This window comes from Myxocyprinus asiaticus, chromosome 49, assembly GCF_019703515.2.
Source record: "Myxocyprinus asiaticus isolate MX2 ecotype Aquarium Trade chromosome 49, UBuf_Myxa_2, whole genome shotgun sequence".
Classification (NCBI taxonomy): Eukaryota; Metazoa; Chordata; class Actinopteri; order Cypriniformes; family Catostomidae; genus Myxocyprinus; species Myxocyprinus asiaticus.
In genome coordinates, this window is record NC_059392.1 from 16,126,573 (window position 1) to 16,198,661 (window position 72,089).

The 72,089-nt window shown below is 40.2% G+C and overlaps 1 protein-coding gene across 3 annotated transcripts; it reads left to right on the forward strand.

Annotated features, from left to right (window-relative positions):
- The first annotated feature begins 15,215 nt into the window (after positions 1-15,215).
- Positions 15,216-45,520, forward strand: LOC127438257 (vasorin-like). 3 transcript variants are annotated; one of them, XR_007896696.1, is made up of 2 exons: positions 15,216-15,352; positions 19,156-19,664. XR_007896696.1 is itself a non-coding variant. In XM_051693711.1 (2 exons), exon 2 carries the CDS (start codon positions 41,233-41,235, stop codon positions 43,285-43,287), a length of 2,055 nt encoding a protein of 684 aa, XP_051549671.1. In that variant the 5' UTR covers positions 15,226-15,352; positions 41,192-41,232; the 3' UTR covers positions 43,288-45,520. The 3 variants fall into 3 exon arrangements, 1 of the variants encoding a protein (XP_051549671.1); XM_051693711.1 differs by lacking the exon at positions 19,156-19,664 and adding an exon at positions 41,192-45,520 and having other exon boundaries at positions 15,226-15,352; XR_007896697.1 differs by lacking the exon at positions 19,156-19,664 and adding an exon at positions 24,827-26,308 and having other exon boundaries at positions 15,239-15,352.
- The last annotated feature ends 26,569 nt before the right edge of the window (positions 45,521-72,089 follow it).

Sequence of the window (72,089 nt, forward strand, 5' to 3'; positions counted from 1 at the left end):
CGTGTGGAAACTAGAAAGTAATTGCGCTAACATAAACAATGATGAATGCAATTTGGAGGTTACACTCTAAAATTATATTTTTACTCCACTGACAGGTTTAGTTTTAGGGTTAGGGTTTGGGTTAGGGTGTATGGTTAGTAAAATATGCATTTCTCCTCACTTTATTACATCATTTACATCTAACTTGCTAACTTGCTTTTGGCGCCACACTATGAACATTTCAGCTAATCAGCAATTTCTGCTTCAGTCACTGGGGGCAGTGGTTCAAATTTCAGTAAGCTCAGACCAATTTTACCATAAGAACTTTTGACCCACTGTCGTGGAATTCACAGTGACATACACTTAAGAAAATGGTATATTCCGGGTTTTTGCAAAAAGCGCCATTCTAAAACGTCATGTAAACAAGAACGGCAATTTCCTTAAGCCATTTAAGGGATTAAGAGAAAGCAGTTTAACACATCCAGGTTTCTCTCGGAGAGCACGGCTTATGGTCATGTAAACGCATAAACGGTGTTCTACCAGGTTTTTTAAGAGTGCACGTGCGTGAACAGACAAGAAAAAAAAAGTCATAGGATGGAGCCCAACAACAAGTCAGTAAAGTGGAAAGAATTCAACTGGGACTACAGTGGGAAAAGCCCATACACTATAAACTATACCCATTTATATACACAAATATAAAATATCAATGGTCCGTCACTTTCGCGTATATGCACTCGTACATCGAGGGAATCCCAAAGTTTTACCTAAGAGGTAAACCCCACTACTGCAGTGCAATTCTGCTGCAGGTCGCGATAGAAAGTTAGGGAAACAAACACAGCAACAGCTCTTGAATATATGGAAATAAAGCCTTCCTCGGGTACCATGTTTGGTATTTACACAAGCGTTGCGGGAAATGTAAGCACAGCGTAGTTCTAGCGGGAAGACTAGCAGCTGTACATCATCGCACCATTAGCTATGTAACTCCTAGCCAATCACATGTAAGCCATTGCTTTATAACAGGGGTACTCAACTGGCGGACTCCGGTCTGGATCCGGACCGAAGGACAATTAAATCCGGACCGAGCTCTGAAGCTTTGTGCTAGTAATCTGACACCTGGCTAAGTGATTATGTAAGCATACGTGTATTCGCCCGTGGAGCGGGAATAAATAGCGTTCAGCGCTAGAGAGAAATATTTCTCTCTAGATCGGGAATAAAGCACATTCAGCACTACTCAATTTATTCCCGCTCCACGCACGTTGCCTCTCTCCCCGCTATAGACATGAGGCGCCGCATAAGGCCTAATTTACTGTACGTACGAGTTGCAGGTGTGGTTATTTTAACAACAGTAGCAGAAACACCGCTACAGATTCTGGCATCTTTTGCTTAAACACACTGCAGAAAACAAAAATTAAGTAAAGTGAAACTATCTTCATCTGTCTGATATGTGATTCAGCCGGTTCAGCAAAGCAAGGTTTGTGTCAGGACAAGTTAACGTGCCGCCTTAAGACTATAACGTTTTTTCCATCTAAATTTAGCTTCATAAATCAACATGTTACAAGCCTTTCATAATAAACAGATTTTGTTCTAATTTTGTGAAAATTAAGCAGAGATGTCATCATGGCAAGGAAAGCCTATTTATCCTTAAATTAATCAAACAGATATTTAATGCTTCACTGTTATGTAAATTGTTTGTTTGTTGTTAGTAGATTCTCACTTTAAGGAAAATATAAAAATGGTCCATTCAGGCTTTTACATTTTTATATATTTTCTCTCAGGGGACACCCCTGAACCCACAGTATTTTATCTGTCAAAAGGCTCCTATGTCCCATACATAGGTATAGATTCTGAATGTAAAAATATTTAAACAAAACTGGAAATTCAGCTTCAAAACAAGCTGTTGATCTTATCTTTTAATATTCACATCCAAGTGCCCTCGACTGATGAAGTCTTGATGAAATATTTTAATCTTTTGGTAGAAAAGATCTCTCAGATCCCACTAGCTGTCTCTGGGCACCCAATACCCTCATCAGGATTATTTTTTTCTTTTTTTTACAAAGTACTATTGCTGTCAACATGGCAAGTTATAAAAACTATTTAAAAAAAGATACATAATTTCCTAGCCATATAACTACTGACACCATGTAAGCTACATCATGTAAGGACCTTTGCTGGGAAGGAAATGTAGAGACTGGACCTTTTGGAACTTTAATTGTGTACCTCTGCTTTATAAGTCTGCTCACAATCTATCACATTGCTGTTTCATTTTGCTAACACGTCAACTACCACCACCCCACCGCCACCAGTTGAGTCCCGTCCTGCATGGGGGTAGGCTCCTTGCCCCTGCCTCCTATCTCCGGGAGGATATGATTGTTCCGAGTACAACAACTTCGGACCGCCAGATGGGGCTTAAGCCAAAGGGAGACATTACATTCTTGTTTTATATTAATCAAATAAATGTAATCTAAAACTTTACTCAAATCCGCGAGTCTTCCTGATAGAAATTACGTTGCTGTGGCGAAAGATGCTTACTGACCGAGCTGCATGTATACGGGAGTAAAGAGAACGCCATTTATACAGTGCATGTAAACTGGAACGCCACTTTCTCGCAATAAGCTGCTTTCTGGTGTCCATGTAAATGTAGTCAGTGAGATCGGTCTGGATTGGTTGATGATTGTGGGTGAGGTTTGAATGTTACATTCTATATTTATTTTCTTCAGCAAAATAATTTTAAAGTGACGTAGCTCATAATATAAACAGAGTCTTTATTCACCCAGGGTGCTTTAGTAGTTCACTCAGGTGAAAAAGTTTGGGTTCCTCCACTGTATAAATTAGGCTTTATGAGTGCTGTAGCAAACACACTTAGTTTTCCTTTACAGCTTCTATGCTGCTATCAAAGTATGACTACTCTGAACTCACATGCTTCAATATAGTTTAAAAACAGATTAATTCCTCTGTTGACTGGGAATTTTGGAGGAATCTTCAAATGAATCTTTAAAGGATCAAAAAATGTGAAGTCTGTATTTGTTAAGTCTGTAGTGGAGACTATAGCTCTGTTCCAAAATATTGTGAACTTCCATGCTGCCTGTTGCATGGAACTTCATAAGCGAAAGATTTGGAATGCTCTACACAGGCAGCAGTACTGGGTGCCAGACAGGAGACTTGCCTCGGGATTTGGATTTAGCATGTTGCTAAGCTAACGGCACTTTATTTAAGCATAAAAATACATAGCAAACACAAATATTGGGTAAAATAATTAATTTTTAGTTACACTAAACATTTTATTGTGTTACTTTTCAGTACTGTATGAATTAAGTTTATTAATAATATACATTATCTTGCCACTTCCACCATCTTGGATTTAGTTTTAAAATGACCTCATCGGAAGGGCATTCTGGGATTTAATTTCCCGTTAAGGATACATGCAATGTTGCCTTAAAATTGAGCTAAAATGAGGATGCAGCATAATAAATTTGCCAACCATTTGGAACAGCTTTTGCATTGAAAATGTGCCTTAAAATGCTCCATTCATGGAAAGTATATGTGTCTTATGAGTTACTAATGTTATGTTGGAATTTAATCTTACTGGATGGCCTCTGTTCTTTACTTTCAGTACAGTCATATAATAGTCAGTCTGTCACACCTAACTAAACCCAAAATAACTGACTATATAGCATTTAGAGATCTTGATGTGTGTGTGTGTGTGTGTGTGTGTGTGTGTACTTGCATGTAAACGGGTTCATGACTCACATACATAAACTGTGGGGAAAATGTATTATCACCGTAAGCTTTGCCAAAGGCTAGCTGAAAAGTTCACTACACTTATTCATTCAGTTCCATGCAGCAGACCTACTTTGTTACAACACTCTAATACACAAAACAACACACACACACACACACACACACACACACGCACACACACTGAATAAAAGCTGAGCTGTGTATTTTGGGTGACATTGTCAAAGACGTTTCATAAATATCTCAGAGTGTAAACGGAGTGAGCAGCATTGTGCAAAACTGATGAATCATAGAACTGAAGCTAAAATCCCCCCTAAGAATCACAGCTTAATGTATGAAGTCATTTAATGCTAAAGCTCACAGACACAAAGCATACACACCAATTACCATGATTTAGTGTGCTGTTTTAGTAGTGAACACAAGGTAGGAGTGCACATCTCCACTTGGAGTAGTAAGCAAAAAAAAAAAAAAAAGTTTGATGTCTTCACCACTAGTTCAAAAACATAGCAGAACGTCTTGTGTACAGTGTCACTACGCTACTAATATAGCAACACGTTATATTAGGTGGTATATCTGAGGCAGTTTAAATCACATTTAGCTAAATACAGCAATGTGATGTTACATAAAAACGCATTTGACAAGTTTTTTTGGCAAGTCATTTGAGGGATGATGGACCATATTCAAGTTTCTCTGTGCGCACTTGGCATTTGAAGAGGTAAACAGTGTCTCAGTGCTACTTTGGGTGAATGTCGGAAGTGTATTTTGACACCACTGACAATTTCCCAAGACACCGGCTATAAATAACTGTTTTTACACTAATACAAACAAGCTGCCAATTGTCAAGCTAACTTTCAAGTTTACAGACTGCTACTCTAAAACCCAATGTGTGTGATATAATGTGTCTTTAGCCCCTGTAAGAGGGGGGCTTTTCACCACAAATACTATTTTTTCACTTATTGGACAGTTATTACATTTTCATTAAATACTTTTGATTTAATCACCTTTAACAAAACAAATAAGTGAATGATGAATATGTATTTTGTGCTAGTCTCATTAGCTACATAAATATGCAACATTTTAAAATAAATGAAAAGTTTGAACAAATTAACTCAAAATCAACCTTTAGACATTGCACATGATAAAATTTTGCAGTGCATAGTGACAAACAGGTGTTTGTAGTACAGTGTGGAGGTAGTTTTTGTTACAATGTAGTTTTTAACTTAATTTTTTTCCCCAGGGGGCCTTAGCCCCGTTGGACTCATCAGTTGATTGTACTGCCACATTTTTACACAAAATTGGATTCAAACTGCAAAATAACTCTTTTTTTGTTTTTGTTTCCTAGATAGTAATTGGGAACAACTCACTGAATTAAACATGCATTGTAATGTGACCATAATGTACTATACTGTATGAAATGTTTCTTGTTGTTTAAGATGACATTCCACATTCTCTTTCATTAAATAGTAAGTAGTATACAGTTTTTATTGTAGCTGTATTCCTTGTATGTTCCAAACATACTGCCAGGGGCATAGATTCCGGGGGGGCGGGGGGTGGGGGTGGGGATGAGGTAACCCCCCCAATAATCAAAACAAGCAATTACAATCCCCCCAATATTTATACCATTATAAATGGAAACATATAAATGCTTCACGCTGCATCCCCCACCCCCAGTGGTCAAGCCAAATCGACACCCTTGCATACTGCATACTTCAATATGGAAGCTCAATTCTGCCACATAGAAAAAGTGCTTTGATAATTCATAATTATGAGATACAAATTCATAATTTTTTTAAAAAGAAGTCATTATTTTGAAATAAAACATAAAATTATGGGATAAATTTATAAAAAAAAGTCTTTGTATGATATAAAAAGTAGGGCTGTCAATTTAACGCGTTAATTCAGTGCAATTAATTATATAAAAATAAAGCGTTAAAAAATGTATGCAATTAATCATATTCCCACCAAAGGAGCAATTCAAGCTTGAAGTACTACCTGTTTTATCCAGGGGGCAGTAAGTGAAAACTCCAACTGTAAAGGCAATGCGCAGCTTAACAGAGAACAAAGCACACACATTGATGTTTGTGTCTAGAAGGGATCCCTCTCTCGTCAACTTCTTGCACATTCACATTCTGTTAAGATGCTTTCGCCTGTGATTTTTTTGCTCGCATCTCAGTGTATTAATGATGGAAAGCTTTATAAACTTCAATAATATCAATAATAGAAGAATCAGAAGAATCAGAATGAGCTTTATTGTCAAGTGTTCTCACATACACAAGGAATATTTTTTGGTGATAGGATAAACAAGTGGACACAGAACATTACAGTGAGACACAGAGTACAAAACAAGGTAAGAGTATTAATAGACATACAAATAATTGAACATATAACATAATGGCGTATGTACATGTGCAAGTGGTAATGTATGTGCAAGGTAGGGGTATGCACAGTTATTGAATTAAATATGTAAATTTACATATGTACATGAGTCCTGAGGAAGTTTAATTGTTCATGAGGAAAATGGCCTGAGTGTAAAAATTGTTCTTATGCCTGGATGTCCTGGCACTCAGTGCTCTGTAGCGCCGGCCAGAGAGCAACAGTTCAAAGAGGGAGTGGGCAGGGCGTGTGGGGTCCTCACTCTGGAGATGTACAGGTCTTGGAGGGTGGGCAGGAGGGCACTAATAATCCTCTCAGCAGTCCTGACTGTCCGTTGTAGTTTCCTTTTGTCTGATTTGGTGGCTGAACCAAACCAGACAGTTACACAGGACAGACTCAATGATGGCCGATTAGAACTGTGTCAGCAGCTCCTGTGACAGGTTGATCTTTTTCAGCTGGCGATGGAAGTACAACCTCTGCTGAGCCTTCTTCAAAATGGAGTCTGTGTGGGTGTCCCACTTCAGGTCCTGAGAGATGGTAGAGCCCAGGAACCTGAATGACTCCACTGCTGCCACAGTGCTGATTTCTCCTGAAGTCCACTATCATCTCCACTGTTTTGAGTGTGTTCAGCTCAAGGTTGTTGTGACCACACTAGACAGCCAGCTGATCAACCTCAACGTCTGTATGCAGACTCTTCAACATTGCTGATGAGGCAGATGACCGTGGTGTCATCTGCAAAATTCAGGAGCTTAACAATGGGGTCTTTTGCAGTGCAGTCATTTGTGTACAGGAAGAAGAGCAGTGGAGAGAGAACACATCCCTGAGGAGCACCAGTGCTAATAGTGAGGGTCCCAGATTTGAGTTTCCTCAGTCTCACTAGCTGCTGCCTATCTGTAAGAAAGCTGGTGATCCATCAACAGATTGGGTGGACACGGAGAGCTGGGTCAGTTTGGTTGAGACAGCATCATCCACAGACCTGTTTGCTCAGTAAGCAAACTGAAGGAGGTCCAGCAGGGGTCAATTGATGTCCTTCAGGTATGCCAAAACCAGTCTCTCAAAGGACCACAGACGTAAGAGCGGCAGGTCTGTAGTCATTAAGTCCTGTGATTTTGGTTTTTTTTGGGGACCGGAATGATTGTGGAGCATTTGAAGCAGCAGAACTTCACAATGCTCCAGTGATCTATTGAAGATATGTGTTTAGATGGGGGCCAGTTGGTCAGCACAGATTTTAGACAGGCAGGTGAAACACCATCTGGGCCTGAAGCTTTCCTAGTCTTTTGTTTCCGAAAAACCTGGCACACATCCTCCTCACAGATCATAAGTGCAGATTGAGTAGCAGGAGGGGGAGGAGGGGGGTTCCAGGAGGTGCTAGTGTGTGTGTGAAATGAAGATCAGGGTGTGAGAGGGGTGTGAGACTGTGCTTTTCAAACCTGCAGTAAAACACATTCAGGTCGTCGGCCAGTTGTTGATTCCCTACAGTGTTGGGGGTCTTGTAGTTGGTAATGTCTTTCAGGCCTCTCCACACTAATGCAGGGTCATTAGCTGAAAACTTGATTTACAGCTTTTCAGAGTAGCTTCTTTTAGTCACTCTAATCTTCTTTGTCAGTGTTTTTGGCCTGATTATACAAGATTTTATCCCCACTTCTGTAAGCATCCGCTTTGGCCTGACAAAGCTGCCTGACTTTTGCTGTAAACCATGGTTTGTCATTGTTGTATTTTAAATAAGTCCTAGTAGGAATGCACATATCCTCACAGAAACTGATATATGATGTCACACTATATGTGAGCTCGTCCAGGTCTGTGGCTGCAGCCTCAAAAACACTCCAATCAGTGCAGTCAAAGCAGGCTTGTAGTTCCAGCGCTGCTTCATTGGTCCATCTCTTTACAGTCTTTACTACAGGCTTAGCTCGTTATATAACATTATTATTATTATTATTATTATTATTATTATTATTATTATCATAGAGTGACTATTTGCACTAGGTGTAAATACCTGCCACATAGTGTGGCTATTTGCACTGAAATAGTCTGGTGGAAACAAACAAATTAAAGACAAATGGCTCCTTCAGTGTCTATGCAGTGGCTTAGTGTGATACAATGGTGTGAATGTGCTTTTTCTATGTGGATGACCTGGGTTCTAATTGTCCTTTTGACCCAGTTTTCCCCATTCTGTTTCCTGTCTCCACTCTTAATATTTTTCTTTAATACTACTACTAATAATAAATAAAATTAATATAAAGGTTGATTTCCTCACAGTGATAGGTTGGTGTAGGGTGTCAGCGGGACTCTAAATAAACACTGCAGTGATGCCCTGTTAGTATTTAATTAGGGGTGCAAATAGTATCTATCTAACACTATTTTCACTTAGTGTAAAGATGTTGCTATTTACACTTAGTGCAAATAGCCTCTGCCTTATTATTATTATTATTATTAGGAAATCCTGTTGTCTTTTTGAAATCTCATATAGCATCCCATGTTTCAGTAATATTTTGACATAAGTTCATGTTAAGGCACATATTACTTTCATCTTAGATTCTATTATTGTGACTTAATTGACATTAATAGTTAATAGTTCATTAAAAAGTGTTTGTGTTGAAAAAAACTAGCTGCTGTTTAAAGATGTTTATCTCTTTTAGAACTGGAAAATGTAAAACAAATCTCATATTGTACAAGGGGCAAATTTGTTACCACTTGACCACCCAGTCAGACATTCAAAAACTGAGCTGATTGATGTACTTCTCCAATGACCAACAATATCTCATGATTTAAAGTAGCAGACGTAGAGCTAAAGTTATCAAATTTATTATGCGAAATATTTATTTTAGAGCTTGAATTGATCATCAAAACTGACTGTTCATCAAAACAGACAATTTAAAATAATCTTTTACGAGCACTCCTTGTTGCTGTGCGACTTCAAATTAACGCTATGTAAGAATCTCGTGAGATTGACGAGAGAGGGATCCCTTCTAGACATGACCCTCATTGAGAGCAAACAGCACAAGATAAGAATGCATTCTTGCACTCAAACACAGCTTGATGGAGCACAACTCCGAATGCAGGGATCTCAAGGCGTGTTTATCTAAATTTAAGTTTAACTTGACACAGCCACCTAAAAATGGTATGTTTATGATGCGACACAACCAAAGTATGATGCTCCAAAAGTGTCCGTCTGATGCAGGTGTACATTGATGAATCGTTATTAAAGCCCTTATAATATGTCTACCTCAGACTGACGAATTCAATTGCAAAATGGATTGCTGTGAACTGCAGGCCTATAATAGGCTTATGTTCAATACACTGAAAAAATCAACACGTTGGATTATTTAATCATTATATATTGAATTATTGTTCTCTGAGGGGCTTTCTCAGGAAATATTTACATATACGATTAATTGTGATACCATGTAATTAATTTGATTAAAATTTTTAATAGATTGACAGACCTAATAAAAAGTGATAAATATGAGACAAAAGTCATAATTATGAGATACTAAATCGAAATTATAAGATGCCAAGTCATAATTACGAGATAAAAAGTCATAATTATAAGATAAAAAGTCATAATTATGAGATACTAAGTAGAAATTATAAGATGCCATGTCATAATTACGAGATAAAAAGTCATAATTATAAGATAAAAAGTCATAATTATGAGATACTAAGTCGAAATTATGAGATGCCAAGTCATAATTATGAGATAAAAAGTCATAAATATGAGATAAAAAGTCATAATTATTAGAAAAAAAATATAAAAACAATTATGAGATACTAAGTCGAAATTATGAGATGCCAAGTCATAATTATGAGATAAGTCAAAATTCTTATATAAAAAAGTCAATATGAGATAAAAAGTCATAATTATGAGAAACTAAGTTGAAATTGTTCGATGCCAAGTCATAATTATGAGTTAAAAAGTCATAATTATGACTTTTGAGCACCGTTTTGAGCATGTTCAGGTTGTTTTGACTGCACCAGACAGCCAGCCATTCAACCTCCCTTCTGTATGCAGACTCATTGTCATCTCGGATGAGGCCGATGACAGTGGTGTCATCTGCAAACTTCAGGAGCTTGACAGAGGGGTGCTTGGCGATGCAGTCATTGGTGTAGAGGGAGAAGAGTAGTGGGGAGAGCACACATCCCTGGGGGCACCAGTGCTGATTGTAAAGGTGCTGGAAGTGAGTTTCCCCTGTCTCACAAGCTGCTGCCTGACCGTCAGAAAGCTGGTAATCCACTGACAGATAGACATGGGAACAGAGAGTTGGTGTAATTTATTCTGGAGTATAGCTGGGATGATGGTGTTGAAAGCCGAACTGAAGTCCACAAAAAGGATCCTTGCATATGTCCCTGGTCTGTCCAGATGTTGCAGGATATGATGCAATCCCATGCTGACTGCATCATCCACAGACCTGTTTGCTCGATAAGCAAATTGAAGGGGGTCTAGAAAGGGTCCAGTGATGTTCTGCAGGTGGGCCAACACCAGTCACTCAAATGATTTCATGACCACAGACGTCAGGGCGACAGGTCTGTAGTCATTAAGTCCTGTGATTTTTGGTTTCTTTGGGACAGGAATAATGATTGAGCATTTGAAGCAGCATGGGACTTCACACTGCTCCAGTGATCTATTGAAGATCTGTGTGAAGATGGGGGCCAGCTGGTTAGCACAGGATCGAAGACACGCTGGTGAGACGCCATCTGGGCCTGAAGCTTTCCTCAACTTTTGTTTCTGAAAGACGTAGCTCACATCATCTTCACAGATTTTAAGTGCAGGTTGAGTAGCAGGAGGGGGGAGGAGGGGGGTTGCAGGAGGTGTTGGTGTTTGTGTGAAGTGAAGGTCAGAGTGGGTGTGGGGTGTGAGATTGGGCCTTTCAAATCTGCATTCAGGTCGTCAGCCAGTTGTTGGTCCACCACAGGGTTGGCGGTAGGAGTCCTGTAATTTGTGAGTTGTTTCATGCCACTCCACACTGATGCAGGGTCGTTAGCTGAAAACTTGTTTTTCAGCTTCTCAGAGTATCTTCTTTTAGCCACTCTGAATTATGAGTTGCTAAGTCATAATTATGAGATGCTAAGTCATAATTATGAGATGCTAAGTCATAATTATGAGATACTAAGTCATAATTTGAGATAAAAAGTCAAACTTATTATATAAAAAGTAATAATTATGAGATAAAAAGTCAAAATTATAATATAGAATGTCATAATTATGAGATAAAAAGTCATAATTATGAGATACTAAGTCGAAATTATGAGATACTAAGTCATAATTATGAGATGCTATGTCATAATTATGATATAAAAAGTCATGATTATGAGATACTAAATTGAAATTATGAGATACTAAGTCATAATTATGATATAAAAAGACAAAATTATGATATAAAAAGTCATAATTATGAGATAAAAAGTCATAATTACGATATAAAAAGTTGTGATTATGAGATACTAAGTCGAAATTATGAGATGCTATGTCCTAATTATGAGATAAAAAGTCAAAATTATGAGATACTAAGTCATAATTATGAGATAAAAAGTCATAATTATGAGATACTAAGTCGAAATTATGAGATACTAAGTCATAATTATGAGATGCTATGTCATAATTATGATATAAAAAGTCATGATTATGAGATACTAAATTGAAATTATGAGATACTGTCATAATTATGATATAAAAAGACAAAATTATGATATAAAAAGTCATAATTATGAGATAAAAAGTCATAATTACGATATAAAAAGTTGTGATTATGAGATACAAAGTCGAAATTATGAGATGCTATGTCCTAATTATGAGATAAAAAGTCAAAATTATGAGATAATAAGTCATAATTATGAGATACTAAAATGAAATTATGAGATACTAAGTCAAAATTATGAGATACTAAAATGAAATTATGAGATACTAAATTGAAATTATCAGATACTAAGTCGAAATTATGAGATACTAAATCGAAATTATGAGATACTAAATAGAAATTATGATATAAAAAAGTCACAATTATGATATAAAAAAGTCATAATTATGAGATACTAAGTCATAATTATGAGATGCTATGTCATAATTATGATATAAAAAGTCATGATTATGAGATACTAAATTGAAATTATGAGATACTAAGTCATAATTTTAATCCTTTAAATCAACAGTTGTCAAAGATAATCATTAATTGTTAACATCGATGAAACATTAATTCAAATTAACACTAGCTTATTGATCATTCAAATTCAACAATCATCAAAGATAATTATCAATTATCAAAAATCAGTAGAATATTAATAAGGATTAACATTGACGGGGCACCACCCTGGAATCAGGGACTAATAACCAGATAGTAAAACAGTCTCAATATTAGATTGTTTTCTTAGGAAAATCGACATCCGAAGAATATTGATTTTCGGGAAAAAACAATGAATGAAGGCTTGAATCCGAGCACTGACATCCCGTCAGCATGACACAGGCGTATGCAAAACAAACCAAAACACTTCTCTTTGTAATATAAACAAAGTTTATTTATGCAGTAATATCAATTAATAATTAATACAATGCAGTCAGTAAACTTCCGACTTACAACTACAAACTAAACGGTGATATGATTAGATATGGAAATAAAAATAATCCTATAACACATAAGGTGTGTGTGTATGTGTTTGGTTAGTACGAGAGAGAGAGAGAGAATTAAGTGACGGCCCTAAAGCCAATTTCGCGATCGTGGGAGAGAAAGCAGCTGTTAGTTTATCACTCAGAGACGCGTGGATGGCTCGTAAAAGGCCCGCATTCTTTGACTCTTTAATGGATAACTCAGTTTGCCGGTTTCACCCGCGATGGCGAGAATGCACAACAGTCCAATTTGGTTGGACCACAATACAGCAAATCAAATTCGTGATAATTAATACCCTGAGTATTAATAATGAGTGGACATGGCGGTCCGTAAAATGTACAAGCAAAAAAAAAAAACCTTGAAACACAAGAATAACACACTATAATATTCTATCTCTGCCCAGACGTAAACCTCTTACTTGAATCGCATGAGGACACAGGTAGAATGTTTGTTCATCCATCCTTTAATTCCGACCCGGTTCCTTGAGGCTCGGGTGATGACGGGAGGCCGTTTCCTCGCTCTGTTGGCGGGCACGGCTGTTGATTCTCGGCGGGCTGGCGGAGAACTCAGAAATGTCGACTTGATTGAAGATGGAAGAGAAATCTTTAATCTCTTCACTTCTGCAGGCAAACGGATGAAGATGCGGATTGCTCGGTGGTCTCCTTTGGATCCGTTAGAGTGTTCGGTTGAACACAGAGTAATCTCAACTCGTCCAGCGAGATGGAGATTGTTTGGCCACAGTTTCAAGTCGGACGTTACTTCCTTGTGCCATGAGGTTGCACCTGAGAGCAGCGATGAGCTGCATCTACACACTGCAAACAAAGTTGCTGGAAGCAAATCCCGGAAGCATTTCAGAGGTATTTCTGCTCCTGATGATGTCATGGTTTGAGTTGCATTCTGTTGTGTGCCTCATTCAATAGAGTTGAGTTGAGAGTTCGATCCTCTAGTGAGCAAGGCTTCATGGGATTTGTAGTCGTTTTGGACTCCCTTTGTTTGATTTTGGCACAATTTTTATCAGTATAATTTATGACTTGGAATGTGGGGGCTTGAGTTAGGTTTTTACAGCTGTGTTAGGCCTGCCTTTGTCTTCTATCTGAATACATGAGGCCCAACATTATTATGAGATACTAAAATGAAATTCTGAGATACTAAATCGAAATTATGAGATAAAAAGTCAAAATTATGATATAAAAAAAGTCATAATTATGAGATAAAATGTCAAAATTATGATATAAAAAGTCATGATTATGAGATACTAAGTTGAAATTATGAGATACTAAGTCATAATTATGAAACGCTAAGTCTTAATTATGATATAAAAAGTCATGATTATCAGAATCAGAATCAGAATCAGCTTTATTGCCAAGTATGCTTACACATACAAGGAATTTGTCTTGGTGACAGGAGCTTCCAGTGTACAACAGTACAAAAACAATACAAAAACAGCAGCATAGATAATAATAAAAAATAAAAAATAATTATACACATACGTACATACACACAGACACACACATACATACATACACACATACATATATGTAGTGCAAATCTAATAAAAGGTTGTCTGGTATATGCTGTCGAATGTTCAGCAGTTCGTCCCTGGTAAAACTGACAGGAAAAATATTACTAAACACAGGACAAACAAACAAAAACAACAAAAGAACTGAAGAGCTACACACCGAGGCAGTCATCCGCCATCTTATACAGAGATACTAAATCGAAATTATGAGACAAAAAGTCATAATTATTAGATAAAAAGTCAAAATTATGATATAAAATGTCATGATTATGAGATACTAAATTGGAATTATGAGATACTAAGTCATAATTATGAGATGCTAAGTCCTAATTATGATATGAAAAAGTCAAAATTATGATGTAAAAAAGTCATAATTATGAGATAAAAAGTAACAATTATGATATAAAAAAATAAAATTATAAAATGCCATCATAATTATTAGATTAAAGTCAAAATTAGGAGATACTAATTCATATTTATGATATTAAATCAAAATTATGAGATGATTAGTCATAGTTATGAGATACTAAATCATAAGATAAAAAAGTGTAAATTTTGAGATAAAAAACCAAAAAGGTAGGATACTAAATCAAAATTATGAGATAATAGGTCATAATAATGAGATCAAAAGTCAAAATTATGATACCAAATCAAAATTATGAAATGCTAAATCATAGCTAATTATGAGATTAAGAAGTCAAAATTATGAGATAAAAAGTAATCTCATAGTTATGATTTAGTATCTCATAATTTTGATTTACCAAAGCACACTTTTTTATTTCTTGTTTTTTTTTATTGGCGCAAATGGGCTTCCATACTCACAGTACTGGTGCACAGTACACGATCCTAGTCGGAGTAGTATGGTAGAAGCCGTTGAACATACCCCATGTCACCACAACCAGGCGACGGAGAGCTTGAGTTGGGAAGTCTGGAAAGTTTAGCTCCTCCTCCTTAAAACTGTGGAGGTGTTGCGCTCCAACCATTCAGTAAAACACCATCGTGTCCATAATGTTCAGACGTCTGGCCGGACGCAACGTGTACGGATCAGGGAATAGTAGCCTACATAGTTAGCGTATTTTGGGGAATGACTTTACAAGAGTTTTAAACACCATTCTTGAAACGCTGCACTCTTGCTTGGCGTGTTTTACAGGTAAGCAGTTCAGTGAATTATTTCTAGATTGCATACTGTAGACTTTAAATATTCCCACTTATAATAGCCTATATTTTATGTAGAGTAAAAATATTTAATATCGACAAATGCTTTCATAAAATAATTAATTCAGTGAGCTAATAGGAAACCGGTTAAATAGATCCAGAATTTTTACCGCATAGATAAGTGTTGTTTACTTTTGTAGTGTTGCAGCGCACTGCACATTTGATTGTCAGTCTACGAACTTCTTCATAAATTGGTCTCGTGAGTTCTCAAAATGCACTCACTTCACTAAAGCATGGCCGATTTTTTCGTACCAGGTAACCGAAGTCAATATATCATTACGATAAACGGACGTCTTGGACTGTTTTGTCGCGTCTCGCGCAGGAGAAAGTGCCGCGTTTTTTTTTAGTTAAAATAACGTCACCTTTTAAACACGTCTCGAGACACCTGCGCTCTGTTATGTGCGCTGCGTCTAGTTTCTGTTTTTAGCACAAAAACGTGTTGGGTTTGACTCTAAACGGCCCCTTAATGTCAAAGTGAAGCCTGTGCAATCTGACCTGAAATGGCCTGAGATAACGTAACTCAGCGAATACTGGTGCGTACAAACACGGGACACACATGAAACTGCTCCTATAATTGACTGTGCATTCTCATTAAACCTCCATCCCTTTCTTTTCCCTTAAGCTGCTGTATCGGCAGTAATGGTTTTCAGGCGTAAATCAGTTTAGTTGCACGGAGCGTAAAGGAGATTATGATCTGTTTTCTGGTTTTAAAACCCATTATGCACCTTTTCAACCTGAAAACTCAACAGTTGAGTACATATTGTGGAGGACTCTATGAAGTATTTTGCTGCAAGAGTTGAGTGACATGCTGTGAATTTGGCTATACATATTAGTGGTTCTGGATTGTTCTGGAAATCCTCCTTTTCTTTGCTCTGAGGTCGGTAAGTTGTCTGAAGGAGATGTTGATATATTCACAAATGTTTAATATCTACAAGAATATAAGGAGATGAGATGTGTAGTCTCTTGTCTTATTGTACATGTTTAGTAAACAATCTGAAAGGTTATGGTTCCAGTCAGAACCATATTGTTTTTTGAGAGCCTGTTGCCATATAGTAGAACCTTTTTAAGTTCTGATTAGAAGGTTTTATTCTGAAGTTCTTTAGAAAACTATCCCATAAACCAATACACTGATCTGAAAAACCTATAGTGTAACAGCAAGGACTTTTTGTAATATCTAAAAAAATGATATAGCTCACTCAAGAACCTTACACAGAGTAAAATCATTCTTTTGATAAGGTTGCGGAACCTGTGTCTCTGTGGCGCTATAAAAATTCCTGTTTGTTTTGAGCCACCCCCTTTACCCACCCCAACAACATTACTCAACCAATGATGTAAATTGGGGGTGGGACTATCTCTTTGTTTGACCAACGGTAGACGGGGCATATTCAGAAAGCTGTTTTGAAAACATTGTTTATCTGTGTAATTCCATTTGGTGGTGCAGAAAATATGTACTTCAGCTCTAAGCTCAATCGACAGTATTTGTGGCATAATGTTGAATACCACGAAAATTTATTTAGACTTGCCCCTCCTTTTCTTTTATAAATGCAAACACCTTGGTTACAGTGAGGCACTTACAATGGATGTAAATGGGGCCAATCTGTAAATATTAAAATACTCACTGTTTCGAAAGTATAGTCACAAGATTTAACAATATGTGTTAACATGATTTTTGTGTGTAAAAATCACTTGCTAACATTTTCTGTGTAAAGTATCCAATTTTACAACTTCGTTGGCATGACGAAATAATGCTGTAAACTCTAAAACGACTATAAAAACGATGATTTAAACAGCTTTACAGCTCAAATAATACATGAGTTTTAATAGAAAAATTAATGTAAGTGCTTTTATAAAATTATAAGCTTCACATTTCTGTATTTAAACCCTCCAAAAATTGGCCCCATTCACTTCCATTGTAAGTGCCTCACAGTAATTTCAATTGTTTTTTTTTTGTTTTTTTTTAAGGCAAAAAAAAAAAAAAAAAATATATATATATATATATATATATATATATATATATATATACACATATATATATATATATATATATACAGGTGCATCTCAATAAATTAGAATGTCGTGGAAAAGTTCATTTATTTCAGTAATTCAACTCAAATTGTGAAACTCGTGTATTAAATAAATTCAATGCACACAGACTGAAGTAGTTTAAGTCTTTGGTTCTTTTAATTGTGATGATTTTGGCTCACATTTAACAAAAACCCACCAATTCACTATCTCAAAAAATTAGAATACATCATAAGACCAATAAAAAAAACATTTTTAGTGAATTGTTGGCCTTCTGGAAAGTATGTTCATTTACTGTATATGTACTCAATACTTGGTAGGGGCTCCTTTTGCTTTAATTACTGCCTCAATTCGGCGTGGCATGGAGGTGATCAGTTTGTGGCACTGCTGAGGTGGTATGGAAGCCCAGGTTTCTTTAACAGTGGCCGTCAGCTCATCTGCATTTTTTGGTCTCTTGTTTCTCATTTTCCTCTTGACAATACCAAAAGTCTGGTGAGTTTACTGGCCAGTCAAGCACACCAACACCATGGTCATTTAACCAACTTTTGGTGCTTTTGGCAGTGTGGGCAGGTGCCAAATCCTGCTGGAAAATGAAATCAGCATCTTTAAAAAGCTGGTCAGCAGAAGGAAGCATGAAGTGCTCCAAAATTTCTTGGTAAACGGGTGCAGTGACTTTGGTTTTCAAAAAACACAGTGGACCTACACCAGCAGATGACATTGCACCCCAAATCATCACAGACTGTGGAAACTTAACACTGGACTTCAAGCAACTTGGGCTATGAGCTTCTCCACCCTTCCTCCAGACTCTAGGACCTTGGTTTCCAAATGAAATACAAAACTTGCTCTCATCTGAAAAGAGGACTTTGGACCACTGGGCAACAGTCCAGTTCTTCTTCTCCTTAGCCCAGGTAAGACGCCTTTGACGTTGTCTGTGGTTCAGGAGTGGCTTAACAAGAGGAATACCACAACTGTAGCCAAATTCCTTGACATGTCTGTGTGTGGTGGCTCTTGATGCCTTGACCCCAGCCTCAGTCCATTCCTTGTGAAGTTCACCCAACTTCTTGAATCGATTTTACTTGACAATCATAAGGCTGCGGTTCTCTCGGTTGGTTGTGCATCTTTTTCTTCCACACTTTTTCCTTCCACTCAACTTTCTGTTAACATGCTTGGAAACAGCACTCTGTGAACAGCCAGCTTCTTTGGCAATGAATGTTTGTGGCTTACCCTCCTTGTGAAGGGTGTCAATGATTGTCTTCTGGACAACTGTCAGATCAGCAGTCTTCCCCATGATTGTGTAGCCTAGTGAACCAAACTGAGAGACCATTTTGAAGGCTCAGGAAACCTTTGCAGGTGTTTTGAGTTGATTAGCTGATTGGCATGTCACCATATTCTAATTTTTTGAGATAGTGAATTGGTGGGTTTTTGTTAAATGTGAGCTAAAATCATCACAATTAAAAGAACCAAAGACTTAAACTACTTCAGTCTGTGTGCATTGAATTTATTTAATACACGAGTTTCACAATTTGAGTTGAATTACTGAAATAAATGAACTTTTCCACGACATTCTAATTTATTGAGATGCACCTGTGTATATGTGTGTATATATATATATATATATATATATATATATATATATACACTATATTGCCAAAAGTATTCACTCATCTGCCTTTAGACGCATATGAACTTAGGTGACATCCCATTCTTAATCCATAGGGTTTAATATGACGTCGGCCCACCCTTTGCAGCTATAACAGATTCAACTCTTCTGGGAAGGATTTCCACAAGGTTTAGGAGTGTGTTTATGGGAATTTTTGACCATTCTTCCAGAAGCGCATTTGTGAGGTCAGACACTGATGTTGGACGAGAAGGCCTGGCTCGCAGTCTTCGCACTAATTCATCCCAAAGGTGCTCTATCGGGTTGAGGTCAGGACTCTGTGCAGGCCAGTCAAGTTCTTCCACGCCAAACTCGCTCATCCATGTCTTTATGGACCTTGCTTTGTGCACTGGTGCGCAGTCATGTTGGAACAGGAAGGGGCCATCCCCAAACTTTCCCACAAAGTTGGGAGCATGGAATTGTCCAAAATCTCTTGGTATGCTGAAGCATTCAGAGTTCCTTTCACTGGAACTAAGGGGCCAAGCCCAGCTCCTGAAAAACAACCCCACACCATAATCCCCCTCCACCAAACTTCACAGTTGGCACAATGCAGTCAGACAAGTACCGTTCTCCTGGCAACCGCCAAACCCAGACTCGTCCATCAGATTGCCAGATGGAGAAGCGTGATTCGTCACTCCAGAGAACGCGTCTCCACTGCTCTAAAGTCCAGTGGCGGCATGCTTTACACCACTGCATCTGACGCTTTGCATTGCACTTGGTGATGTATGGCTTGGATGCAGCTGCTCGGCCATGGAAACCCATTCCATGAAGCTCTCTACGCACTGTTCTTGAGCTAATCTGAAGGCCACATGAACTTTGGAGGTCTGTAGCGATTGACTCTGCAGAAAGTTGGCGACCTCTGCGCACTATGCGCCTCAGCATCCGCTGACCCCGCTCTCTCATTTTACGTGGCCTACCACTTCGTGGCTGAGTTGCTGTCATTCCCAATCGCTTCCACTTTGTTATAATACCACTGACAGTTGACTGTGGAATATTTAGTAGTGAGGAAATTTCACGACTGGACTTGTTGCACAGGTGGCATCCTATCACAGTACCACGCTGGAATTCACTGAGCTCCTGAGAGCGGCCCATTCTTTCACAAATGTTTGTAGAAGCAGTCTGCATGCCTAGGTGCTTCATTTTATACACCTGTGACCATGGAAGTGATTGGAACACCTGAATTCAATTATCTGGATGGGTGAGCGAATACTTTTGGCAATATAGTGTATATATAATCTTTTTTTTTTTTTTTTTTTTTGCTGTAATCAACATTATGCCACAAATGCTGTCAGTTGTGCTTAACTTGTATTAAACCCAGAATATTCCTTTAAGCTACAGGTTGGTTGCAGAACAGAAGATAAATACCAAACTGAACTGACCCGCAGAGCAGAAGACCCAAGTTATTTGTTTATTTTATGAGTTCTTGAGTTCTAGTTTATGAATGACGTCAAACCAGGCCAAGGGTTCAGCTGAGTTACATTTGATCTGCCATTAGTGATTTACACTAATTTCGACTGCATTCTCTATGTAATTTGTGGTAATTACTGTACTCTGCAGGTTAACACGTTCTTGTTTGTGTTCAGTCAGAGTTAAAGATCAGGCGGGCTGTCAGACATCACTTGGGAGAGGTAAACTCCAAGGGGGAAGTTATATTATGAAGGAGAGATGAGCGGATGAGAAAAGCAAAGACAGAGAGGGAGAGATACAGAAGAAGAGCAACCAAAAATCATAGGCAAACATTCCTGATGCGGTGTCTCAGCAATTTAATTAAGGGGCTTGTGGGACGTTTGAGTTGGCAATTGGAGGTGAAGGCTTAACCCCCCCGCCCCCCTTGGAATAATCCCAAGTGTCAGCTAATAAGTGTTTGGGCCAAGCCACCATGACAACTAAATAGGGGAGTATCTCACAAGAAGCTTCCCAGTCACAGTGTTAATAACTACAAGATAGATGTTAAGACATAGTGAACAGGAATAAGTGTGTGCAGATGTTGAGTGATGGTTGAATGAAGAAAGACTCAAATGGAAATTGGGAGAACATGTCACTTGTTGTTTGGATTAAATAATGACCACTTAAAATCTGTTGCGGTGGTTATGTTCTTTGTGGCTGCCAAAACATGACCCCACCTCCTAAAACTTCATCCATATTATTCTGCATAAATTTGAAAACACATCCTTTTCTCTACGCTTTGTTCTTCTGTCCACACTGAGACAGCGTTTTTGTCCAAAGAAAATGGAGGTTTTCAAAAATGCTTTCCCAAGTGGATAAATTTGAAAATGCCTCCACATCTGAGACCATCAATCCGCACATTTTATCACGTGGCTTGTTGAGCGCGTAACAGCAGAGACCTAGCGCATGTGGAGGCTTCGCGCTATTCTCCGCGGCATCCACGCACAACTCACCACGTGCCCCACAGAGAGCGAGAGCTACATTATGGCGACCACGAGGAGGTTAACTCAACGTGACTCTACCCACCCTAGCAACCGGGTCAATTGGTTGCTTAGGAAGCCTGACTGGATCTCTCAGCATTTGAACGTGCGACTCCAGGTGTGGTAGTCAGTGTCTTTACTTGCTGAGCTACTCAGGCCCCCCTTTGATAGCATTGTTGTAAGAGTTTCTTGCATTCCTTGAATTGATCACATTTCTCTCTTGTCAAATATGCAAAGTCTGGGAACAATAAAATGCTGTGATTCTTCCAAGAAAGCTTTCCTTTACTCCTCGCTTCGCGTAACACAAGATCCTTTTTGGATGATCTAAAAAATTTGGCCAGAATTGATCGGGGCCTGTCTCCCTCTGCGGCTCTCCGAGCAAAGATCTCCAGCAAAGATATTTTTTACAAAGTTGACTGAAAGTTTACTCGGAATTGCTGTCCGATGGCTGAACATGAGTACAATTGCGTTTTAGACCACGCTTCGCACGGTTTAAGGAGTTTTAAGCATTTTCATATGTTTCAGTATGGACGAGCAACTTTAGGAAAACGTTTGAAAACGGCAGTGTGGACGGAGAGCTTTTCGAAATGAAAACACAGTTTTAAAATTGATCAGAATTAATGTGGACTTAGTCTAAGGCTCAGATTTGATTTTGCTTTGGTTTCTTCCTCCTTAAAGTGTTGTATAAAATGTGTCTCTTTTCAGGTAGTTTTTTAGAATCGAAAGTGTAAAACATACAGCATGACCAGTATAGCTTGATTCCTGAACAGATTACTCCTATGAGCCGGTTCTTTTGAATCTACATCGTAAAACATACAGCATGTATGTCCAGTGTAGCTTGATTCCTGAATGAATGACTCTTATGAGCCGGTTCTTTTGAATCTACTTCGCAAAACATAGTGCTACCAGTGTACAGGGCTCCAGACTGCAACTAAAATGGTCGCAAATGTGACCAAAAATAAATGATTGCGACAATAATTTAAAATCTAGTTGCCATTGGTGACAGTCGGGTTGTGTACGTTCATATGCGGGTTCGTCAGATATCATCTTGTGAGTTATTAAATAATATTAAATACCTTCAGAGCGCACACCAGCATGTATCGCGCTGCTTTGCACCCTTTGTTGAGATGAGCTTGATGCACAGAACAACAAACACAGTGCAAGCCAAGATGTCCAATTCGTGAATAAATGACTCTTTTGAACTGGGTCTTTTTAATGAATCACCTATAAAGTTACATTCCATTCCGAAGGGCTCATCCCTATGCCCTAATCCCTTCAGAGGGTTTACCCTCCAGAGTGAGAGCGTTGAAGGGTGTAGGGCTAAAAAAATATCAGTAATTCGGAATGCACTGCAGTGTCATCTATCCAAGCCAAAGGAGCCGCTGCAGTCGCACAAAGGCTGACGCAACATTACAGTGCATCCGGAAAGTATTCACAGCGCTTCACTTTTTCCACATTTTGTTATGTTACAGCCTTATTCCAAAATGGATTAAATTCATTATTTTCCTCAGAATTCTACAAACAATACCCCATAATGACAACATGAAAGAAGTTTGTTTGAAATCTTTGAAAAGAAACTGAAAAGAAATTATTTAAATCTTTATGACTTTATGAAAAATGTAAGCTTCATGTTAAAAAATGTGTGTTCTATTTATTTTAATAACAAAATAAACAATAAACAAATGTTAAGTGCATTTATTAAATAAAATGCCACTTTGTATTATTATTTTATTTGAACTCCTTTAGAATAGAATAACTGATCCAGCTAATTTACTTCAAAATAACACAAGCATTAACCAGTTTCAAACAAAAAGCCAGGGGTTTAAAATCATTTTTAAAAGTTCATTATAATAATTAAAAGCATTTATACACGAAGGGATGTCACATGTTTTTGTTTATAGAAACAGATGGTATTTGCAGCTGGTTTAATTTACACTAAATTACACTTGGCAAACTTACATATTTGTGACATATGCTCCAGTTCCGGTCCGCTTGGCAGCGAAGTATCCATCAGTTGAACCCTACAGAAAGCCCGTTTTGAAGGGGCCTTCGAAACAGCTGTTTATGAGCCCTTCGGTTTGGAATGACCCTTCAACATGGCGGCCACAATAGTTTCTCCTTCAGAGTGTCCTTCTTAGGCAGATTTATCCCATTTGGAACGCAGGGAGGGTTTGAATTATGGCACTCAGTTTAGCAGTTTGAATCGGAGTCTCTGGCTGTGTCTCGTTTGGAAGGATGTGTCCTCTGGAGGTCGCATTTGTCGGCCGCATACGTCATCGAGGCTGTCTTTTTTCATATTTGTTTTTTTTCTTTTCTTATTTTTTATCTATTGTCAATTAATTTTATGTATATGCACTTACATTTATACAATTGTTAACCTTTTTTGCATTCCCAATAAAAAAACAAATAAATAAAAGAAAAAATGAAACGAGAGCCTCGATGACCTATGGGACTGACAAATGCAACCTCCGGAGGACGCATCCTTCCAAACGAGACACAGCCACTATCTCAGCGAATCAGCCGTCAGTGAGTTCACAACTGGGAGTGCAGAAATTTCAGTATAAGAGTCCCAGGTGTATTTCAGGCTTCTTTATAATAAAAAATCACGTGTTATTTAACAAATTGTTTTTCTTTTTTTCTTATAATTATTGATTGGGATTGGAGTAGCACTATAAACTGCATCTGGGATTTCATTTAATTTGCACTATTGTAGTCTATGTGTCTGGGCCATCCTGTCACAGTAAAGAAAGTCAAACTTTTTCTTTAAATATTTGTATATATATATAACGTGAGATCAAGCTTTTGACAATTGAGGAACTATTACACAAGGTGCAAAAATTCACTGATGCTCAAGAAGGCAACATAATACAATATGCATACTAAACTTTATGTAAATATCTGTTATGTAGATACTGAAGGGAAGTATTGAATAAAAAGAGATGTATACATTCTGAAAGGGGTGTGAAAACTATGAGACTAAAGGGGAATGTGAACTCTCTCTCTCTCTGTGTGTGTGTATATATGTGTATATATGTGTATATATATATATATATATATATATATATATATATACACACACACACACACACACACACACACATTCAACTGATCACAAAGTACAGGTGCATCTCAATAAATTAGAATGTCGTGGAAAAGTTCATTTATTTCAGTAATTCAACTCAAATTGTGAAACTCGTGTATTAAATAAATTCAATGCACACAGACTGAAGTAGTTTAAGTCTTTGGTTCATTTAATTGTGATGATTTTGGCTCACATTTAACAAAAACCCACCAATTCTCATAGATTCTCTATGGGGTATTGTCAAGAGGAAAATGAGAAACAAGAGACCAAAAAATGCAGATGAGCTGAAGGCCACTGTCAAAGAAACCTGGGCTTCCATACCACCTCAGCAGTGCCACAAACTGATCACCTCCATGCCACGCCGAATTGAGGCAGTAATTAAAGCAAAAGGAGCCCCTACCAAGTATTGAGTACATATACAGTAAATGAACATACTTTCCAGAAGGCCAACAATTCACTAAAAATGTTTTTTTTATTGGTCTTATGATGTATTCTAATAAATATAAATATATCTGAATATTGAGATGCACCTGTATAGTCAGGACATTACTGATGTAAAAAACAGCACCATCATTATTTGATAAAGTCATTTTTGATCAAATCTAGACAGGCCCCATTTCCAGCAGCCATCACTCCAACACCTTATCCTTGAGTAACCATGCTAAATTGCTAATATGGTACTAGAAAGTTGAAACACAGTTGAAAGCTATTTGGTTCGTTAAATGAAGCTTAACATTGTCTTTGTGTTTGTTTTTGAGTTGCCACAGTATGCAGTAGACGGGCATGTCTTAAGGTCAATATTAGGACAAAATGGCAAAAAAGAAACAGCTTTCTGTAGAAACTCGTCAGTCAATCATTGTTTTGAGGAATGAAGGCTATACAATGCTTGAAATTGCCAAAAAACTGAAGATTTCATACAAAGGTGTACACTACAATCTTCAAAGACAAAGGATAACTGGCTCTAACAAGGACAGAAAGAGATGTGGAAGGCCAGATATACAACTAAACAAGAGGATAAGTACATCGGAGATTCTAATTTGAGAAATAGACGCCTCACATGTCCTCAGCTGACAGCTTCATTGAATTCTACCTGCTCAACACCAGTTTCATGTACAACAGTAAAGAGAAGACTCAGGGGCACAGGCCTTATGGGAAGAATTGCAAAGAAATGCCACTTTTGAAATAGAAAAACAAAAAGAATAGGTTAGAGTGGGCAAAGAAACACAGACATTGGACAACATATAATTGGAAAAGAGTGTTATGGATCTTAACCCCATTAAGCTTTTGTGGGATCAGCTATACTGTAAGGTGCGTGAAAAGTGCCCGACAAGACAGCCACATCTATGGCAAGTGCTACAGGAAGCGTGGGGTGAAATGTCACCTGAGTATCTGGACAAACTGATAGCTGGAATGCCAAGGATCTGCAAAGCTGTCATTGCTGCACGTGGAGGATTTTTTGATGAGAACTCCTTGAAGTCGTTTAAGAAGTTCTGAATTTTTTTTTTTTTTTTTCAAATTGTAATAGTAATTTTTCACTTTATGACCACATTGTGATCAGATGAATGCCACTTTGGTGGATAAAAGCATCAATTTCTTTCTATAAGAGCAAAATCTGTACATTATTCCAAAATTTTGGCCACCTGTATGTGTGTGTGTGTGTGTGTGTGTATGTGTATGTAAGTGTGTATGTAATCAATAAAAATTCTTCAGATTTCTATTTTGTTTTTAATAATCTAAATCGAGCAGTTCTGTGATTTGGCAACTAAAACAGCCATTTTGCTCCTAAATATTTCAGTTTTTCAAACTAATGACTTTTATCGCACTGAACTCATAAATATACTGAAGCACAAGTCATTCATTATGTCATGTCCAAATCTAAATTAACCAATATCTGTTACTGTGTTATAGGGCTGGGCGATTAATAATATTTTGTTTTCAATTACGATTTTGGCATAATTACTTGATTATGAAAACAAGATAATTGAGATAAAATGATCATTATCCCGCATTCCATCTTTAAACATCCTTTATTAAAGTTCAAATAATAAGGAAGCGGGTTATAAAAATTAACTCTGAAACTGGCATTTCTCTGTGCAGTCAGTGCCGAGTCTATGAATAGCGTGAAGTGATCGGGGAACAGATTGAATCTTCTCCGGGCTGATGCACACTCTGGCGCGGGGATGCTCGTCACTCATAGCATTTGCTGCAGCTAGATTATAACGTGATGACTTGCAAAGTAGTGAATCATAATATATGTGTCATGTTCACTGTGTGTATCTTACCATGAAGAAAATCAGCGATACGGAGCTCTATTAAGAAAAGTATTTATTTATTTATTTATTTATTTTTTTTTTCATCTACTATGAATGCTGGTATCGATCAGGGTGGTGTCACACAATTTCATGGTCATAGATTATGCCATCTGACAGCATGCTAGTCATAGCAGAAGCATATCTGCCATTATGGGCATTCCAGTCCCAAACACTCTCACTCTCTCTGTTTCTTACTCTGTTTCTCTCACTTAAAGGTGAGAGAGTATAGTCTTAGCCCATTATACACTGGAACAAAATATGTTTTTAATTAGTCTTTTTTGGCTTGTTTTCCAAAATAAGATCTTAAACTCCTTTAAAACAATATACATTTACTTTAGGAGCTATACTGCAGAAGAAAGAAAATTAATCAGGGAATGTTGAATACAATATTTAATCAGGGCTCGACATAAACACTTGTCCACTTGTCCGGGACAAGTGGATTTTTGAAGGGGGAAGTGAAAGAGAATTTTACTTGCTTGACTGGACAAGCAGACTGATTAAAACGTCAATAATGAAAAAATAACCATCTATATTTGTGATAGCCTAGGCCAATGTCACTTATTAGAAAGTTCATATTCTTAGTCTGCTGTTGAAAAGAATCCAGAGCACGTAATTTTATAATTCGCTAGCAATCTAGTAACAGCTGCGCCCTGTTTGATTGACAGGCGGGGTATGTGTGCGTTCTAAAAATGCTCGTGCTAATGCGCACCTGAACAGTCAAATAACTTTAAAAATTCCGCCAAAAGGCACGTCTTGGTGAGGGTTTCATGTAAACACAGAGAGTGATGTCTAAAGTGAACGTAAACAGCAGAGAAAAAAAGTGGATTTGTATTAAAATGTCAGACTCGTAAATGTAAGCTAATAGACCTGCTGTCCAGTGTAGTGTCATTATAATAATCAAACAACCATAACAAGAAAACACTTACTGCTCTTGACTGAGTAACTTTAGTAGCTTTAAAAAATATTAATGTATTATAATCATACAGTACAGACCTGTAGTAGTTTTGTTGCATTTCATTCTGAATGTTTACTTGAATACTTTTAACTGTTGTTAAAAACTTCTAAAGCTGTTAAAAAAGCACTGAACTTCCTTAATTTGCTCTCTTATTTTTAATCCATTTCTATTCATTGCTGTTTTTTATTGTTATTTTATTACTGACTGTTTACTAGTCTTTAATAATTAAGAACTTGAAACCATTCTTCCGTAATTAACATATTAGTTAGTGTTATTTGTTGTGGTTTTGAAGCTGGTATTGAGAATCGTCAAATTTCACTACAGACTACTGACATTTTGGTATTGTGGTAATGTATAGCCTTTTTTATACATGGTAGATCTTGCTGCAGTAACATGATGAAAAAGTAGATCTCATTCCATAGAAGTGTGAGCACCCCTGCTGTTAATGATGGCGATGGAGGCTTTTCTTTATTTGACTACTATACGTAACATAAAATAATTACCATATGACAATAGCCTCCTCCCCTACCCAGTGCCATTTACATTTCAAGTTCAAGGAAATCCACTGTTAAAAAGACAAGTTTTTTTTTTTTTTTTTAAAGTAATAAATGCATGATGTTTCCAAAGTCAGCGAGTAATCATGTTAAATAATCGTGATCTCAATATTGACCAAAATAATCATTATTATGATTTTTGCCTTAGGGTCATGAGACTTAAATCAGAGTAATTATTGGATTGTTGTTGATATGCTGATGTGTAGTTCAAGATAACCATAATGAGTTTGTTTGTGTTTTTTATAAGCAATTAATGAATTAATAAAATATCTTAATTAAAAAGTCAGTGTAAACAGAAAATTCGTTCTATTAAAAAATGAAATGATCTCATAATTTGGTAAAAGACTGCTGAGGGCAGTAAATCCAAAAAGATTTGCATTTCTTATTTACAAATACATCTTCCTCAAAAGTACTAAAAGAATCATAACAGAACTGTTAAGGAGCCAGTATTTATGAGAGGAATCAGAATTGGAACCGGAATCGTTAAATTCCTTACGATTCCCATCCCAATGAATGTTGGAATGTTAGAAATCGTATATTGCAGAAATCTCCATGTTCTTGATACTTGTTCTCCAAGATCTGTAGGTTAAAAACTGATTCCTGATCAGGCTTGAGCTTTTCTTCAATCATGTCTTTAGTTTCTGACAAATGATATAAAAGACTGAGGAAAAGTTTAAAACTGTAGATATTCTCTTACTGTTGGTTGTGACTGCACACTTTTTAGGATTTATTTGATGTGTGTGTGTGTGTGTGTGTGTGTGTGTGTGTGTTCTGTAGTGATGTCCACTTGTAATAACACAGTTTAGATCATAACCCTGCTGGGTGTGTATGAACATGACCAGAGTGTAGGCAAGGACCAGTGCCAAGAGAAACAGAGAAGTATAAACTCGCATATAAAGCATAACAGAGGGCAAGACAGTTTGTTGAAATAAGGATGAATAAGACTGGACTGTAACATTATGTGTGTCAATACAGTTACAAGTCAGATCTTTCTTTTAACTTTAAGTGTATCACCTGTGTATACAAACTCTGTGTTCCAGATACACCAAACACATCTTACCACTCTCTCTGAAATCATTTATTCTCTATGTGAGTGGTAGCTTCATGTAATTCACTTGAGATAAATAGAATCAGATGGAGAGAGAGAGAGTTATGTCCTTTGGCTGCGTGTGTTGTGTGGTGTTCAGGTTTTCACAAATCAAGAACGGCAAACATCCGTCTGCAGCCCTTCAAACATAGGAGCTTAGGTGAGCGCTGTTTGATCAATGGGATCTGGTTCTACGATTACTTGGGTTGAGTTTTATTTGGCCAAAGAGACAATGATCTGATACAAAAAAATACACCTGCGATAAACAAATAACCACATATATACACTTAATTACAGACGCCGGATCCCAATATGGAATGGAAAAAAGAGCTAATTCTGACTTTATATCTCACAGATGTGACTTTAAAACTTTCAGCTGTAATCATGAGAAATAGTTGCAATTGCGAGTTTATATCTTGTAATAACAATAAATAGTGACAACTGCGTGATATAAAGTCACATTTGCGTGATATAGTTGCAATTAAATAGTCACAATTGTATGATATTAAGTCACAACTGCAGCTAAATATCATGTCATTACTAGAAATAAAGTCACGATTGCGTGATGTTAATTCACAATGGGGAGAAATAAAGTTGCAGTTGTGAGTTTATATTTTGTAATTACGAAAAACATCGTAATTGCATGATATAGTTGCAGTTCGGAGAAGTAAAGTTGAAGTTGCGAGTTAATATCATGTAATAAGTCGAAATAAAGTCGCATTTGCTTGAAAAAGTCGTAATTTTTTTCGTATTTGCATGTTTATATCTCGAATTTACAATAACAAAGTCGCAACTGCGTGATTTTAAAGACAGGTGCATAATGTAGTTGCAATTGGGAGAAAAAAAAGTCAAAAGTTTGTGAGTTTTTATCTCATAATAATGGAAAATAGTCCCAATTATGTAATATGAAGTCACAATAGTGTTTATTTGTCGTAATTTTGGGAAAGCAAGTAGCAGTTGTGTGATGTAATTGCAATTAGGAGAAACAATGTCGCAATTGCGATAAAGCCAGAATTGTGAGATATAAAGTCTCTGCATATTAAGCTGGAATAAAAGACAGTATTTTAACATTGGAAAAATTACATAACCATTAAACCTTTCAAGATGGTTACAACACCATAGTGCTTTGATACATACAGTGTTTCCATACCTTTTGACCAATTAATTCAATTACTTTCCCAGTTGCTTGAGATCACTGGATTAGGTGGATGAGGATTTATAATTTCATAGAATTTTCTAGACAATGCAGTATTTAGAGCTGAGCATAACTAGAAATGTATACTATAGAAGTGTCAATGACTTTTCCAAGCATGGAAATCAGAATGTAAAAATTCCTGGATATTTCCAGATTTTCCATGATCATAGATCCCCTGTATATACAGTGATACTGAATGATTTATTTTTATTTTTTATTATTATCTATGTCTTGCTGCTCTTTTTGTATTGTTTTTGTATTGTTGTACACTGGAAGCTCCTGTCACCAAGACAAATTCCTTGTATGTGTAAGCATACTTGGCAATAAAGCTGATTCTGATTCTGATTGCCATATTCATGTAGTATGGTTTTTCATGGTTCTCCAAAGTACTTAAAAAGTACCATGTTACTTTTCTTGTAAATTTTTTATGGTGTTGATGTCTTTATGTCTTATCCATTGGCCTGTGAGAAAAGTGAATCATCCACAATGAAAAATGTGCAAGTGTGTGCTGTGAGATATGCCCTACTCTCACAGACTGAAGACTTCACAGCCCCTGAAACAAAAAACACACAAGCTGACACAGCTGGTCAGAAGACAGGACACCCCCTGAGAGGCAAGAGGGGGATGGTGGGGTGATTTGTTCTAGCATGTCTCTGTTGCAAACAGTTGAATCCTCTCCCTTCCCATCAATCAATTTAATTCTGTTTGATTTGATTAGATTCAAATTCAATCTAATTCAATTTATATTCAGATTCACACTAAATTTAGATGTTGATTCCCTTTCAATTTAGATTCAGATTTATATTCAGTTTGACACTTAATTTAGATGCAAATTCACGTTTCAGTTTATATTCAGATTCACATTCATATTCACACGTAATTGAGGTGCAAATTCACGTTCAGTTTATATTTGGATTCACATTCATATGCACACTCAATTTAGGTGCAGATTCACTTTCAATTTAGATTCGGATTGACATTCACACTCAATTTAGATGCAGATTCACTTTGTTTATATTAGGATTCACATTCATATGCACACTCAATTTAGGTGCAGATTCACTTTCAATTTAGATTCGGATTGACATTCATATACACACTCAATTTAGGTGCAGATTCACTTTCAGTTTAGATTCCAATTCACATTCATATACACACTCAATTTAGGTGCAGATTCACTTTCAGTTTATATTCCAATTCACATTCATATACACACTCAATTTAGGTGCAGATTTACTTTGTTTAAATTCAGATTCACGTGTATACACACTCACTTTAGATACAGATTTACTTTCAGTTTAGATTTGGATTGACATTCAGATTCACTCTCAATTTTGATGCCGATTCACTTTGTTTATTTTCGGATTCATATTCATATACACACTCAATTTAACTGTCATTTTAATTCAAATTTGGGTTAATATTCATGCACATTCAATTCAGATTCAAATTTAAAATCAGTTTAATTCAATATGCTTTATTCATTTCCATGCAATATGTTTTACTGTAGTGTTTGATTTTGTTCAGTAAAAAAAGTTTCTCTCTCTTTTTCTTTCCGGCACGGATGTTTTCCACACCTGTTCAGTCAGTTTAAGAACACACGCAATGACATCTGCTGAAACTTTTTCACTGCACACCAGTTTTGAACGTCATTCAACTGTCAGGGCTTTGACTGGTGACACACAAGTGCCTGAAATCTGCACACTTATGAGTAATGCCATTTTAATCTGTGGCATCAGGACAAACAATGTTTTTCACTTTTCTTGACACTCATATAGTGTGTGTTATGGAGTACAAAAGCATAACACCTTAGGTGCTACTTGACCGTGTTGAGCAGGTGTATGACTGTACACCTGGTTTAGATTAATCTGTGTTTGTATGATGCATGTGTGTGTGTTTATTTTTGTGAAATGTCAAGGTCAAAGCTGCTATGTTTCATTCTGTTACACACTGATTTGGTGTGAAGATAAGCCAGAAAAACAGGTAGAGCTTAAAAAATACTTGCAACCTGACCTGATCCTACCATACTAGCAGAGACGAGAGTATAGGCAAGTATAGACAAGACCAAACAGTTCTCTCTCTTCTCCTAATTTATCACAAAATGAGGGAAGTTCTGCGTTTTCCCTTGAGACTCTAGTAAACACTATCATATGTCTTCAGAAGACTTGGAATATAGCACACAAGTTGTACGGAGTGCTTTTATGATGCTGTTATGATGCTTTTGAGTCCTTTTTGAAGCTTGAAAGCTCCAGTCCTCATTCATTGTAATTGTATGCAAATGAGCGACCAGCACATTATTAAAAATGTTTCCTTTTTTGTTCCACAGAAGAGAGGAAGTCATACAGGTTTGGAATGAAATTTGGGTTAACTAACCCTTTAAAGAGGTCAAAAGAAAGATCAGGTTTTCCTCATGCAGTTAGAATATTGCATCTACTATGAATGCTGGTATCGATCAGGGTGGTGTCACACAATTTCATGGTCATAGATTATGCCATCTGACAGCATGCTAGTCATAGCAGAAGCATATCTGCCATTATGGGCATTCCAGTCCCAAACACTCTCACTCTCTCTGTTTCTTTCACTCTCTCCATAAAAAGCCCTTAGAAAGAAATGTGCAACTCTAAAGACCTTAATGACATCTTTCTCAAACACACACCCACCTCCAAATGTTTCTCATGCCTGAGTGTACATAACGTGCTCTAGTTTTGAAAGAATAGTTTTTCTCTGAATTGACAGTATGTGCATTTATAAAACCGTAATTTGATGAGTAAATGTGATTGATAGATTCTGTTTGCAGACATAGTACTACTGGTATTGTACGGGACTGGCTTGGTAACAGTATATGACAGGCTGGCGTGTGTCAGTGGCGTGTCTAAGTTGCTCTACTTTGGTCTCTTGTCTTGTTAAGTTTCTCACGTTTCACACAGAAATGCAGTGTGTCCCCTGATGCATGGCTGGCTGCAGGATTGGAAGGAATCTGATCCAGGTGTGCACATGCAGACACACACCGCTTTGATTGTAACTTGAACTGCGTGCAGCCCCTGGGCAAAGATGGGCAGGACATCCTAACTTTATTACACCAAGTCTAGGTTAAGCCTCTCCACCTTTTTAGTATCATTTTGTGTGCGATTAAGAGTGTGTTTGTCTGGAGGGCATGAAGTGTGTGTTTGTTTAAATGTTATTCCTGAAACTACTTGTTAAGGGGCCCTAATTAAGTTAATATCCCATGAAGTCTGAACCTAAAATTGAGCTTGTCATTGTAGCATTAGTAAATTAGATGGTGGCCAGTTTAGAATTCCTTGCTTCTTTTTTTTTTTTTTTTTTTTTTTCAATTTGGAATGCCCAATTCCCAATGCACTGTAAGTCCTTGTGGTGGTGTAGTAACTCGTCCTCTGACACCCGAATTGAGGTGAATCTCAGTTGCCACCGCATCTGAGACCGTCAGTCCCCACATCTTATCACGTGGCTTGGTGAGCGTGTTACTGTGGAGACATAGCGCGTGTGGAGGCTGCACGCCATCCACCACGGCATACATACACAACTCACCTCACGCCCCATCGAGAGCGAGCCACATTATAGCGACCACGAGGAGGTTACCCCATGTGACTCTACCCTCCCTAGCAACCGAGCCAATTTGGTTGCTTAGGAGACCTGGCTGGAGTCACTCAGCACGCCCTGGATTTGAACTCGCAACTCCAGGGGTGGTAGTCAGCGTCTTTACTCCCTGAGCTACCCAGGCCCTCCCTAGAAGTTCTTTGCTTAAAAATGCTTCTGGTTATTCAGTGGTTCTTTGGGGTTCCTTAGGTTTATCGAAGAACCATCTTCTTACCAAGAACCATCTTGTTTTGCTGTAAAGGTTTGTCAGTTGGTTCTTTGGAGATCGTAGTTTTTTCAGACCAGAATATTGATTTCTGGGTTTTGTCAACATGATGATGAAAGTCAAAATATTAAATGTATTAATCCATTATTTTGTAGAAGGGGGACAAAATGACAATTTTCACCTATGAATTTGGAGCAAAACTACAGGTCCAAAAATAACCTTATTTTATATTTACACAGAGATAGGTAGGTCTAAAAGTCGACCGATAGTGGATTTTGCCGATATCGATAACTTAGGTGGTGGATAACCAATTAATCGGGAGATAGTTTTTAAAATCGATTCAAAGAATGTTACAATATTTTCTTAGTTGGCACAGATATATAGCCATAATTAATAAAAACTAAAACAATCACAGATTTAGTTTGTTTTTCAACAGTATACCAATAATAATCAGAAAAAAAAGAAGATTGGGTGCATAACATGGAACTTTTAACACTAAACAAGCCTGATACACACCAGGGACTCTTTATTTTGAAATGTAGACGTGGCTCTGTTACAATGCTATATATTTAATATTTACCAAATTAAGCGTTTTATAGCCTATATATTATTATTATTAACAATATGTAGTTGGAGACATGATGTATGTGCTGACAAGGGACATTTCTATGTAGTCGCATTTTTCTTTGCATGCCCTCGCTTTAATAAAAAAAAATTAAAAAACGTAATTTTCAGAGGAACAAGGAGGGATAAAAAAACTATCAGCAACTATCAGCATAGATTTTTGCAGATAACCGATAGTTCCAAAAAGCAACTATCAGCACCGATTAATCGTAAAACCGATATATCGGTCAACCTATAGTTAGGTCTATTACTAACATCAGCTGACTTCAGCACCCCTTATAGTCTTATGTGCCAATGATGTGAGTCCAAAAAGTTGAAAAAAAAAAAAACACTTTTTGTGTTGTTTTTACAAATTCTGAGTGCCTATAACTCTTAATAACTTTTTAGATTCTTATTCAGAACAAACTTTCCTTTTGGTATCTGCATTTTTAAGGCCCTATATGGTTAAATCCCAGAGGTATGGGGCTCTCAGTGTGGCACCATGTGTAAATTCTTACATCTTTTTAATTTTCAGTGGTCAAAAACCAAATGTGTATGATGCTAATTTCTTGTCCAACAAAACCAAAATCTAAAGTACAAATTCTGAAATATAGTTTTAAGGGTGTACTGTGCATGCCCTCTACAATCACTTGCATCAACAAATGCTAGCAGAGGACAATATGAAAGAGGATTGGATTGGCTCTGGATCTGCATTAGAAGCTTCTGTTGTGGTTGAATTGAAGCATGAGGAACTCAAAGTTGTCCTGATGAATCTGTTTCATATTTTAAATACCCACATGTGCATGAGCTTGATTCAAGCATGCGTAAACAAACACAGTTGCTTACATACATGCGCACACTCACGCACAATTCACATTTAAATAGTGCAGATGTCTGGTTCTCTTTTGGTTTCCCTCCTTGAAATTCTCCCCTACTCTAATCGTTAAACAGTTACTTTATGAGAGCACACTGTCCCCCAGAGAGACCACACCAGTGCATTCTGGGTAACATAATCCAGCTGTGCTCAGGAGCTGCTGAAGGAAATGTGTGTGTGTGTGTGTGTGTATATATATATATATATATATATATATATATATATATATATATATATATATATATATATACTGTATGCATATGTGTGTGTGAATATGAGTGTGTGGATGTGTGTATTCTCCAAACAGTAGCAATACATGCATGTTAATTCAAGTTTTTTTCACAGCTATCTGGAATACTTGATATCGCAACATTTTGTGGTTGGATATTTTTGTCCAGTGACTGCTGAACTGTATATTTCACTGTTGTCCTTCACTGTGCTTGTTTTATGTTTCTTGTAGCACTCATTTTTTTTTTTCTTTTAACATATTAACAAATAATTTAAACTCAATATTTCATTGTCATTTCTACATTTATTTGGTAAGTAGGTGTGTAATAAGCTAGATAATGTACAGGCAGGCGGTAATTATCAGAAAATTGGACCTGGTGCGCTGTGGAGGATGATCGCACATTCCAGTTTTTTGGACTGCTTTTTCCTCTGGTTTTTACACTGCTAAAGCAAAGGAAAGATATGTCCCATGACGCAAAAAGGAAAGTAAATAGACAAAGGCGAGAGGTTTACCATCATTTGCTGAGGGGTTGTTCATGCCATTGGACATCATGCTAAAATGGACATTTATTGACAAAATAGTATACAAGTAATACAATGATACAATATATGAGTTTTAATGAGCTAGCAAGCGTAATCTACCTCCCTGACAAAAAGGCATGTAGAAAAATAATATAGGCTACTATACTAGTTAAAACATCATCGTAAATAATGGCGATAGAACAAACATACACATTTTTTTTATTACATATTATTAACATCACCATAACGCACCTTGCCAGCTACCTAAAAACAATTGAATTACCTTGGTGTCTGCAAATTGACAATCGTGAGTCGCCATGTACTAGCCATTCCACCAGCATGGTTAAGCATTGTTATCTAATCGTGCCAAAAAATCTAGGCCAATAATGGTTTGTAATCGTGCCGAACCGTGCTCAAGTGGAAATGCTACTGGAACCATTCCTCATGGTGAAAGAGGGGCTAACTTATTATAATTCGTATGAGATAGTGAAATCGTAAGATATCGTACAACTTGGCTCGTAATTTTATTCCCATAGAGACCAACCAATCAACGAATTGATAGGATCCGGGCATCACATTTTAGCTAGCCTTTTATCTAGTGGTTGACCGATATATCACCAAGGCCGATGAATCGGATGATATTCTGACTTTTTTAATTATTGGCATCGGCCGATAAATTTTCCCGTTTGGCCGATTTCTTTCTTTAGGGTGCCGAAAATCACCTGCTTGCATGTGAAGCAACTGAGACATGTAAACGACCAGTGATGGTTCGTTTTGTTTTTACATGCCATCGTGTTACTACAATAATAGTGCAACACAGTGTCATTTAAATGGTCTGCATATCAGAGCCGCGGCAGACACGTTTGAGCTCATAATGTTAAAGTGCTCACCTGTTTCAAACTCCCTCTCTCTCCTCAACAGTTCCCTGTAACTTTTAACTGTCTTGTCTAATAAGGAAAAAGGCAAATATCAATAAAACTAATATCATATACCGTCTGCAAATATGCACATGTCTCGTATAAACGGAATAAACCAACCTCACAAGACTTTGGCAGATCCAGCATCCTGTGGAATGCTCATAAATATTTCTTTATTTCTTAAATCTATCCTCAACAGTTCCCTGTAACTTTTCTAATGATAAAAGGCAAATATCAATAAAAATGTATAATATACCATTTGCAAATATGCAGATATCTCATTAAACAGATGTCATTCAAGAACCTCATGAAAATACAGTGTTTTCTTCCTGTTGAGCGCTCATCTAATATCTTCCTCTGAAGCATGTATTCTATCAGCCAGAATCAAAAACTTCAGGATCAGAAGTTCCTCTGATTCACAAATCATGACGACAATCCAAGCAGGCGATCCAGGCCATTTAAACTGTCAGGAGATTGAGGCTTGCGCTGGATCCACATGAGCGCGTGAGTGCAACTTCAATGCTGCATCCGAAACCGGAGGTACGAAGAAAATAAGGTGCTTTTCAAACTGTTCGGAGGCCAGTTTCCTTAAGAGTTCCATTCATTCAAAACAGATGTCAATTAAGCCAATAACTGATTAGACAGCAAGGTAGCAAGTCAGCTGCCTACGATTTCAGATGCAGCCCAAGGTAAAAGTGCTTCACGTGTGCTATAAGTAAATGTCTTCTTCACTATGCACTGTATGTACAATTGGTTTGATTCGATAATTTTTTTTAGTAAATGCGATTGCTAACGTGGAGGCTGATGTTTTCGAATGAGCTTGGGATGGAGCCACACTGAGATATTTATGAGGTTATGCTCAGATATTTTAACATGAGCTTAAATATTTCATAAAGTGTTGGGGACAAAATGGTCCATGGTTTTGCAACAAGCTACTAACAAGTAACAACACTGAAGCTCTTTAAAGGAATATTCTAGGTTCTCTACAAGAAGCAGACTCACTCACTGTCTTCAAAAAACGGCTAAAGACACATCTTCAGGATTTAGGTTTTAGGATTTAGTTTAGGATTTTATATATATATATATATATATATATATATACAGTATATAATAGTTTTCAGAAGTAATGAGAAGTCTAATAAGAATGCAAACGGATGCTATTTGAATTTCTCATTTGACTGGGCATCAGTTCATGGCTTGGAAATAAAATGTCACTGAGCCAAACCCTGAGGCAGCGCATGTCTGTGTGTGTGTGTGTGTGTGTGTGTGTTAGAGATACATTTTGCGCTGATTTGTGTGTGTGTGTGTGTGTTTGTGTTTGTGTGTGTGTGTGTGTGTGTGTGTAAGCATGCCATTGTTCTTGTGTTTGTTTGTATGTATGTGGGACAGAGTGAGATCAGAAAAGGTGTAGGAAGACAGAGTGATTAAATTATGATAAGCATAGATTGGGAAGAAGGATCACTCTAACGTTTGAACTCTCATGGTAAGGTATCTTGGAGGAAGTTAAGTTCTGCTTCACCTGTAACCTTCTTCTGCTGGTAATGCCATCCTTGTCTAACCTATTTTCATGCAATCAGTTGTGACAGAAGCCTGGCAAACAAGTGCATTAACCATAAAATTAGAGAGACAAATAAAGAGAGAGTGTGTCAGAGAAATATCTAAGGTCTCTTTTGGACTCCCTTTAGAGGCCCCATGAAGATGGATTTTTGGGGTTATTGCAAAATTCCTGCCGTGCCGGTGGGATCGTTCATATCTTGGACAAAAAAACTGAGAATGGAAGGAGGGCAAGAGAAGACAGGAGAGAAAAGTAGAAGGGAGGGTAACACCCCCGCTTTAATGAAATAGCTCTAGTTTCTGTTCAAAAGTCAAGCAGCCTGCAGAGAGTCCAAACAGGACGTATAGTAAGAGAAAGTAGAATGAAATAAACAAATGAAGGGACAAAGTAATACATGTAAAAGCGCTCAGCTGAGGAACACAAAAGTAGATCATTTGACAAAAATAAAACTGTCTAATTATTATGATTCACTTAATTGAACTGCATTGAGTCTTGCATTAGCTTAACTCATTCAGCATGAGTAACCCTATTGTGCCCAAAGTGAGCTTTTGCCAGATTTAACTAACTTTTGGAGACAGATTTGTCCCTGAAATATAGCTAAGTAAACCCCCACACAGTTTGCCTAACCTGTGTCTGATAACAAACTACTTCGGAATCCAATGGAAACATCATCATGATGCTAATTAAAACAAAACAGAGTGAGCAAATACAGTATAATCACAAGGCTATTAGCTGCTTTCCCAACAGTCAAGCTATTGACCTTCATGTGGAGGAGGAAATGAAATGGCAGTGTAAAAGATAAATGTTTGATATAATAAAAAGGGACTCACAAAGGAAACTCAGATAAAGAGAAAAATGGACTGAGTGTACCTGCCAAACAAATGGCTGTTCATCTCCCTCAAAAGAATGGGCCTCTCACAGCTAGGTCTCTTGTCAAAATAGTAAACTGTCCTTTGTACAGACAAACGCAGACATTGTTACCTCAGTAGTAGAGAAGATGGCAGGGGATTGGCCTGGTCCTTTGTTCACAAGGAAATCAAAGTATCTGAGAGATTATTGATTATAACTATTAGCACACAGTGACATACACAAAACAACACAGTTTAGGGACTTTGACAATTAAGAGGCTTAATCTTACAAAGAGACCTTTAGCATGTGCCACTATGCAAGTAATGATTCATTGTTTCTCTTAAATAACTACTTGGTTTAAGAAAGCTTAGTTGTGTCAATAAAGATTCAACAGGCCCCTGATAAATACAGTATGTGCACTCGCACAAGAATCACATATACCCTCCATCTACTGGCTTTTGTTTGTATGTAGTGTGTATGGGGCAGCTAATGAAGCAAGGCAGGGTTTCATTGTTGTAAACATTGGAAGAAGGTAGGGTTGTGCGTTTGCATGTGTGCTGGGAGCCAAAAGTGCTGAAACGCTGGGTGGGCTGCCCAAAGCACACATTCTGGGCTGAGGTCTAAACACTCTGAGATTAACTCATTAAGCAAACAGTGGAAAGAGTGAGAATGAGTGCAAGTCAGGTCAACAGACGTTTGGTCAACCGGCCCATATACCCCTGCCAGTGTTTGATTATTTCAGAAAATGCTGAAGGAAAATAATGATAAAAGCCATGAGTCCTTCAGCCACACCACAAAAAAAAAGATAAAAAAAAAAGTGACTCTTTCTGGATGAGTATTTTGAAGAGGCTTCGCATTAGCGTGTCTAAGAACAAACCTTACCCTCTGTAAAATCACTAATATATGGACTCAAGTGGCTTGTTGCTTGTATAAAACAGCAACAATAGACAAAAAATATGATAAAAAACAAATATCACTAAAGAGTTCAAAATTTAATAAATAATACTTTTAAATATAATAAAGTATTATATATAAAGACAGTTCTAAACCTACTAATTGGTATATAATGAGATTGTCTTTGTGTTTATGACATTTGGGTTTATTTTTTTATTGTAGGTTTCAATCACGACAAGGCCGGGCGCAGATCAAGATCAACAATGCGGCGATTATCTTCCCTGTCTCATCTCATTTTGTTTCAATTGCTTTGTGAATCTCTGTGCAGCAGATGTCCTCAGGGTTGCTCGTGTGTCCCCAATAACTACATCTTCTGCGTCCAGCTTAAATTGGTGAACATGCCCCGTGGTCTCCCCTCTTCCACAAAGCACCTGTACGTCTTTCAGAATAACATCAACACCTTGCATCAGCAGGACTTTGTAGAGGTTGGGGAGCTTGGAATGCTGGATCTGAGTCAGAATGCCCTCTGTGAAATCCCTGATGGGGTGTTCAGCCCACTTTCCACTCTAAACAACCTTGATCTCTCCTCAAACCGCATCACTCATATCTCCAAAGACAGTTTCACTGGGCTAGTCAACCTGGAAAGGCTGTATCTCCACAACAACTTCATCCAGAGCATTCACCCGGCTGCCTTCGAGGGACTGGAGAACCTCCTGGAGCTGAAGCTTCAAGGTAATCAGATCAGAGTGTTGCCAGCTCTGCAACTGCCCAGATTGCTCCACTTGGACCTTAGTTATAACAGTATCCCACCCCTGGGACCAGAAGATTTACAGACACCACACCTTGAGTCTCTTAAATTAGCTGGATTGGGGCTGAGCAGTCTGGATAAGGGGCTGCTAAGTAGTCTAGTGAACCTACATGTTCTGGATGTTTCTCAGAACCAGCTTGTGTTGATACAACCTGAACTGAAGGTAATGGCAGGCCTACGAAACCTCAATCTAACCGGAAACCCTTTGGGTTCCCTAAAGCGAGAAGACTTCCAAAATTTAAATAACATGCTTGAACTTGACTTGAGCAGCCTAAATTTGCAGGGCTTCCCTGAGGGCTTCTTCAACCTTTTCCCCAAACTTGAGAAGCTCACAGCAGCTGAAAACCCTTTCAACTGCCTCTGCCCATTGGCCTGGTTCCCGGCTTGGGTAAAGGATACACGAGTTGAGTTGTTAAGGATGGAGGAAACTCGTTGTCACTTTCCTCCAGTAAACTCAGGCAAGGTTCTTGCAAAGTTGGAGCATAAAGATTTTGGCTGCCCCACTACAACCATTGAATTAACAAGTGCAGAGACCAGAAGTACCACCAGTAAGCCAACAGACCCCACCACTCCAGCAGGCACAACAGACGACATCCCACCTCTGCCTCCAAGTGAGGTGCCCTCAGAAGACACAGATAGCTTCCATCCTGAACAGTACAGTGCCATACCCAGCAGCATCCCAGAAGAACCTGAAGGGGAGCTTATGTGCCCTTACAATATTTGTCTAAATGGGGGTACATGCTGGTTTGACTCCAATGGGCTGATTAGTTGCTTGTGTCCACTTTCCACATTAGGACTCTACTGTGAGATTCAAAATGAGGCTCGGCCTCCCCCACATTTCCAGAGAGTTTCTATAGAGACCATTGCTACAGACTCTCCAAACATAATCAGCTCCCATCACGTAACAAGTACTTCCATTTCATTAGACCTTCACCGCTACATTGAGACACGGCCGCACATTCGTGGAATCCGGCTGACTTTTCGGAACTTGTCTGGCCCTGACCAGAGGCCACTGCAGCTAAATGTGCCTGCATCTTATCCTGAATACACACTTAGAGGACTGCAGCCTAATAGCACCTATTCTGTATGTGCTAGCCCACTGGGAGAGCGTGACCATGTGTCGGTTGCCTGCATGGAGGCTCGCACGGTGGGAATCCCACCGTCCTCCCATGAGCCCAGCGTTGACAAGACCGAACCTTCCTCCTCCCTTATACCCATTGTGGTAGCAGTGGCAGTGGTGATGGTTGCAGCTATTGTAGCCACTGTGGTGGTCATCCACCGCAGACGGAGATCCAAGGCTGCAGTAAATGTGGATTTACATGAGACATCCCATCTGGAGTTAGAGGGAGTGAAAACCAGTCCAGAGAATGGGAGGACACATCCAAAACAACCTGACATTGCCTCCTGTCCATCTTTAGCTCAAAACACCTTGGAACATGAGGCACCATTAATACAAGGACAGTGTTCTGCCAACAACAAATTAGCCTGCGTCAAACCCTCTTACGTGTAAAAGCCTTAATGTGCTACTCATACCTCCAGCCCTCAGAGGAGGATATGCTCCATGACTCCTGCAGGCGGGTGCAATGCAGAAACTAGATGGGTTGGCGAACATTTTAATGCAAGCGCCTTTCAGTATTTAAACTAGGTGCATTTGCCATCAACTTTGTACAGATAAAAAAAACTGAGTGCCATTTATAACCATCAGTATCAGGCTTTAATGACAGCCCTGCTGACAAGACCATCTTACACCAGCATGAATTTCCATGCTGACCCAGCCTGGTTTATGCTAGGGAATGCTTGTCTGGTGCTGGTCCAGAAAAAAATTTCTGGTCTTTCTGGTGATACAGGTTGACCAAGGAGGTCTTGCTGGTTAACCTTGTTAAGAAGCTTGGTGAGAACACCAGCAAACCAGCATCGAAAACACAACATAAGCTGGTAACCAGCAATGCTGCTCATTCCTGAAGGGAGTTGCTGGGCTGGAAAACAGGTTGCTTTAGAGGTAGCTCATTAATTTAGCTGGCTCTGGAAGTGGTACACAGTAGTCAGTATTTCTTGCCTGGACGTCTGGACCTGGACTTCTTGGTCCAGAAATAATTGCACTGATCAGAGACACTGGGACCTGTTCCTAAGAGGTGCCCAAAGAAGCAGAACATGATCAGCCTCTTAAAAGATGCATTAACATGTTTAGTTGTTTTTTTGACTTAGACAGTAGACTGTGGGAAATGTTTTTCTCATCTCACTTGCAACAAGTTAAAATGCTTTGACTTCTCCTGAATGAAAACAATCTGACAACACATGTCCAGTGAACGTCTGGCAAAGGAACACTTTGCGAGACTATAAAAACCCACATCCATTTTTGACCACAAACAAATTCCATACATTAACAAACAGATCGGTGCTATATAAGGAGATGGAAAACAATCGTTTTTAATAAAGCATTTTTTTTTTATGTGCCAATGGTCTAAAAATGTCCTGTAGCCATAATTCAAACATAGCCCCAAAGACAGAGAAATGCAGGAAGGCTTCAAAGCCAGATTTTTTTTGTATGTGCTGCCAAATTAATGCTGGTTTTAACCCTACAGGGGATTGAACTGGGCCAGATGCAACCACTTGTTGTAACCAGACTATAAAATGATGGTATCAGATGGTAATACCATGGTACTATAATATACAGTATATACCATGGTAATGAATGATTTCCATATTTAAATGACATGGTATTTACATGGTATCCCATGTTATTTTCAAAGAACACCAAATGTCTAAAAAAAAAAAAAAAAAAGAAAAGAAAAGAAAAGAATTGCCATGGTACAGACAAACCAAGTGAAACATGGTATCGCCATGCATGGTACACTGTTAAAAGTGGTAACGTGCAGTTCTACAGCAGTCTATTTCTACTTGATCAAAGCCTTAAAATGACTTTCATTGGTGTAATCTAATTTATTTAGGTTGATTTATTCATGTTAAATCATTTTTAACCAGTTAATTTAGATGTCACCACATGAAGCCCATTTTTAGGTTATCTGACAAATATTTATTTTTACAGTGTACCACATCCAAAAAACATGGTAATGCCTTGGCACTTGTTTTTTGTTGTTGTTCTTGTTGTTATCTAAAGCTCATAACTGCAGTTACAGTATATCGTGCCCCCTGAGATATGTTCAGTTTGATTGGTTTAGATGCAAAATTAAACACCAAAACTTTGACATGAACATTTAATTCAAAAAGTAATATAATAAGAACCATATAAGGCCTTTTTTTAATGTAAAAAGTGTATGATTGATTGATTGCTTTGCTCTGTGGAAGCTCGAATGTGTCAAAGCCAAAAGTGTCATTGTGGAACTGTATGTTTATGTGCATTATCAGTGTAGTGAAGTTTTGTTAAGAGGAATGGAGCCAGAACTCTAATCCAAAGTGAGAAAAGGTCAATTGTCAAATTCTCCCCATCGTCAGCACCCACTTTTTTAGATCTGTGCTCACATATTTATGACTATGCAGTGTGTGTGCTGAACACACCCGCATATCCAAACATTTTAACTGGATACAGGAACAGCTTTACACAGCATGAGGGTTTCAAATATTTTAAACATTTTCAAACTGCTTTCAAGTCCCATGCTTACTTTGGGATGCTTGTTGTTTCTTTCTTTTTGTTGTGCAGAAAGCCAAGTCTTCTTTTTTTGGATGTAAAAATGTGTACTCTTTGCAAGAAAAATGTGACATCCGTTGAGAAAATAAAATGGAAAAACCACAGTTCTTTGATTGTTCACTGCTGAAATCTTTTGCTTGTATTGTGTAACACGGGCTGACTCAACAGCATGACCACAAAGCTTTAATGTAACTTTTTGGAACCTTTACCAACTGTTCTGAAATTGGAAGTTTAATTTCATGGCTTTAGCCGAGATCGATACAAACTAATTTCATGCAAACAGAACAATCAATCTCTATGAGTGAAATTGACACTTGTATTTTAACAAAAGAAAGAGCTGGTTAGAGCCTATCACCCAACCTAACCCAATTCACCCAACCTTAATCTCTAATTAAGGGCTCTCATTTAAGACTTTGCTGTTTTCCCTCCCATTTTCAATCCCACACCCTTTATCTGATAGGTGTTTGGTCATTTTGCATTTTTTGGTTCTATTATGTGATCATTAAAAATATTTATGTACATAGTGTCAGAGCCATGGCCAATTGGACTATACTGTGTATATTTATAAGGACTTGAGTGAGGCTCAGCTTCTACTTTTTCTAACTACTGAGAACAGATCAGCACATTATCTAAGATGAATTTGAATGCAAAATGAAGGCAAAACTGTTCTGTTTCTAGAACAGTACATGCTGTTTTTGTGGAACGTGTGTGGTGCGGATGTAAGTACGAGTCACAGCACACTGCACCAATGGACACTATTCAACATGGGCCTTCAATCACTAAATGCAGCGGAGCCTCTACAGTAATGTGGTTCCCATTAGGGAATGCTCAGTGGGGAAAACAGGAAAAAGAAAGAGGAATTTTATTTATTTGAAAAAGCTGGCGCAGATAATACAGGGTCAGGTTTGCAGGGGGTCAGAAGGTAAAGGGGTGGGGGGGGGGGGGTGTACCGTGTGTAAGGAGGTAGATGTGGGGAGTTGGGGGTGGAGGGATGGTTGAAATTTGAGTTGAGACTGATGGTTTGGCCTGATAATGGCTCAAACGGGCCCCTCGTTCAACGGCCCCCTCATGTGCTCACACACAGTTCAGTGCTGGCAGATATACAACAAAGCATCAAACTCCCCACTTCTCAGAGCACATTTTGGGTTGGAAGGGAGAAAGAGAAAGACAAAAACAGCAAATAGAAAAGAATTAATCAGGTTATGAGGACCATTAACTTTAAAGACAGATAAAATAAAGTGGACTTAAATGCTAAATGGTCGACTATCAAAGACACAAAAGTAGCAGAAGGATGTAGAAATAACTGAAAGAGCATCATTATTTAGCATGTTTGAGAGAACAAAACTGACTTAAAGGAAGTCCTAAACATTTCGAATTATGTGAATATGAAAATTTACAAAACTCTGGTCATGTTGCATATTCAATACACGTTATGAACACGTTAACGTTAAGATAAAGCAAACCGGATTCAGAACATCTCCCAAGAGTCTGAGTTCGTATAGAGCACTCACATTAAAAGGGAGATTTATAAAATACGTATATATAAAAATAGGGCTGTCAATCTATTAAAACTTTTAATCAAATTAATTACAAGACGTGATTTATTGAATTAATTATAATTATTCACAAACATCATTATTTGCCAAGGCCCCCAAATAAAAATAATGTAAAGAATAATGATTAAATAATTGTAATTACTTATATTTAAAAAAAAAGTGTATATATATATATATATATATAGGAAAAATAATAATTCATTTAATTAAAATACATTATTGTGGAAGACAATTAAACAGACGTGGATAGAGTAGCCAAAATCTGTACTCAAGTAAAAGTACAATTACTTAAAAAAATATACAATTACTCAAATAGAAGTAAAAGTACTAACATAATTACTTGAGTAAGAGTAAGAAAGTATCCAATTAAAAGAGTACTCAAGTAGTGAGTAACTCGTTACTTTCACAAATGACATAATAGACGTTAACTCCTATATTCCATTACATAATACACATTTAACATTTAATACAGAATTATTATTATTATTAATGGAAATTCTGTCATCACTGGACATCATGTTGTTCCAAACCCATATGGGAGACAATAAGGAGATATTAGACAGAATGTTTGCCTGAGTCACTATTTACTTCCAGTGAATTTCTTTTTTTTATTCTGTCTAACATATTTTGTGTTCCACAGAATACAGGTCACACGGGTTTGGAACAACCTGAGGGTAGGGAAATGATGTCAGAATATTAAGTTATGGCTGAGCTATCACTTTAAAGGGATAGTTCACCCAAAAATGAAAATTCTCTCAACATCTACTCACCCTCATGCCATGCCAGATGTGCATGACTTCCTTTCTTCTGCAGAACACAAATTATGATTTTTAGAAGAATATCTCAGCTCTGTAGGTTAGTACAATGTAAGTGAATGGGTGCCAACATTTTGATGCTCCAAAAAGCACATAAAGGCAGTATAAAAATAATCCATAAGACTTCAGTAGTTAAATCCATATCTTCAGAAGTGATATGACAGGTGTGGGTGAGAAACAGATCAATTTTTCATTTTTCAACCACATAATTTTTTGCTAGACATTCAAGTGTACATTTGATGGTATGTACTCTTTATATTTATACAGAATTTTGCCATTAAGATGAAGAATTCTTTATTTTCAAAATAATTAACTGAGATAATATTATTTTATCTCAGGAGACTGCACTCAGTGGAAATGATAATTCTGTGGATGATTTAAATATTCGGTTATAACATGTAGGTTATGATAATTTGGTCAGATGAGGGCACTATGCGCCCAGAAATGCTGCCCAGCTTGTATTGGAGTTTAAAGATACTAAAGTATAACAAATAAATACAATAATGTACATTTGATCAAATGTGTTTACTCTTTATATTAACATATATATTAAAAATGACAAACAGAATGAAGATTTATTGTATTAATATTTATTTAATAAGAATAAGTAGTAAGGCCCAAGTATTTTAAAAGTTAATATGTGATGTTTCTGTGACAGCCCCAGAGCTCTGACACTCAGTGTATACGTCAGCTTCCGAATTCACTCACTCATTTCGTTCACTGCTGAGATATAATGCACTAACTGCCATTCACTATATAGGAAATAGTGAATGAGTGAATGATTTCAGACACAAACACTCTCTTCGCCATGCAATCGCCTCACGCCCGAACATCTTTTATGTGCGCTCCTCACGCCACTCGCTGTGCTACGAAGTAGTTGCGATAGCTTCCAGTATCCCCGCGAGGGCGTGGGGGTAAATGTGTAAATACTGCTCATGACATGAGGGACAAGCGCACTGATATATTGCTGCACTGATTTAAAAATGTACACTTAAAAACTGATGTCATAAGAGCCCATATTTACAGAATCACCCTAAAAATGACCATCACATTACACAGAAAAGCCCACGTTAGCATTAGAGCCACAATTTACTTCGATGTGCTTTCATAAACTGTAGCTGAGATTTTAATCTTAAAATATCAATTTGTCTTGGTGTTAAATGAAGACACTGCATGATGAAACTATTCTTTTTTCACTGTGCAGAGTGAAGAAAGTGTTTCACTTTGAAGAGCTTGATGCTGCAGCAGTGATAGACTCGGCTTGAGTGACAGTCTTTGACAGCATGCGCAGCTGTGTGAACTTCCGCTGTCATAAAAGTCCCATTCAATAATCTCTCAATAAATTACAAATTAACTAAAATTAAATCCAGTAATATAACGACAGGAACGGCACCCATTGTAAAAGCAAAAAATATTCATTAGAAATTTACTTGAGTGAGAGTTAAAAGTAACCACTTTTAAACCTACTCTAAAAGTAAAAAAAAAAAAAAATCCATAAAATTACTCAAGTAAATGTAACGGAGTAAATACAGCACGTTACTACCCACCTCTGCAATTATAGGATTGATTAGGCAGTACAAAAAAGCACTGTGCAATGAATGAACATTACATTTATATAGCACTTTTCTGACACAGCACTAAAGCACTTTATACAGTGAACTCTCCTCAACCACCATCAGTGTGTAGCAGCCACCTGGATGATGCCATAGTGCACCAGTATGCTCACCACACACCATTTATTGGTGGAGAGTTATAGAGCCAATTAATGGATTATTAGGAGGACATGATTGAGAAGGCCAATGTAGCCAAGACACCAAGGTACACCCCTACTCTTTACAAGAGGTGCTCTAGGATCTTTAATGACCACAGAGAGTAAGGACCACAGTTTAACATCTCATTCAAAGGACAGTGCCTTCTTACAGTATAGTGTCCCCATCACTATACTGGGGCATTAGGATCCACACAGACCACAGGGTGAGCACCCCCTGCTGGCCTCCCTAATACCTCTTCCAGCAGCAACCTTTTTCCCCACAAGGTCTCCCATCCAGGTACTGACCAGGCTCAACCCTGCTTAGCTTCAGTGGGCAACCGGTCATGAGCTACAGGGTCATATTGCTGCTGCTGTCAAGTTATAGTCATCATTGAACTCTGTCCAGCTGTGTTTGAATGCAAAAACGAACCCTCATCTTTTGCTCTCTGTTGTCGGTAAGTGTGGTTTATTACCTGTACAGCTGCATTTACACTTACTGCCCCCTGCTGACTGAGAATTGTAAAAACATAAAGGTAGTACTTCATGCTTAAACTGCACCAGTGGTAGAAAATACATTGCTTCAATCCAGGAGCATTATTAATTGCATTATTTTTGTTTTTTTATCGCATTAGTTTTTATATAATTAATCACACTGAATTAACACATTAAATCGACAGCCCTAACAAGAAAGGGATAACCCACGGCTAGGTGTGTGTTAAATTATTTTAATGCACAATGTTGAGGCAAAGAACCACCCAATGAAGATTATCCCGCTTATACCATGGTCACTGGCTAGCATTGATTAGTTACAGCTGTCCTTGTTTTTTACAGTGCAAATTTTGACTGGAAGAATAACAGTAATGGTTAACTTTATCTACAGATCGCTAGATCTAGAGTTCTTCCCATTCTAAATCAGACACAGAGATAAAGCAGTGTGATAATATCACATTTATTTGAATTAATTAAAATTGGACATTAGTTTTTTGGAGACCAAACACACATTAAAAACTGTGAATTAAAATAGTGCAGAAATAATAATAGCCACATAATGTAGAAGGGTTGTACTCCTCAGAACATGTAATATTTAATTCCTATTCTTTATCATTTTCACATTAATGAGGAAAAACTGACGTTGCTGATATGACATTTGTAAAAGTGGCACTTACTGTACATGATTAAGGGGAAAACCATCTAAAACACTCTAAACCTGTAGACTTTGATCTGAGACATCCATTTGGTATCCATAAAGGCTGCACAATTGATTTAATTAAGAATTAAATTGCAATATGGCCTTGCATGATTACAAAACCGCAAACGGTATTCATTTAGAGCTTTAGTCAGCGATGTGTGATCACGGGGCGCCTTCTAGCGGTTGTACATGTTGAGCAGTGCAGCAATATTAGATGATGTTTATCATTTTCAAGTTGAAATAGTTTTGCCTCATTTTGCCGTACAGCGAAAGACTGACTGTCAAACCATACTTTCCATACAAGCGCTTTGGGTGAGTACTGGCTGATGAAAACTGTTGTCTTTTTTGTGTTTCCTGTAGTGCTTCACTGTTGATTTAATAATGGCACTTGATGATATTGTTTTGTGATCTGATGGTTAATCCCAGTTCTGAGACAATATATTAATGTCTGGAGGTAGTTTGAACAGAGGCATTAAACTCTCACAATATCTCATTACGGAGGACAGCAGAGTAGGCACATTAATATAGAGCAGTGATTAACGGTTTTAACGCACAAATTCTAGCCAATCAGAAACAAGTAATCGAACAGAACATGGTATAGGATATGAATATAGAATGCCATTCATTTAAAATTCCACTTTTTGTATGTCAATATGTGATTGGAATATAAAATGCCCAGTTATTGCAGATTTCTCAAATAATCATTAACACAGAAATTATTTTTAACTCTTCCCTTTGTTTGTAAAAAACAAATGGAAAACACTGTTTACAAAGTGTAACATTAATATGCTTAAAATGGAATGCTAGCGAGTGAGCAACACCATGAATTAATGATTAAAATATGCACTTATCGCACTGTTTCAAAAGGATAACCATTAGCACTTAGACATACCTTGTGTTAGCATGAGACTGGTGTTGTAGAATCGCTTACCAACCCTGTCTGTCAAAGTTATCTTCAATCTTTAAACTCATGTCATGACCAGCTAAACAACTAAACCAGGTGGATACCACCCATATATCCATGCGAGGATACCAGAAAGAGACGTGATGTAACTATCTGTTTACATGGAGCTGAATTCTGAAAACTCCATCTAGAGGCTATAGTGCATAACCAGAAGTTCCTCCACCTACAAAAGCAATTCCACAAAAGGATGATTTAGACAAGAGCTGTTTTAACAAGCAGGATTGCATGCATGCAGCTGCTGGTTTAAGAAAACAAAGGCTAAGAGGCCTTAGTCCAGAAGCATTCTTATTAGAGATGACAGCTCTGAACAGAGCAGAATTACAACACACAGAACAAAAAGTGATCTCTGTGCACTGGATCTATATGCCATCTCAATGATCTTGGGTCTAATTAAAAGTCCAGTTCATCCATGTAGTTTATGAGTATCCACACAAAAATCGAAAGTTCTGGGAAACTTGCCGCAAATTTCTAATTTTATTTTCACATGCAAATTAGTTTTGCGGCAAACTCTTCCTTGTCGCCAAAGGTTTGCTGCAGGTTCACCACTACTGGTGAAGAGCTGCAAACTTCTGGCAAACATTTGTGGTGAATTGCAAGTTCATGTGAATGTGAAAATAACGAGTGGGAAAATTTGCGGCAAGTTTTTCAGAACTCTAGATTTGTTGAAAGGGTGGGTAGTTAATGGGAATCAGACATAGATCAAAAAGCCTATCTTTACCCCACCTCATTTGCCCACTACTTAATTTCTTCCTGTTCTGGATGGACAAAGCCTTTCTAACCTACTCTACCACCTCCTTCCTGTAACCCTTGCACCCCAAGTTTGACTTTCAACCTCCTGGAATAAGGTATGCTGTTGAGGCATTCCACAGTCATTCTCATCCATGTGTGCACAAATTTTGTATGTGAATGTACTGGTTTTTAGGAATCAGAGTCATTCTTCTTGCAACCGTAAGTTTATGGCGGACAGTAAGATTTCTTCCTTACTTTTTTGTCATCCGCAGCACTTCCTGTCCTCTGGTCTGCTGTTTATGGGGTCCAATTTAACTACAAAATGAACTGTAAAATAAACTGTCCTGGTTACTTTCATAACCTCCGTTCCCTGATGGAGGGAATGAGACAAATGTGTCGATGTAGTGACACCAGGGGTCACTCTTGGGAGCCCCAAACACCTCTGCTTTTTTTTAAAAAGGCCAATGAGAATTGGCGAGTGGAATTTGCATGCCACTCCCCCGGACATGCGGGTATAAAAGGAGCTGGTATGCAACCACTCATTCAGGTTTTGTGCTGAGGAGCCGAGACCAGGTCCCGGCCATTTCAGCGGGTAGTTCAGCATTGTGGCAAGAGGGACACAAAGTCTCGTTCCCTCCATCAGGGAATGGAGGTTACGAAAGTAACCAGGACATTCCCTATCGGTCACTCACTCGACGTTGTGTCGATGTAGTGACACTAGGGGTCCCTATAAAAAACACCACAACTATCTGAACTGTGTTACGTGAACTGGTGGTGTGTAGCCAGCACACCAGGCCATCACGTATCCTCCCCCAATGCGCTTATGAGCGTCGAACGGTCCATCAGGAACAAGTCGACTGCCCAACTATAGGGACAGGCTAGCCCAGCCGAGGCCTCTTTCCCTCTTTTTTCTCCCCAAAAAGAGTGGAATTTGTTAACTGACTGGGAACCATAAGTTTATGCGTCGAGGGGTGTCCCTCCCAAGGGGAAGGCACAGCAGAGACCACACCCTGCCCAAAAGGGGGGGGGGGTATTTTGAGTGGAATACGTCACATGGTCTTACCGAGTCTTGTTGGAAGTATGTCATGTGGAGAGGTCCCATGGTAGGTCCTACCTGAAGGGGGAGGAGTTTCTACAGAGCATGGCGACCGGGGGCAGAAGGGCTTCTGCCAAAGGAAGATGCAGTTTGCCGACAGGGAAACAATTTTGCGGAAAATATCACATGGGGTCGCCTTCGGGGAACCAGCACATGTGGAGCACCTACCTCAGTACAGGGTCTCATTAGCACACGTACTGGGCCGGCAGCGAGTTTCTCCGCAAACTCAACTGCCAGAGGGCTAAAGAGGAAAGTCATCCAGGGATCACAGTCTGTGAACATGACTGGGAGTGAAGAGTGCATGTCTTCACCTCAAGGGAGGGGAAAGGTGCTATGCGCAAGCAGTACACCCGGCCAGCTGTCCCGGAACTTACCTGCTCATGCCTGCCAATACACGGGACGAGACCGGTTCAACCCGGAGATTGTAGAACCTCGCAAAGGTGTTGGGTGCTGCCCAGCCCACTGCTCTGCAGATGTCTGCCAAAGAGGCGGCACTGGCCAGGGCCCAGAAGGCCACCACACTCCTGGTAGAGTGGGTTTGTAACCCCGCAGGGGGTGGCATGTCCTGAGCCTGATATGCCATCGCGATGGCGTCAATGACCCAGTGGGCGATCTTCTGTTTGGAGACAGCGCATCCTTTCCACTGTCCACCAAATCAGACAAAGAGCTGCTCGGAGCTTCTAAGGCTCTGCGTGCGATCCAAATAGATGCGTAAAGCTCGCACCAGACACAGCAATGCCAATGCTGGATCTGCCTCCTCTTGGGGCAGCGCTTGCAGGTTCACCACCTGATCCCTAAAAGTGGTCGTGGGAACATTGGGCACAGCCCAGTTGGGGTCTCAGGATCATGTGAGAGTAACCCGGATCAAACTCCAGGCACGATTCGCTGACAGAGAACGCCTGCAGGTCCTCTACCCTTTTGATGGAAGTGAGCGCAGTCAAGAGGGCAGTCTTCAAAGAGAGTGCCTTAAACTCAGCTGACTCAAAGGGCTCAAGGGAGCTCCCTGTAGACCCCGAAGGACTACAGAGAGGTCCCACAAGGGGACGAGGTGTGGTCTGGAGGGATTCAACCTCCTAGCGCCTCAAGTTGTGCTTCCCCAAGTACTTACCATCTACTGCATCGTGATGAGTCGAAATAGCGGCTACATACACCGTCAAGGTGGAAGGGGACAACTGCCCCTCCAGCCTCTCCTGCTGGAAGGGAACCATCGATCCGACTGCGCATCTCTGGGGGTCTTTGCGTTGGGAAGAACACCACTTAGCGAACAGATGCCACTTTAAGGCATACAGGTGCCTCATAGAGGGAGCCCTAGCCTGAGTGATTGTGTTTACCGCCGCGGGTGGTAGGCCTTTTAGGTCTTCCATGTCCCGTCCAGGGGCCAGATGTTGAGATTCCAGAGGTCTGGTTGCGGGTGCCAGATGGTGCCCTGTCCCTGAGAAAGAAGGTGCTTCCTCAGGGGAATTCATCGGGGTGGGGGGGGGGCTGTCGCGAGGAGCGTGAGATCCAAGAACCACATCTGGGTGGGCCAGTAGGTTGCTACTAGGACGACCTGCTCCTCATCCTCCCTGACCTTGCACAGGGTCTGTGCAAGTAGGCTCACTGGGGGAAATGCATATTTGTCTAGTTCAGGGGGCCAGCGCATCTATTCCGAGAGGTGCCTCGGTCAGGGAATACCAAAGCGGGCAGTGGGAGGATTCCTGGGAAGCAAACAGGTCTACCTGTGCTCGACCGAATCGACTCCAAATCAGCTGGACCACCTGAGGGTGGAGTCTCCACTCTCCCCTGAGGGTAACCTGACATGACTGCGTGTCCGCTGCGGTGTTGAGGTTGCCCGGGATGTGAGTGGCTCGTAGCAACTTGAGGCACTGCTGACTCCAGAGGAGGAGACGGCGGGTGAGTTGTGACATGCAACGGGAGCATAGACCGCCTTAACGGTTGATGTACGCTACCGTCGCTGTGTTGTCTGTCCGGACCAACACGTGCTTGCCCTGGATCAATAGCCGGAACCTCCGCAGGGTGAGCAGTACTGCCAACAACTCTAGGCAGTTGATGTGCCAACGCAGCCACGGGCCAGTCCAGGAGCCAGCGGCTGTTTGCCCGTTTCATACGGCGCCCCAGCCCGTCTTGGAGGTGTCTATTGTAACCACGATGTGCCTGGAGACCTGATCTAGGGGAATCACTGCCCATAGAAATGCAAGGTTGGTCCAAGGACTGAAGAGGCGGTGACAGATCGGCGTGATGGCCACGCGATGTGTCCCGTGATGCCATGCCCATCTCGGGACTCGAGTCTGAAGCCAGTGCTGAAGCGGTCTCATATGCATCAACCCAAGCGGTGTGGCCGCCGCTGAGGATGCCATATGCTCCAGGAGCCTTCACACTTCACAATCGATCGAGTTTCAGTGGAACCGCTGTCCTCCGTCTCATTCATGCGTTTTTGCATCAGCATCTTGGACGGGAGTCTGTGCAAAGCCCGGTTCGGTACTTGTAGGTCCAGGATTGGTCGCAACCCACTGCCTTTCTTCGGTACGATGAAGTAAGGGCTGTAGAACCCTTTTTTCATCTCAGCTGGAGGGACAGGCTCTATCGCGCCCTTGGGCAGAAGGGTAGCGATTTACGCACACAAGGTAGCGGCGCTCTCGCCCTTCACCAAAGAGAAGCGGACGCCGCTGAACCTGGGAGGGCGCCTGGTGAACTGAATCGGATGGTCCGGGTCAGCCATCGCGACGGGTTGGAAAGCGCGAGCCATGCATCCAAACTCCGGGTGAGGGTGACCAAGGGAATGATCACGTCGGATGTCCCGGCGGGTGGGGCTGTGCTGAGTCCAGGAACATCGAAGCACTTACCTGGCTCCTGCCACCCACCATAAGATTGGCCGAGGATGGGGGAGGAGGAATCTCATCCCTGTAGTCCACTGGAACCAATCCTGTGTGGGCATGTTTGTACCACAGCTGGGCACACAGGGGTGGGGGTCCGCCGCTCGAGCGCCATACCTGCCAAAATGGGATGGTGGACGGTGGTCGTGACGACAGCCGTGTGCACCGGATATGTGACCCAGGAGACGAGGGAACTATTCTTTTGTCAGGCTTTTGGGTGCCACAGCCTCCTGGGCATGCGGTGACAAAATATTCTCCTCCCGGCCCTCCACCGGGAGATGGAGTGGTCTGTCAACCAGCCCCAGAGAAGTGGGTCTCCTCGCCCCTGGGTCGCCCATCTCGGGGGCGCTTTTAAGCCTTCCTTGGGTTCTTAGTGGCCGGCCGTGAGACGAGTGGCGTCTGCTTCCTGCGGAGGGCTCCACGCCAGAACCGGGCCATGGGGGTGGGCTGCGGTGGAGCCGGTGTTGTTGCTGCAGGAGGAGGTCCTTGGCGACGAGCAGACAGGGTGTGGGGTCTTAAGCCGCACTGGGGCGGGATATGTTGTAAGGCCTCCATCTGCTTCTTCACCGCCGAGAACTGCTGGGCAAAGTCCTCGACAGCGTCGCCAAACAGGCCAACCTGGGAAATGGGGGCGTCAAGGAACCGTACCTTGTCCGCCTCTCCCATCTCGACCAAGTTGAGCAAAAGGTGGCGCTCCTGGACCACCAGGGTGGACATCGCCTGCCCAAGAGGCCGCGCCATGACCTTCGTCGCCCGGAGAGCGAGGTCGGTCGACGAGCGCAGTTCCTGCATCAATACCCTCGTGCAGTTCTTTTACTGCCTTGGCTTGGTGTACTTGCAGGAGAGCCATGGCGTGCAGGGTGGAGGCAGATTGTGCAGCGGCACCACAGGCCACAGTCGTCAGGGACGACGTAAACCTACAGGCCCTGGACGGGAGCCTTGGGCGCCCACGCCAGGTGGCTATGCTCTGCGGACACAAGTGCACCGCAAGTGCCTTAACCACCTGGGGGATCACCGAATACCCCCTGGCTGCTCTACCATCGAGGGTAGTGAGAGCAGGGGAGCTTAAATACCGGGACCAGGCAGTAAAAGGTGCCTCCCACGATCTTGTCAGCTCCTCATGCACTTCCGGGAAGAAAGGAACGGGGGCGGGGCGTGGCCGTGGGCGGTGCCCCGAGCCCAGGAACCAATCATCGAGGGTTCCTCTAGCTCGACGCTCGTGGCTGCCCGGGAAAGCATGTCCATTATTTCCGCGTTGGCATGAGACTGGGCGACCATTCCTGAAGGAGGAAGCCTAGCTGAAGCCTCTGCGTCAGACTGGATGAGCCCGCTCTCTGATGCTGCACTCGATAACTCATCGTCTTCCCGAGCTCCGAACGAGAAGTCGAACTCACGCTGAGACAAGCCGGCGGACTCGTGCGAGAGCCCGATCGGGGCAAGCGAGCGTGCTGGGGAATGGGGGGTCCGTGGGGGGATACCCGGCGGAGGTGGTCCTATTGATGTCCCCAAATCGCCCACAGTGCTAACCGACACGGCCTCAAACCTGTAGGTAGAAGGACTAGTTTCTTACGAAAGCAAGCCGCGACTGCAATGTTGCCATGGTCATGTTCTCGCAATGAGGACATGACTCATCCACGAACGATGTCTCCACGTGGGCAGTGCCCAGACACGTAAGACAGCGATCGTGGCCGTCAGAAGCGGAGAGATAACGACCACAACCAGGAATAACACACAAACGGAAAGGCATCTTTAGAAGATGTTCCGTGTGTGTGCCGCTCTTTTTGTGAATGAAAAATATACTCTTTTAGAATATACTCCCTTATTTTCACTCTGGGAAAGTGTTCAAATTTAAAACTAAATCAGAACAACCCAAATTGTTTATAGATTTTACACATTCTATTTAAGCCACAGGAGAAATGTTGATTATGTTATTAAGTAGAGTATTTAAGTACATACTGCAACACTCCCCTTATGAAAAATGAGAGTTCATGGCAAATTTGTTGCAAGCTTGCCGTAAATTCGCCACTGATTATTTTTACATGCAAACAAGCTTTGTGGCAAACTTGCAGCAAATTGTCCATTGCCAAAGGTTTGCCGGAGGTTCACCAATACCGGCGAAGAGCTGCAAACTTCTGGCAAACATTTGCGGTGAATCAAAAAGCTACTTTGCATGTGAACATAGCGAGCAGCAAATTTGCTGCAAATTTATGGCTAGTTTAGATTTTTTTGTAAGGGTTTCTGTGATAGAACACCTTGTTTTTTTGTTGTTTTTTTTTCTCCCCTTTTTCTCCCCAATTTGGAATGCCAAATTCCCTATGCACTCTAAGTCCTTGTGGTGGTGTATTGACTTCTCAATCCAGGTGGTGGAGGATGAATCTCAGTTGCCTCTGCATCTGAGACCATCAACCTGTGCATGTTATCATGTGGCTTGTTGAGCACATTAACATGGAGACATAGCATGTGTGGAGGCTTCACGCTATTCTCCACCTCATCCATGCACAACTCACCACGCACCCCACTGAGAGCGAACCACATTATAGCGACCATGAGGAGGTTAACCCATGTGATTCTACCCTCCTTAGCAACCGGGCCAATTTGGTTGCTTAGGAGACCTGGCTGGAGTCACTCAGCACACCCTGGATTTGAACTCACAACTCCTGGGATGGTAGTCAGTGTCTTTACTTGCTGAGCTACCCCATTAGAACACCTTGTTTGATAGAAAATAGTTCCATCTATTTAAAAATGCACCATTTTACCCAAAATGTGTGTGCATGCTTTGTAGTCCTCGTGGTCACGTAGTGATTCGCTTCAATCAGGGTGGCGAAGTATGAATCCCAGTTGCCAGTTTGGTTGCTTAGGAGACCTGGCTGGAGTCACTCAGCATGCCCTGGGATTTGAACTAGTGAACTAGCGAACTCCAGTGTCTTTTACCACTGAGCTACCCAGGCCCCTGAATGCATCCATCTTTAAGCTTTAATTTTAGCTTTATAAAAAGGCAGACATCCAAAAAATATCTTGCAAAATTTAAATTCAAAATCATCTGAACTTTATTATTCATGTATCCAAGAAGTTTCAACACTCATCCAAGTGACTTCATTAGTATTCAGGGATTCCCCTGCACTAAAATCTATTGAAACATCTTACGAACACGTTGCACTACTAAATACAGCATTGCCATGTTGTTAGGATTGCCAAATGTCCCATTTCAGCTGGGACAGCCAATATTTTGGCTGAAAATAAGACATCCCATAGGAGACCCTGGTGGTCCCCTGTATTTAATGCCGAAATGCTTGAGGGGGACCCTCCAACGGTCTGACGGGAAAATGTCCTGTATTAAAGTGCTCAAAATGCTTCCAGTGTCCCTGTTTTCACATGATGAAAAGTTGGCAACCCTACATGTTCACAAGCAAAAAAGCATGGTCTTATTAGTGAAGCTGGTTGACCAAAGAAGTCCTGCTGGTTAAGTTAGTTAAGAAGCCTGTTGGTGACACCAGCACCAGTATCCCATGCTGGGCACCAGAATACAAAACTCAACATGCTGGTCTTTTCAACTGAGGTATCTAGATTCTGAGTTCTCACATTGGAAAATACCAATTGAAAGCGGTCTGGTCAAGCAATAACACCCCTTATGGACTGAATAGCAGACTATAAACATATGGAGGAAGCTCCTTGTGGAACAAAAGTCGGAAAATCAGATCTCTGGGAGAAAGAAGGATGGAAAACAATGTTTGGCGTATTCATTGATACTCAACCATTTCTTACGATTCTTTTTTCTCTCTAGGGAAAAGCTCAAGTACATGAGGATGAAGCTGCCAAATCTGCGAACGAGTACCCCACACTACCGATCCAAATGAAAACCATACGTACAACTTTTGCAGCTGCTACAGAACCAGAAGACCAGAATGGGTTTACAACAAGAGCTCTCTATCTCTCACAGTTCATTGTGTTTCTACACCGTAATCTCAGACTTCAGGTGAAATCAGTGCTGCACATCCTTCTCTTACCATTTGTCACAACATCCGCCCAGAAGAGAGAGATTACAATCATTCACTGACTCCAAAACAGATGTTTGGTGAAGTAGTTTTGTTGGAGGAGTGATGATTGTAAAAAAGGCTGCAGTGGTTGATCGTAGAAGTAAACCTGCAGATGTACTGGTTTTATTAATTCGAATTCATAACATTAATTTGAGTAAATATGGAGTTCAGAGCATATGATTAAGGTTCTGGATCCTGTAGCTCAAAGGTTTCCTCTAGGTATGTCTATGAACTGAAAGATGTAACCTGAGATGTTTTAGGTGTTACAAGTTAACATATTATGTTTCCAAGCTACTCATAGCACTAAATACACCACAAAAACATGATGAACTTCAGGGATATGATGCTTACAATGTCCTGACTTTTGTTTGACACTTTCAGAGATGGATTACTGAAGATGTTCAAAAAAGAGGAAAAGCATGTGGGCAGCAGTAACAGTCTTTCTAGAGTGGGTAGCTGTGAGTATATGGGGTGGTTTGCCAAGACGAAGATTGACTCAGCCTTTCTCTCTCTCACACACTTGTGTGATCTATAAATGCTGTCACGATTGCTCCATATATGGAGTGTTTTATTATAGAGGAACTAAATCCAGGGGATAAATCAATCATGGTTCAGATGGGTATGAAGGTGAGGGATGTTCCAGTAAACATAAAAAAGCTAAATCAATATTTGGTGTGACCATCTTTGCCTTTAAAACATCCCCAATTCTCCTAGGTACACCTGGACACAGTTTTTCTTGGTTGTTGGTAGATAGGATGTTCCAAGCTTCTTTGAGACTTCACCACAGTTTGTCTATCTATTTCGGCTGTCTCAATTTCTTCTGTCTCTTCATGTAATCCCAGATTGATTCAATGTTCAGTGGGGGGGCTCTGTAGAGTACCATCACTTGCAGAGCGCCCTGTTCAACTATTCTAATCTTTTCAATTTGCAAAAGTAATGTTTGGGAGACTAAAATGTATTTTTCCTATTGACACACTAAAGTGTCCTGGTTACTTTCGTAACCTCCTTTCCCTGATGGAGGGAATGAGACATTGTGTCAATGTAGTGACACTAGGGGTCGCCCTTGGGAGCCCCAAACACCTCTGATCTTTGAGAAAAGGCCAATTGGAATTGACGAGTGGAATTTGCATGCCACTCCCCCAGACATAAGGGTATAAAAGGAGCTGGCTCGCAACCACTCATTCAGGTTTTGTGCTGAGGAGCTGAGACAAGGTCCCAGTCATTTCAGCGGGTAGTTCAGTGTTATGGCGGGAAAGATATAACATCTCGTTCCCTCCGTCACTGAATGGAGATTACGAAAGTAACCAGGATGTTCCCTATCTGTCACTCACTCAACGTTGTGTCGATGTAGTGACACTAGGGGTCCCTATACGAAATGCCACAACTAGCTGAACTGTGTTAGGTGGACTGGCGGTGCGAGATGGGCAGACCACTGTGTGCCTCGTAACCAGCGCACCTGGCCATCACGTAACCACCCCCAAAGCTCCTACGAGTGTTGTATGGTCCCCTGCACCTCGGGGACAATTGACTGCTCAAAAAATTGGGACAGGCTACCCCAGCCATGGCCTCTTCTCTTCTTTTTTCTCCCCAAAAAAGAATGGAAATCGATCGACTGGGGGCCATAAGTGTCCACATCGGGGGGGGGGGTTGTCACTCCCAAGGGACGCGATCTCTTTGGGGAGGGCAGCGGCATTCTTACCCTACACCTGAGGTAAAACGGACGCCGCTGAACCCAGGCGAGTGCCTGGTGAACTGAATCGCATAGCTGAGTCAGATGGTCCCGGTCAGCCATCGCGACAGGTTGGGGAGCCACGCTCCCAAGCTCCGGGCGAGGGGGACCAAGGAGACAATCGCGTCGGACGTACCAGCGGGTGGGGCCTAGTGGCAGGGCGGAGCCTGAGGAGCCATGTTGAGGGGGCTCTGACCCCGAACTCATGGCCGTGCTGAGTCTGGGGACATCGAAGCACTTACCTGGCTCTGGGTACCCACCATAGGACCGGTCAGCAATGGGGGAGGAGGGAACCATCCTCGTAATCCGTCACAACTGCCCGGGCGGGTATGTTGTGCCGCAGCTGGCGCACAGGGGCCTGCCATAAATGTGCAATGTCCGGCGATCACAATAACGATGGCCGTAAACACAGGGTGTGTGACCCAGGATGGGTTGCCCGTCTCAGAGGTGGCTAGAAGCCTTCCTTGGGTTCTTGGCGGCGGGCCGTGAGACGGGGGGGCATCTGTTTCCTGCAGATGGCTCTACGCCGGGGCCGGGCCACTGCAGTGGAGCCGGTGTCATCGCCACAGGGGGATGCCCCTGGCGAGGAGCAGACGGGGTGTGGGATCTTGATCCGTGCCAGAGCAGGATATGCTGAATAGCCTCCGTCTGCTTAACCGATGAGAACTACTGGGAAAAGTCCTCTACGGTGTCGCCAAATATGCTGACCTGGGAGTCGGGGGCGTCAACAAACCTTACCTTGTCAGCCTCCCTCATCTCGACCAAGTTGAGCCATAGGTGGTGCTCCTGTACCACCAGGGTGGAGATCGCCTGCTCGAGAGTCCGCGCTATCACCTTCATCACCCGGAGGGCGAGATTGGTCGCCGAGCGCAGCTCCTGCATCAATCCTGGGTCAGAACTACCATTGTGAAGTTCTTAGCGCCTTGACTTGGTGCACCTGCAGGAGAGCCATGGCGTGCAGGGTGGAGGTGGCCTGTTCAGCGGCACCATAGGCCTTAGTCACCAGAGACAACGTAAACCTACAGGTGCTGGACGGGAGTCTCTGGTGGCTCCACCAGGTTTACGTTGTCTCTGGCGACTAAGGCCTATGGTGCCACTGGACAGGCCACCTCCATTTTGCGGGCACAGGTGCTCCGCAACCGCCTTATCTACCTGGGGAATTGTCGAGTACCCCCTGGCAGCCCCACTGTTGAGGGTAGTGAGAGCAGAGGAGCTCAGAGACCGGGCCCGGGCAGTGAAAGGTGCCCGCCACGACCTCGTGAGCTCCTCATGCACCCCTGGGAAGAAAGGGACCAGGGTGGGGCGTGGCCGTGAGCAGTGCTCCGAGCCCAGGAACCAATCGTCAAGCCACGAGGGTTCAGAGGGGAGTGGAGAGTTCCACTCCAGCCTGACACTCGCAGCTGCCTGGGCAAGCATGGCCGCCAGCTCCGCATCGGCCTTCGCACCCGAAGGTGGGAGCCCAGTCGAGTCCTCAGCATCAGACTGGACCAGCCTGCTCTCCGATGCTGCAATCGAGAGCTCATCCACTTCGCGAGGGCTGAATGAGACCACGAACTCGCCCTGAGACAAGCCGCCGGACTCATCACAGAACTCGACCAGGGCAAATGAGCGTACTGGGGAATGGGAGGTCCGTAGGGAGTTACCCGGCGGAGCGGCTCACATTGGGGTCCCCAAATCACCCCCAGTGCTAAACGACGCTGCCTCAAACCCGTAGGAAGAAGGACCGAGGCGGGGAGCCGCTGGGGTGGCCGCGACCGCAACGTTGCCATGGTCATGTTCTCGCAGTGAGAACATGACCCGTCCATGAACGCTGTCTCTGCGTGGGCAGTGGCCAAGCACATAAGACAGCAATTGTGGCCGTCGGAAGCGGAGAGGTAATGACCGCAACCAGGAATTACACACAAATTTTAAAAAGACGCTCTCCGTAAGTGCCACTCTTTTAGATGGAAAAAAATACTTTTTTAGCTGCTGAAGCACCCAGGGGCGTTCTCTGCACTCCACCGGTGCACGAGGGGGAGAAACCGCCATAAATCCAACAGCTTTCGAGGTGAATGGATCAGCAGAGTAATTCAGTTCACTGAATACAACCGCTCGGGCCGCAGAGAAAATCTGAATGAATGGTTGTGAGCCAGCTCCTTTTATACCCTTATGTCTGGGGGAGTGGCATACAAATTCCACTCGTCAATTCCCACTGGCCTTTTCTCAAAGATCAGAGGTGTTTGGGGCTCCCAAGGGTGACCCCCTAGTGTCACTACATTGACACAACGTCGAGTGAGTGACATATAGGGAACTGAAGATATAAATAACCATCTTAAGACAAATGTTTTTGTGAAACATCTTAAGTGCCTAAAACTTTTGCACATTACTGTATATATACAATATATACACTTACTGAGCACTTTATTAGGAACGCTATGTTTTTGGCACCATTCTGAGTAAACTCTAGAAATTGTTGTGCATGAAAATCACAGATCAGCAGTTACAGAAATACTCAAACTACTCCGTCTGGCACGAACAATCATGCCATGGTCGATTTTTTTCTCGATTCTGATGGTTCATGTGACCATTAACTGCAGCTCCTGACCCGTATCTACATGATTTTATGCACTGCACTGCTGCCACACGATTGGCTGATTAGATAATATCATGAAGATGTTTATTCACAGAGCTAGAGCCCCTCAAAAAAGCCTTTATATACTACATTTTGCAACACTGATCTTAGAATTTATATTGAAACCCTTTCAAATATGAAAATACGGAACCCTAGACTTGTAAAATCTATAAAACTTTTAAAGCTTTTCAAATTAACATAACTGCCCTTTTATTTATTTTTATTTTTTGTGCTTTGTATCCTCTAATTTGTTGTATTGTCTAAACTACTTAACCTTTTTATTTTTCTACATATTGGCTGTGTCTCGTTTGGAAGGCTGCGTCCTCCGGAGGTCGCATTTGTCAGCTGCAGCCTTTGAATGTGACCTTCTTTCACGGGAATTCGGAGGATGCATGAGGTGTATCCTTCATGGGCACTCACAACCCACAATTATTTGCTTCAACGGAAATGTAAAAAAAAAATTACGCCAATTTGCCTGTAAATATGATGTTCAAACGCAAGGAATGTTAATTCCCCAGTTGAAGTACCTCAGTAGATGGGTGCAGAGTATATAATATGTATAATTATATTAATATATAATTAAAACAAAGTATTAGACTAAAAGTACACCTGTAAAATCTATTTTCTTTTCTCTTTACATTATTATAACTCCTAAAATGTACCTCATGCATTCCCTTCCAGAGGGACTTTGTTACCTTCTCACTCAAAGCGCTCGCACTTGTTAAAGAGTGGCGTGCTGTCATAGCAACCATGTTACGTTCCGTTTCCGTTTGTCCTACGAAGGCCGTCTCGTTTAAATAAGGCTTGTTTAAAGGAGGACACTCGGTATACTGCAGCCTTCAAAGGACGCGTCCTACCTAGCATGCAGCCTTCGAAACGAGACACGTCTATTGTCACTGCTGCAAATGCAAATAAATAAAAAAAGTACGTGCGCATGGCTGCGTCATAAAGATTTCCACCTCCATGGTCACGTGTCTCGTATTCTGACATTTTTTAAAATAATTTGGGACATGAGCAAGAGATTGTGGGTGATTGAAGGCCACGAAGGATACACATGATGCATCCTCCAAAATATTGCAAACGAAGGCTGCGAAATGAGGTTGCCTTCCAAGGGTCCTCACAATTGAGATGGCCTTTGACAGTGCTTGATGACATGGCAGCCAAGATATCCAGCCTAACGAGGATACAGCCGTCAGATTAAGAAGCACCCTATGTGTATGTGTGATGCCTTGTTCATGCCGCGACCGGCTTCAGTAAATGTTAGTCCCAAAGCTATTACATCAGACTACATTGAATGGAATGCAACTGGCAGTGAATTGAAAGCACATAAATTTAGCTACTAATTTAAATAACAGCTGATGTTAATATATTGATGCCTCAAAAATGTATAAATAAAATAACATGGCGATCAATAATCGATACATCAATATTTTATGACATCACTAATATATCTGTATCTATATCTATATCTATATCTATCTATCTATCTATCTATCTATATATATATATATATATATATATATATATATATTTATAACATGGTCTGTTCGAATACTTGATTCTGATTGGCTGGAATACGTGCGGTTCAAACCGCTGAATGCACAGGTAGTTCCAGTCAGTTTTAATCACTGTTCGATATGAATGCGCTGTTTGTAACCCTAGCAACATGACATTACAGCGCAACCAGAGTGAGTTGTAGCAATTGAAAACATTTCCTAACCACTTTCATCAGCATAGCTAATATAATGTAATTCAGCTTGTTTAGCATGGAGGGTGAGAGAAGGAAATCAGGACTTGCCAACCCCTCTATGTTCTGTGGATATTATTATTTCTGGATTGTGCATTTAAATTAACAGTTTTGACCAAGTGTGTTGTCGCACTACTTTTTCTCTGTGTCTGAACAGGCAGAGCTGTAGATCTAACGACCCTTAGATAAAATAAACCGTTATTTTTTGTTCTTCCAGTCAAAATTTGCACTGCAAAAAATCTATGACAGCTGTAACTAATCAATTCTGGCAAGTGACCATGGTATAAGTGGGATAATCCATGGCTTGGTGTGCAATAAACGATTTGAAATGCATTTCACAGAGGGTGGTTCTTCTTCTCACGTCGTGCATTTAAAAACATTTAACGCACACCTAGCCGTGGATAATCCCTTACATACATACCGTTCACATAGAACACATTCTCGCAATAAAAAATAGCGACATGCGGCACACCAGATGGGAATAGAACACGGCGGTCTCAAGGCGCGTTTTTAAAAGCTGAGCTGCTTGACACAGTGTCTTTAAAACAGCATTCATGTTGCATTGGTCAAAGACATCTATCTGAGGCATGTTCACCTTGATCAACAATTAAAAAATAGCACAGAAGGCAAGAATGCAACAGCCCTTTACAGTAAATTACTGTAATATAATGTTTATTATGATTTAAATCAGCATAAGTTAAAGAGAGTACAACAAATAATACCATGATGTATAAACAGGGTTGGGGAGTGACGGAATACATGTAACGGGATTACGTATTTTAAATACAAAATATAAGTAACTGTATTCCACTACAGTTACAATTTAAATAATTGGTAATTACAATACAGTTACATTAAACAAGTATTTTGATTACTAAAGAGATTACTTTGCATTTTATTGTCATTTGTTTCATTTAATATTTAGTCCTTTCAGATGGAAAAATGTATACATATAAATTATGCGATCCAAAGTACATTTGAACAGCGGTGAAACACTTTCTTATGATGTGTTACATTCATACGAGCAGACAGAGAAGTAAGTTTGAAGTAAGTTTGGAGCAGAAGAAATAGAAATAAACCTTGTGTAAATTGTCAACTTTACACTAAGCTAAAATGCTATTTCTAGCCATTTTACATGCGCATGTTACCAGGCATGATCATATTTTTTTTATCGAGAAAATTCACGTTGGATCATAATTTCTTTTTTCTAGTAAGACCTTTGATATTAGGGCAAAAATCGTATTCTTGATAATAATTTTTGTATTGTTTTCCTGTAAAAATATCTAAAAATCCTTAAAACAAGATAAATTTGATTTATCTTGTTTTAGAAACAACACTGCATAAGATATTTAGGTTTTTCAGAGAATGTATTTTTAACATGTGTATTTTGTCTTACTGTACTGGCAGAGTTTTTATAGTCAAAACAAGTGAAAATATCTTCCAGTGCTGAAGAAGTAATCCAAAGTATTTAGAATACATTACTGACCTTGAGTAATCTAACAGAATATGTTACAAATTACATTTTACAGCATGTATTCAGTAATCTGTAGTGGAATACATTTCAAAAGTAACCCTCCCAACCCTGTGTATAAATAGATACTTTAATATTTAAATAATTTTTAATCATTTAAAAACACTTAAAAAATTGAAATAATAGTTTTTGTTTTGTTTTACAGTAATAAAAATCTGATTTTTTTTGTTTTATGGTAGGTTGAGGTGAAATTTGCTTAATAGTCACAATGGTTGAAAAAAGCAATAGTTCACCCAAAAATGAAAATTCTGTCATTACTTTCTCATCGTCATGTTGTTCCAAACCTGTATGACTTTCTTTTTTCTGTTAAACACAAAAGGAGGAATTTTAAAAGATGTCCCATTCTCCGATTTTAATGCAAGCAGTTGGTAGTGACTCACTTTAAAGCTTGAAAAATAACCCAGAAGTTTCATAAAAGTAATTCATGGGACTAGTTCGTCTTCTGAAATACAATAGGTTTTGGTGAGATACAACCCAAAATGTAAATTATTTTACACTGAATATCTTGACTCCCACTATGGAACAAGAAGCTTGCTTTCGCAAGGTTTTAGCAAAGCCATTGTGAACGAGCTTCTCTTAGCAAACTGGACATCCCTTAAAATTCTCCCTTTTGTGTTCTTCAGAAGAAAGAAAGCCATTCGGGTTTGAAACAACATGAGAGTGAGTAAATGATGACAGAATTTACATTTTTGTGTCAACTATTCCTTTAATGGTCCTAAAAACAAGGCTAATTTTCTTTAAGCAATACACCTTATTATTTATATATTTTTATTTTGGGGTATAACATGACAAGTTTTGTGGGATGCACCCATTACGATTTTAATGTCAAGAGTTGTGGTTGTATATCTCAGAACTTTACGCAGTTGACTTAGAACTGCGCTTTGATTCTTTCTACCCCACACACCAAACATAAACATTTTCTCTCTGAGTAAAACAATCATTTCTACAGCCAGCAGAGCTTACCATCTGTCTTTCATAGCAAAATTGCACTGCAGTCTTCAATGAGAGACAGATGGATGCTAAACACGGACAAGAGAGAGAAAGGGGAACAGAATGGGAGGGAGGGATTAAAGATGGTGGAATGTGTCATACACAGTGCCAGAGTTTGTTAGTGAGGAACTCCAGACATCAGTGTTTGATTGCAGTCTCTGTGAAATGAGGATCGATTGCACCTGAGTGAAACACACACATATAAACACCAAGGACGAATTACGGATGGGGCCAATGGGGCCAGGGCCCCAGGACCTCTGACTGCCTTGGCCTTGAGTTGAGAAGCCTGCGATGACCTGACACCCAGAACAAAAGCCACTACAGATGTACAATTTATATAGATAGACATATTTTCATAATTGCTATATAATTTTTAAAGTCGTGCCTCCAAAGACACCATAATCCATACTTGATACATGTATGTATACACACACTCGCAGAGGTCACAGAACAGATGCCATGTAACCTTTCACCCTAACCTAAACATGCATTGTGAGGTACAGCTCTGCAAGCACTTACACAAGCATTGACGTCTGCAGCCCACTAGCACATCACTCGTCTAAATACACATGCTGGAGCCGTGCCATAAAGATTAAAAGTATGACTTTTGCCTACGACTGTGGGGGGGATAATTAGGATGATGAAATTCTATACAGCGGTCGGGACTGGAGACATGCTTCATCTACAGTGGAGAATGTTCTGGTGAAGTGTGTTATGGAATTGCTCCAAAACACACAGAGAGACACACAATCTTATGTCTCAGTTAACATCTTTTCCTGAACTGAAAGTACATTGTTAAGGCATAGCCTAAAATTGATTTTATCATACACATTTGAAAACTCAAATGTTTTTATTCTAAAAGAATGGACTTGTTTTGTTATTTCATATTTCTTTCTTTCTAATTTTTTTTTTTTCCACTTGAAAAGTGGCGCATTAGGTGTGTAACTGATGCTTTACCTCTCTGTTTTATCATTGTCATGCAGCCACATATGATGATGGTAAATGTAGTTTTGTTGCACATGCCTGTTGCCTCATAAATCAGCTAAATTAGTCTTATTTTCTGGGAAACTTTAACTTTAGTGTTTTTTAACTGTACCACAAATGGATTCAACAAAAGCTGCACAGTCAAAATCCACAAGGAAAACTTTATTATTACCAATTCCAATACTAATTTACTTCCCCCATGACTCTTTAAACGACATGCTCCCATCCACGGGATGACCCTCCAGTGGTTTTCCTCTGTCACGTATTCCCTGTTATTTGCTTTGACTTTTATGTTGAAATTCTTGTTTAGTTCTCCGTTCCTGTTTCCTGTTAGTTTTGTAGTCCTTTGTAGTTTCTTTTCAGGATTGGTTCCCCCTGACTGTTTTCCCCAGGTGTTCCTTGTTCCCTTGTTTGCCCTTGTGTATTTAAGCCCTTGTTTCCCCTGGTTTCTTTGTCAGTCTTCACATGTGTTGTCATGTTCTGTGCCTGGTTCCCTGTGTTTTGTTTCCTTTTATTCTGAGTTACCACATTTATCTTTTGTTTCAATAAAAGCTGCGTTTAGATTCTCATTCCTCGTCTGCCTTGTCACAGAAAGACTGACCAAAAATGGATCTAGCGGCTGTCAGAATTCTGCTTCTGAAGCAAGGGGACCGTCCAGTTGAGGATCACGTCTTGAGTTTTTAGAGCTAGCGAATTTAGTGCACTATCCAGACCGTTCTCTGGTGGTTTTCTCACTGGACACTCCCTTTACACAGTGGATTATGGCGGGAACCCCGGGCCAAAACCTGCATCTTCTGCTCCCCCGTCCAAGCCTTCCACGGCTCCTTGCTCCAAGCCTTCCACGGCTCCTTGCCCCACGCCTGCCACGGCCAACGAGCCAGCGCCCACGGCCAGTGAGCCAGTGCCCATGTCCCCCCAGGCCAACGAGCCAGCACCTATGCCTGTGGCCTCGTCCGCTCCCATGACTACGCTCCCAGCTGTCCAGAAAAGAAGGAAAAGAACACCATCTCTCCAGCCGCTGCCAGTGCTCACGACCACGGAGGTCGTTCCCCAGCCGCTGCCAGTGCTCACGACCATGGAGGTTGTTCCCCAGCCACTGCCAGTGCTCAGGACCACGTAGGTCATTTCCCAGCCTCTGCCAGTGCACACGACCACGGAGGTCGTTCCACAGCTGCTGCCAGTGCTCACGACCACGGAGGACGTTCCCAAGTCTCTGCCCATGCTCAGGACCACGGAAGTCATTTCCCAGTCATCCAGGACTCTTAGCCTCGAGCCTCCCATGGTTCCGCCTTCCACGGCTCCGCCCTTCAAGCCTTCCATGGCTCTGCCTTCCACGTCTCCGCCCCTAGAGCCCCTCCCGGCTCTGCCCGCTCCCCCAGAGACTCCTCCTCCAGCGGCTCCACCCGTTTCTTTGTCAGCCTTCACATGTGTTGTCATGTTCTGTGCCTGGTTCCCTGTGTTTTGTTTCCTTTTATTCTGAGTTACCTTGTTTCTTTTGTTTCATTAAAAGTTGCATTTAGATCCCCATTCCTTGTCACATCCTCCTATCTAAAAGAAAGGACATTCTCTATGAATTTAGGTCATTTTACTTCTACGTCGGCTCAATTACAGTGTGGTGTCCCTCAAGGGTCGATCTTAGGACCCTTGTTATTTTCACTGTATATGTTTCCTCTGAGATCTATTTTTAATAAGTATAGCATATCTTATCACTGTTATGCTAACAATTCCCAATTTTATTTCCCAGTGAGCGTAGACAAGAATTGTTCATCTGAGAATGCCTTAAATTGCTTCAAAGACATTAAACATTGGCTGGCAAACAATTTCTTACAATTAAATGAAAGCAAAACCGAAGTTCTGATTTTAGGTTCCTCCATGTCCTACTTACCTAGCCTGGTTGCCCAGTTAGGTCCTCTGTCAAATGTACAGAGATCATGTGAGGAGTCTTGTATTGATTTTGGACTCCTCGTAACTTTTCAATAAGCAGATCGGTGCTGTTGTCAAGTATAGCTTTTTCCACCTGAGATCTATCGCTAAAATAAAAAATTTTCTTTACAAAAAAAACTTGGAA

Coding starts and splice junctions, on each gene's coding strand:
- LOC127438257 (XM_051693711.1), top strand. CDS start 41,233: ATGCGGCGATTATCTTCCCTGTCTCATCTCATTTTGTTTCAATTGCTT.